The sequence below is a fragment of the Phaseolus vulgaris genome, chromosome 1 (genome assembly GCF_000499845.2).
Source record: "Phaseolus vulgaris cultivar G19833 chromosome 1, P. vulgaris v2.0, whole genome shotgun sequence".
NCBI classification, from domain to species: Eukaryota; Viridiplantae; Streptophyta; class Magnoliopsida; order Fabales; family Fabaceae; genus Phaseolus; species Phaseolus vulgaris.
This window is the reverse complement of record NC_023759.2, coordinates 15,816,674-15,888,762: the sequence shown is the minus strand read 5'-3', so window position 1 is coordinate 15,888,762 and position 72,089 is coordinate 15,816,674. Positions and strand designations below refer to the sequence as shown.

At 38.8% G+C, this 72,089-nt stretch overlaps 1 pseudogene; it reads right to left on the bottom strand.

Moving 5' to 3' along the window:
• Positions 1 to 28,077: 28,077 nt before the first annotated feature.
• On the bottom strand, positions 28,078 to 50,910 carry LOC137815592 (uncharacterized; annotated as a pseudogene).
• Between the last annotated feature and the right edge of the window lie 21,179 nt (positions 50,911 to 72,089).

Genomic DNA, 72,089 nt, shown 5'->3' with positions numbered 1-72,089 from the left:
TTTCGTGTGATTTTCAAAGCGTTGCTTTGGGAATATATGGGTAATTTTGTCCCAGAAGCTGCCTATACTTGAGAAACAGTTGCTTTTGATATCCATGACTAAACCAATGGATACGAAAATTATTTTTAAAAAATTCCTAATGATGCTATATGGGAACACAGATGATGATGTTAACATCATATAATGACGTCATGGGTATAAATATGCTGATGTTGGAACAGAATCAGATCCTCCATTTCACTCCACTTGCAACTTTTACTACCACCGAGAAAGGAGCAAATATCCCCTGGATAAACCATGCATGGAAAATAATAAGGCTAAAATATTTAGTACTACTATGAGAAAATTTGCCAAAGTGGTCAATTTTTTCCACAAAAACTTACTCACATATTATCGATAAGAAATTATTATAAGCGTAATTTTAATTAAAAAAAAGTCGTCTTTCAATGTATAATTTTTTATTTTATTATAAGTTGAAGTAATGTTTAGACATTACTAAATAATTATTAAATGAAAAATAATTTTAAACACAAAAAACAATTAGTTAGTATAACTGATTATATTAGATACTATTTAGATTAAAAAATTATTAGTATCAAAATTAATTTTTAAATTTCTAAAAATTTAAAATTATTAATAGCTAAAATTTAGATAACTGATTAAATAATAATTTAAAAATTAAATTATAAGTTTTATTAATAATAAAAATTACTTATATCAATAATTTTTTTAATATCTAATTTAATTAATATAATTAATTATTTGTTACTTATAATTAATTTTTATTTAATACTTTTTTTTAGTGATATAAGTATTATTTCACGTTATATCAGCTGAGCTTTTTTTTTTTACTAAAATCATGTTAGCAAACAAGACACTTTTTTTAATTGATGTCAATCTTAAAATAAATTTCCTTTTTTTAAGAGAAACAATGACTACAATCATAAACTTAGGTTTTCTTTAAATTAAAATTGTGCTTCTGAATACCCTTTTATTATTATTTTAAATGAAATTCTATTTACCAACACAATTTTAGTAAAACAATATGATTTAATTAAGTTTCAGTGACTGATAAATTTTAGTATTTTTAATTGAGTTTTTATTAACTATTTATTTATTTATTTATTAAATATTAAAAATTTATATTTTTCTTAATTGAGTTCATACCATTTTTTTTAATTAGGTGATGTGATTGTTATCTTGCCTAACTTATTTAGTTGTTTCTATATGTTATTGTGGGTTAATATTAAATAACATAGTTTTGTGGTTAACAACAAATGGCTTTTATTTTTTATTGTCTAATGAGGATAAACGAACACGAAAAGAAAAGTAAAACAAAAATGAAAATCTAAATACAATGTTGGAAGATTACACAACAAGCGTGAGGTTGAAAACATAATAATAACGACAAAATAAGGGTTAAAGTCAAATGTAAGTAAGCTAATTGTAAGTTTTTTTTATCTTCCACGATCTTCATGTGCTACTTCAACCTCATCCCTGTTCCATAATCTCCCAAAACGTATTTAAGTTTTCATTTTCTGTTTGTTTACCCTCATCCAACACATTTTTGTTTTCATTTCATTTTCAATCTCATCCAACAAGTTATTCCTTGTCGCTTTGAACCAAAACAAAAAGCCACTTCCTAATTGATGTCCCACAGATAGGCTTCATTATTGGATTCCCTTTTGATGGAAGAGGCCCCAACACCAATCCTATCAAAGGCCACCAAAATGCTACATTTAAGGCAATCACTAGAGTCATAGTCAAAGAGGGGTCAAGGGGACATTTTTACATGTCATAGACTCTAGTGTGAGATAGTTCTTCTTCCTTTTCTAGTTAAAGTAGCATAGTTTAAATCTTTTTGTAAATGTGATGAAACATGCAAAGTGGTACTTAAAAGGCTAAACCTAAGTTTAATTAGAAATAACCATTCCTAATTAAACTTAGGACCGACCCAATTAGCTAGACCTAATGGGCATAAATTCTAGACCAACCACACAAGGAATACTTCTAGAACTTACCTCCATTTAGGCGCCACCTCACCCATGTGCCATGTGCTCCATGTGCTTCCATGTGCTCACACTTGCATGTAATTTGGCTAGCATTTCATTTGTATTTTGCTCTTCAAATTCCAGCCCTCCAATCCTATATAAGGAGGTGCTTGGCTCTCATTTTGTAAGATTAAATTGAGTATTGTTATGCTGCCAAACTTGAGCCGTACTTTACTCCCTTGCCTAGAATTTAGGTCTTAATCTTCAATCCTTTCACCTTCCAAAGGGGCAGGCCGAACCTCCCTAAATTCCCTACTCTTCATGCACCTCCAAGGCAGCCACACCTCCTAGGAGGGCCTTGTTCCATCAACAAACCACAAAGCTTCCGCAAACCACCCAAAAACCACAAAAGAGAAGAGCTCAATGCCATCATTTGGTATCATGAGCTATGGTCTTCAAGAGATAAGTATCTCTTTGTATTTTTCTGCTTGAGTTCTTCTTATCTTCATGTTGTTCATCTTTTGTTCATCTTGTCTTGCTGTTTTACGTTTTTAATTTGAGTTGGATGTTCTTCTAAGCATTTCAATTGGTAGAATTGTTCAATTTGTGCTTGAGCATCTTATTTGCAATTTTGTGTAGGATTCCATGGTGAATTGTGTTGCTGTTTTTGTTTTAGGATATTTTAGTCTTTCATGAATTTCTATTTGGTTCATATGATGTGTTTGAGTCATTTTATTTTCTGAATCTATAAGTTTTGTCAAGTCATGTGATTCCAAAAATTGTCAACAAATCTTAGTAGTACTTTTCTTGAATTATTTGTTTCTTGTTTTGATTTGAGTGCTTAATCTGAATTCTGTTTTGATTTGATCCTTTGGTGCATTTTTCATTTTAGTTTGAGTTCATATTTGTGTGCTAGATCCACACAAATTCCATCACATTAATTCCATTGTGTTTTTGAAGTATATCTTTCTGTTTTGATTCCAGATTTCAGAATCCTCTGTTTTCACAAATCTGTTTTGGCTGTTTTGCTTTATGAAAATTAAATACGTCATGAGAAAATTATGAGCCTCTAGATTTCAATAGTTTGAGGTGTTAGCACAAAAAGAAAAAAAGAATCAGTTGAAAAAAGAAAATAGAAAAAAAAGATAAATCATACAAAAGAAGTGTTGCATTCTGGCACTATACCTGACGGTAATTGGACACTGTTTTTGGAAAAATTATCATAATTAATTGGCGCATGTGATTGGAGTGAAACCAACGCCAATAGTTTGTTAAGAAACTGAATTGATTGTGTTTAAATTTTCAGAAACAAATACAAAATAGCCAGTTCAAAATAAATCATTTAAGTCACGTTTTCTGGACCACAATATTTTTAGTGGTGATGTTTTGGTTTTTCAAATCAATTCTAGTGCCAATCTTTAGGTTCCTTTTGTGTGTCATCCATTATTTGAGTGCCTATTTTTATTTGCTTGTCCAATTCATTATGAACTCCTTCTAGTTGTGTCACATTATTAAATCCAATTGCAATTGTTTCTTGCTTTCTTTTCTTGACCTCTAAATTTGTTGGTGGAAAAATATCAATTGGTGCTTATTGAGTGGGATTTGACTTGAGGAGAGTCTAGCTTTACTTAATAGGTACTGTATTGAAGAATTTAATTACTTAAATCAAAGAGGATCAAGGCAAGGGGCAGCAACAAACACAATACCAAAATACACCATACACCTTGAAGGGCACAACCAAGAAAAGTAACAACAAGTCAAAAGAGTGCCTTGCTGAAATTTAATTTGTGCAATTTAATTTCTTTGCATTTCTTGAATTGTAATTACATTTCACTCTTGTTAATTAGTGGATTAATCACAGAATTAGATGGTGAGTGTGTCTTCAAAGGCTCAAAGTGTCTAAGAAGCCTCACCTAGGATCGACTAGTTTAAGCTTTCTAGTTTAGCATTTGTTAATTGTTTTCATTACGACAATTGTTTTTGCTTAGTTTCGCTTAATTGCTTTTGCTTAGCCTTGTTTAAAGCTTTGATAAATTGCTTTAGTTGATAGATAGCTTTGCATTGTTTTCTTGCATAAAATTTGATTTCTTCATCCTCATTGTTTCTAAGTGATTTACCTAAAGAAAGAATTGTGTGAAGATTTTGAGGGATAGTTTTTGGCTAAGGCAAGACTTGGTATTTAAGTAGTCCTTAGTGACTCACCTCTCTTACCTGGAAAACTACCTTCATTAACTTTCCTCTTCCTTCTTAAAGTAAAGCACTTCTAAACACAAAGTTTTAGTCATGTCTTCTCACTCCTCTAAATCTCTTAAAAGTGATGTGAAATCCTTGAAATCTCTTTTAAAACAACTTTCCAAGGATATTCAATCAATTTCATCTAAACAATTGGAGAATGAGGCCAAAACTAATGAATTGACTAAAGCAAAGGATGAGAAGTCTCAAATTTCAAAAAAATTACATTCTCATGCATATAGCTCTCAAGTTTATGATTCTTTAGGGGAAGAAAGTCTTAGGATAGAATATCCTCAACCATCCCCTAGGAGAGCTAGAAAAGAGAGACAAGAAAACCTAAAGGAAGTTAAGGTAGAGCTACCTCATTTCTATGGAAAAGAAGATGAAGAAACATATCTATATTGGGAGATGAAGGTAGAGCATTTGTTTGCTTGCAACCATGTGAGTGAAGAAAAGAAAGTACCCTTAGCTACCTTAAGTTTTCAAGGTGATGCTATATATTGGTGGAATGCCCTAAAAAGAGAAAGACATCTCCACAAGGACCCTCTCATTACATATTGGAATGACCTTAGGGGAGCCTTGAGATGTCGCCATATTCCCTCACTTGACAATAGGAAGTTGATGGACAAGCTCCAAAGACTTCATCAAAGAGATATGAGTGTAGAAGAATATTGGCAAAAGATGATGTCATATATTAAGAGGGCAAGGATTAACGAAGACAACCATACTACCATAGCTAGGTTTTTAAGTGGTCTCAAACTTGAGATAAGAAACAAAGTAGAACTTGTACCTTATAGAGATTTAAATGACTTGATTCAACTTAGCATTAAAGTTGAAAAACAAATTTTGAGAAAACAATCAAGTCAAAAACAAAGTTCATACTATGTATCTTATGACAAGGATGAGTTTCCTAGAGGGGAAGAGCATATAAAAGAAACATCTCTAGAACTTTCCCAAAACTTAGCTGAGCATATCTCACACACTCAAGCTAGAGCTATTCAATGTTTAGAATGTCTTGGTAAGGGCCATCTAGCATCTCAATGTTCCAATGAAGGATCTATGATCTTAAGGGACAAAGATGAGAATAGTAGCCAAGAAAAAGAAGCTAGTGAGAGTGATGAAAATGTAAAAATAGAAAAGCAAGAGAAAACCCTCGGGAAGCAAATGGCGTGAGAGAGGAGTGTTCCTTCCCACAAGGTCATTCAACAAGAAGGAAAAGTTGAAAATACCTTTGAAAATATGCCTCTTGTTGAACAACCTAGCCTTACCTTTTGTAAAGGAACACTTGCAAGCATGGTAAAAAAAGAAGAATCCTTAAAAGAGGCTTGCATAGATAAAGATGTAGTAGATTATTTTTCATATGTGCTAAGATCTCACCAAGTGAAGGTCAAGTTATCTATAGGCCTCTACAAAAGACAAATTTTTATGTGAGGTAGTGCCTAAAGAAACTTGTCATGCCTTATTGACACAACCATTGCAAAGAATTAAAATTTTCATGAACAAAGGTTGTATCAACGAGACAACCTTCACACATAAAAGAGAAATTCTTCATGAAGGAGAACTCATGGGCCAAATTAGAGTTGATAAAACTCTAGAGCTTTTAAAAGGAAAGCTCTTGTCACCCATGAGAAAAGATGTTCAAAGACATTACCCTAGATACATTCCTTTTTTTAAAAATACATCTAAGGCGATGGCTCATGAACTCTATACTCCTTTACCTTTTGCAAATGATCCATGGGAAGATATAAAGCTAGATTTTATATTAGAGCTTCCTTGAACCACAAAAGGTATTGATTCCATTTTTATGGATAAGCTCTTCTCTAGAGAAGTAATGAAACTTCATAGTTTACCTCTAAGCATAGTATTGAAAAGAGCTCCAAACTTTGAAAACCATTTTTTGAGGATACTTTTAGAAAAACTTGCAACTAAGTTGTACTCTTCAAATTCTTATCATCCTCAAAAGAATGGTCACACTGAAATTGAAAACATAGTTCTTTCGTAATCATAAAGTACACACACAACTCTAGAGATAAGCATGCATACAATAAAGTAGTCCACAAGACTACTAATATTTCTACATTTGAAATTGTATGTGGACTTAATTCTCTTTCTCCTTTTAAGTTGTTACCATTTCCTAAAGGACTTGTGCCTACGGAAAAAGTAACAAAGATTGAAAATTTTAAAAAGAGGATTAGAGAACACATACAACAATCAAAAGAGAAATATTGTAAAAAGTTGCCAAAAATAAAAGAAAAACAAAAATGACAACTTCATAAAATTAATTTTTATATAACTACTTCAACTAACTCATTTGCTTTATTTGATAATTCCCCTAGATGGAAGTTCGATCCGGGAGGACAAGCATAGTTGAAGAAGCAAGAGGCTGCTATCCGAGATCACCACTAGGATCTAAGGATAGATTTTCTCAAGAAGGAGGAGATGATGGACACCATCCAGCCATACACATCCATCCCCCTAGCCATGAAGAAGAAGAAGGAATGGATTTGAGGACAAATCCTTTTCAAGAGGGAGGGGATGATGGAAGAGGCCCCAGCACCAATCCTATCAAGGCCACTAAAATGCTACATTTAAGGCAATCACTAGAGTCATAGTCAAAGAGGGGTCAAGGGGACATTTTTACATGTCATAGACTCTAGTGTGAGATAGTTCTTCTTCCTTTTCTAGTTAAAGTAGCATAGTTTAAATCTTTTTGTAAATGTGATGAAACATGCAAAGTGGTACTTAAAAGGCTAAACCTAAGTTTAATTAGAAATAACCATTTCTAATTAAACTTAGGACCGACCCAATTAGCTAGACCTAATGGGCATAAATTCTAGACCAACCACACAAGGAATACTTCTAGAATTTACCTCCATTTAGGCGCCACCTCACCCATGTGCTTCCATGTGCTCACACTTGCATGTAATTTGGCTAGCATCTCATTTGTATTTTGCTCTTCAAATTCCAGCCCTCCAATTCTATATAAGGAGGTGCTTGGCTCTCATTTTGTAAGATTAAATTGAGTATTGTTATGCTGCCAAACTTGAGCCATACTTTACTCCCTTGCCTAGAATTTAGGTCTTAATCTTCAATCCTTTCACCTTCCAAAGGGGCAGGCCGAACCTCCCTAAATTCCCTACTCTTCATGCACCTCCAAGGCAGCCACACCTCCTAGGAGGGCCTTGTTCCATCAACAAACCACAAAGCTTCCGCAAACCACCCAAAAACCACAAAAGAGAAGAGCTCAATGCCATCACCTTCACTATGCCTTCATGTGCAACTGCAACTCCATGCTTGCTCTACTATTCAGCCATGTGCTTGTTTTGCACTTTCCTAAAATCGTATTTAGGGTTTTCATTTTGTTTTCTGTTCTCGCTGGTTGACCTGGATCAGACCTTGGTGGTGGACTCTGGGCTGACTTTTCTTTTTCGCTGTTGTTGCTTTAGGATTCTAATAATTCACAATGATGGGAGTTCCACCTATTGACAAGATTCTGACGATCAAGTCAGTGAGAGAATATAAGTATGAGTATCTTAATATAGAGTATTCGTATGGGTGTAGTATCACCAGATTGAAAACTTACCTCTAATTAGGGTCTTGAGGCCCCTTTATTAGCATTTGTAAATCTCCCTTCAAGAGTTAACAAACATAAAAATATTCTGTTAATATATTCCTTTATTTTATAGGTGTAGGTAGAACATTATCTCTAACTGTTTATTTTCATTGAATCTCAAAGTAATATTTGTGCTCAGCTAATTCGGTTATTCTTTCTGTTATTTTTACTTTAATTATCTTTTTAATAAGGGTCGTAAGCTGTTTGGGCCGACATCTCGACGTATCATTAGGCTTACCATTTATCTTGGGCCGAGCTAAGTATTTTCCTCCGTATTGACTTTACCAACCAGGATAACACACTTAAGTGCTTAGGTCGAACCTTGAGCACATCTGACCAATACATTTTCGTTTACACTCGTCCAACAATAAAAGTTACCTGTTATGTTAGTCACAAAACTACATTGTTTAAAATTAACATAAAATATATGTAGAGACAACCTTGGACAAAATAAACCGTCACATCATCCAATTAATAGAAAAATTAAACGACAAACATTCAACTCAAAGATGTAGAATATTTTAGTACACAATAGTCTAAATTTTATCAATAGAAATTCAATTAAAAATATTCAAATTTATCAAATAATTGAATTAAACAAAAAAAATTGAATAAAAAAAATTATAAGAATCACTATTTCAATTCAGTTAAAAGAAACTAAACTCGTACATGAAACCCAACTTCTTTGTTTTAAATTTGTGTTTTAAAGAATAAAATTTACTAGTAAACTTTTAAAATTTACGCATTTCGATAAATTGCAAAACAAAATTGCAACCTTTCATAAGTTTTACATTATTTATATCCATGATTTAATTAACAAATGTGTGTAAATATAACACGACAAAATAAGTTTTTTAATTTCAAATTAGTTTCTATTGAAATTAGTATTTTTTAATTTTTTACTTTATACTCAATATTTAATGAATATTTTAATTTAATTGCACATGATTATCTTCAATTATCCATTGATCTACTATAATTTTAAATGATTTTGATGGGTGATTATCGTATTGATGCCTTAGCTCTCTTCCATTAGTATTACTAATATATATATATATATATATATATATATATATATATATATTAATATCACATCCTCATTAATTTATTAAAAAGCACACCACTAACAACTTCTCTTCAACTTGCAAAATTCATACATTGTAAAATTGCTGTACTTATAATATTGTTTTTATTATTGTCTTATTTCCATCTTTTAATTTCTGTATCCAACTCTTTATTAAGTTATGCACCTTAAATTTGCACAAAAGAAAATTTAAGAAACAGCTAACAAATAAAAAATCAAATCATTAATGAATAGAGAAGAATAGAAAAGAATTGGTACATTTTAAAAAAATTAGATGTGTGGAATGAATAATGATAATAGATGACATTTGTTCTGTATAATATAAAATTGTTAAAGCTTTATTATTATAGTTTCTTAAGTTTTGTTAATTGTTTTAGTCTCTCAAGTATAATAGTTTTGATTTTTTTTAAATCTCCCACACTAATGTGAGCACATTATACCTATCGCTGAAGTGGTTACGGACAATTACTTCGATAATAACATGGAAATATATTTTTTAAATATTTTATGAAATTATTTTATGTTTATTTTAATAATTATTATTGAAAATTACTATATATGCTATAATAATTATTATTAAAGTTAAACTAAACTAAAGCAGGTGAAATTAGAAATTAAATTCTTTAAAAAATAATAAAAAATGTTTTAACGATCACAAGACAAGTTTTGTTGTTATATTATGATTATTATTGTACCCACCAGTCCTCGAACGTCGTTGACTGCTAGTAGAGGTGGGCTAGGTAAGCTGGATCCCACAAGCAACATGGGTCAGTGCCTTGCAAACGGCACGTCCAGGGTGTCGACGAGGGATCAGGCGTCGGTCATGTAAGCTGGGTTCCACAAGCGGTACACCCAGAGGGCCTCGCAAACGGTACGCCCAGAGTGTCGAGGAGTGGTCAGGCGTCGGTCACCAGGATGTGCTGACGTGTCCTCGGACATCGGCGAGTCGAACAGCGGAGCTGGGCCACAAGAGGTGGACCCAAACAACACACTAGTTATCAGTAGGGAGAAGCCTAGATCACGAAGGGCCCATGTGTGTGGTGTGAATAACTCTTTCAGGCGTAACACAAGTAAAGAGCCACTGGACGAACTAAGACCCATATGGGTTACGTTTCAGGGGTAGACTGCATGCATGGCACGTGAACAGCTAGGGCACTTACAGGACGGATGACCCCAGAGATTAGGTGCACAAGTTGGTACCGAGGTGGTCATCCCGTTAGAGGTTGCACTCCAGTAAGGGAGCCTTACGCGTTAGATTGCCCTAGAAGTGGGTGATAGCGGCGTTAAGCCACACCCTCAGTAACCCTAATACAGGTAGCGGAAACAGCGGAACCCTAGAGTATATAAAGAGAAGTAACAAACCTAATAAGGTACGCAACATTTACGTGAATACACACACAGATTTCACAGAGCTTTTACGACTAAGTGTTTTGGTGTTTCCTAACCCTAAGATTGACTTGAGCGTCAGAGTGCAAACGACCTCTAGGGCGCCCTTTGTCTTTGCAATTTTAGGTGTTTGATCGCAGGAAAGCACGAACGAAGGCACGAAGAATTGGGTTTGTGATCGTCGTGGACGTACGAAGGCAATCGAGTCAACCGACATGAACATTTGGAGCCCACCGTGAGACACGATCTAAAACTTGTCCCATTCACAAGAACAGAAAAAGATCCATCAAGATGAGAAACCTGAGGCAAGGATCCGTTGCACCAAATGGAGGCAAGAGCCTCACCCTACAACAAATTATGGAAACGATGCAGGCCCTCCAAGAAGCGGTGGTGGCATCAAGAGCGGATCAAGAACGCATTTAGGTTGATCTGGCTGCGTCGCAAGCAAGAAACGAAGAATTGCACAGGACCAATGAGGAATTGCGCAGGGATTTGCGAAACCAGGCAGGGGAACGTGAGGTGGAAGAGCAAGAATCTGCCACACCACCCAGGGATTTCCCAATGCCATTCTCACAAGCGATCATGGACGTTGTGATACCAGCCACGTTCGTAGGGCCCAAAGCCACCTTCACAGGTGTGGAGGACCCAGAGGCTCATCTCATGACCTTCCATATGCAGATGATGTTGGTTGGGGGCTTTGACGCGGTGCGTTGCAAGCTGTTCATGAGCACACTGGCGTGCACAACACTGGATTGGTTCATCAGCCTCCCTGATGGTCACGTGACGTCTTTCGTACAACTTTTTAAGCTGTTCAGAGAACAGTATAAAGCCAATCGGGCTCCCTCACCAATTTCTTACGATCTTTTCGACGTAAGACAGTATCAGGGAGAGTACCTGAAGGAGTTCCTCAATCGTTTTGGGGGCACAGGTGGTGAGGCTGAACACCAAGGAAGAGACCATGATGGTACACGCGTTCAGGAAGGGGATCGTGTTGGGACCCTTCAGTGAATCGCTCATTAGGAACCGCCCCAAGACTTTCGGCGAGATTAGGCGTCAAGCGGTGGCTTATATTGTCGTGGAGGGAGAAGTCAACGAGAAGCACACTTGTGTTGTTCCCTCGCACTCACGAGCACCAGGTAGACCTCAGCCCATGAGGTTGCATGAAACAACGACGGAGAAGAGGACCCCAACGAAGCAGCAACCTTATGACCCCAGGAAGCCCCCAAACTAGGGGGCGCACAAGGGAGAATGTGCCACCAAGGCACAACTTCGTAGTAGAATTGAAGGACTTGATCGCCGTCCCCAACATAGCAGAGAGATTGAAGATAGCCACAAAGACTGACAAGAAGTTGGGACCTAACGAGAACGCTTGGTGCGAGTGCCACCAAGCGTTTGGCCACCCCATATGTAACTGTTTGGCGTCGGGGCACCAATTAGACGAGCTGGTGAAGAATGGGTTCCTGAAGGACTACTTGGTGGAGTCACAGGGAACGCAGAACTTGACAGCGCCAGGAGAAGATCAGGGGCACGAGATGCCCGTCCACAGCGAGATTCACACTATTTCGGGGGGTTTCTTAGAAGAAGGATGCACCGCTTCCTAGAGGAAGAAGTTTGCACGAGCACTGATGACAGTAGAGGCGCAAGAAGCAGATCAAGCCCTTGACGTAGACCTTGTCTTCACCAAGGCTGACCTCTGAGATGTCGTCCCCCACGACAATGACCCAGTGGTTATCTCAGTAGTGACCGCAGGGAGAAAGGTACATCGTGTGCTGGTGGACCAAGGAAGCTCGGCCGACGTGATGTTCTGGACGACTTTCAACAAGTTGCAGTTGTTCCCTGATCAGCTGAGCCCTTACACTGGTTGTCTGTATGGTTTCGCGGGAGACCAGGTGGAGGTGTGTGGGCACCTAGAGCTGAGAACGACCTTCACAGATGGCGTCTCCTCCCACACAGAGAATATCAGGTACCTTGTCGTGAACGCCCCTTCAGTTTACAACATACTGTTGGGCAGGCCCGCTCTAAACAGGCTGAGGGCGGTAGCGTCGAAGAGGCATATGAAGATGAAGTTGTCTGACTTGGGAGGAACGATGATCACCATCAAGTCAGACCAGAAGGAGGCTAAAAGGTGTTACGAGAATAGCCTCAAGAAAAAAAGAGGGGTGTTCACAGTCACCACCAGGGCACCAAGTGAAGAAGGGGTCGCCTAGTCAGAGATCGCCCGCACAGAGATCGCTCGGGAGAGGCGACCTGAACCGGCTGGTGACGTCTTAGAGCGGGAGATTGGAGGTAGGATGTTCAAACTTGGCAAGTGACTAGGCCAATGGACGCAGGACCAGATCGCCGAGATCATATCGCGGCACCTCGACGCCTTCTTATGGTCTGCATCGGACATGCCTGACATAGACCCTGACTTCCTGTGCCATCGCCTCACCATGGACCCCCAGGTCAGGCCTGTCCGCTAGAAAGAAGAAAGTTCAACGAGGAGAGGCGGCAAGTCATAAAGGAAGAGACAAAGAAATTGCTGAGCGCTGGCCACATAAGGGAGATCCAGTACCCTGAGTGGTTGGCAAACATGGTCCTAGTGAAGAAGGCTAACGGGAAGTGGAAGATGTGTGTTGACTTCACGGACCTCAACAAAGCTTGCCCAAAAGTCTCTTACTCTCTACCAAGCATTGGCGCCTTGGTGGACAGTGCCTCGAGCTGTAGGATGCTCAACTTCCTGGATGTTTTTTCTGGGTATAACCAGATTAAGATGCATCCCAGGGACGAATGCAAGACAACGTTCATGACAGATTTGTCTTGCTACTGTTACACAATGATGCCCTTTGGGCTGAAGAATGCAGGCGCCACCTACCAGAGGCTGATGGACAGAGTGCTCGCACCCATGATAGGGCGAAATGTGCAAGCCTATGTGGACGACATGGTGGTGACCTCACAGGTGAAGGATCAACATGTAGTTGATATAGAAGAGTTATTTACAACAATAGCTAAGTATAAACTGAAGCTGAACCCCGAGAAGTGCGTGTTCAGGGTGGAAGCAGGTAAGTTCTTGGGTTTCCTACTCACCGAGCGTGGGATAGAGGCGAACCTCGAGAAGTGCGCTGCAATCCTCGCGATGAGGAGCACAATCTCAGTAAAGGAAGTGCAGTAGTTGACAGGGCGGATGGCCACTCTGTCTCGATTTGTATCGGTTGGAGGAGACAAAGGCCTCCCATACTTCCAGTGTCTAAGGAGGAACAACAGGTTAATCTGGACCAGGGAGTGCGAGGAGACGTTCCTCAAGCTGAAGGAGTACCTGGCCAGTCCCTCAGTATTGTGCAAGCCACAGCCGGGTACTCCGCTCTGCCTGTACTTCGCGGTAACGGAGCGGGCAATCAGTTCAGTCCTTGTGCAGGAACAGGACCAGGTGCAGAAGCCTATATACTTTGTGAGCAAAGTATTGCAAGGGCCTAAGGTAAGATACCAGGCCCTAGAGAAGGCAGCCCTGACAGTGGTGTTTTTAGCAAGGAGACTTCGCCACTATTTCCAGAGTTTTACCGTAGTGGTGATGACAGATCGGCCTATTTGCAAAGTCCTACAGAAGCCGGATGTGGCAGGAAGAATGGTACGCTGGGCAGTGGAACTATCAGATTTCGATGTCCAGTACAAGCCCAGAGGCCCTATCAAAGGCCAAGTCTACGTAGATTTTTTGGTAAAGCTCTCCTCGGAAGATGCACACCAAAAGGAAGCCAACTTCCGGTGGGTGCTCTCTGTAGATGGGTCCTCTAACCAGCAAGGCAGCGGAGCGGGTGTCATCTTGGAGGGACCAAACGGGTTATTGATCAAGCAGGCCCTACGATTCGCCTTCAAGGCCAGCAACAACCAGGCGGAGTACGAAGCCCTCATTGCTGGCATGCTGGTCATGGACCAATATAGTCGAATAGGATAAAAAGACTTGAAGAGTATTCTAAACACGTGCTCAACTTATACTACCACAAGGCATCATTTGTTGAATAAGCACTCAATTATTAAGGGACCAATCTAGTCGATTCACAGTCCCCAACCTCGAGTCGAATAAGTCAAAAAGGCTTGAAGAATGCTCTAGAAATGACTTACAAGGGCTCATAAATGTTACACCTATAGGAATTTTAAACTGTCACGTCACTTTAAGGCTTCACACCTATTCAAGTGTTTCTTTCACATGTAATGCTATACTTTGCATAGGTTTCTAAAATACTAGTCTCCTGTCGTTTCATATTGTGCCATTTCAAGCAGTTTAAATTTATGGTTTTGCCCCGTTCTCTTATCTTTCTACATTTTAGAGTAATCTTTATCTTGAGTTTCATTTGTTCTCGAATAGGTATGCTTTTGGTCTTCACTTGCTTCTCGTACTCTTATGGATTTCCATTTTGAGCCCATATTCACAACCCTTCCCTACTAGATACTTTCTGATGAACATATATTTATCCACACTCAATAGCTTTAATCATAGATTATTGGACTATAATAATAAATAAATCCATTGTTTTAATTAATATTCATATAATTGGGTTTATTTGGGCCTTAACTATTATTTTTGTCAATTTTGTGTTTTTAGAGTAAATAGTTTGAAGAAAGTGTGTACCTTTACAAATGGGCCAAATATGCAAAAGTCTAAGTTGCTTCTTTGAATCAAAACAGAAAACAAAATCTAAGGAGAAGGAGGAAATAAAATCTACAATATCTCAGAAATAGAATTGGAAGTAAATCTTTTGCAAAATACAAGAGTTATGGAAAGTTGGAACTGTTAACAAAATCTAAACTACAATATTTTCCCAAAATCATTGGAGCAGAAAAGCCGATAAAAAAGACACAAGCCTCGAGAAGAAAGGGAGGAGCTTCATAGGGTTTTCTTAGTTTCTTTTTTTCTTTGTAATTACTTTGTTTTGTCTCCGCGTGGAAGGCTAAACTTTTTTGGTTGATTCCTTTGTAATTTCCCATTGAGTTTTAAGGTTTTGATCAATAGAAGTTTCGTTTTTTAATTCTCTATAATAATTATTATAATATTCTAATATCCTGAAAAACTGGTTTTTGTGGGAGGTTGTACTTGAACTCGTGATTGAAAGTCTTCCTTACCTTAAACTTTGGTTTCTTAGTTAGTTCGCGTTGTTCTAATTAATTTCTTGGGCGCATGATTCAAGAGAGAGGAGATAAGCATTCCCATGAAGTATATGCATGGAGCAAAGTGGGTACTGATTAAACTAGTAGACACATGCTTTATTGGTGAGTTTCAGTTGAATCAGATTGACGCATGTTCAAACTGGTTTAGCTCTGTTGAAGGATTGACAAAAGGAATAATCTTTAGAGAACCTGTGAGGAATTCATTGGTGGAAAAACATGGAGATCAACCACATTTTAATTGCTATTTTAATTTTTTATATTTTCTGCACAACTTTCTCAACTCCCTTTTATCTTTATTGTTATTGCTAACTTTTATTACTTGCAGATAGATTCTAAACACTGATTTACCAATTTTACTATTGGATTTGTTGGGAGATGACTTGACTATAATTAGACTATTATCTCTCTAGTTAGATAGGTCTACACTAAAATCATCGTAATTTAACAACAAAATGACAATTATCACTTTTCCTCTCTATTGGACGAAACACCTTCCCGTTCAGAGTGCTCGTAAGGTGGAGAAGCTTGAACCATTTGAGTGTGAGAACTTTGAGAAAGTGGAAAAGTTGGAGTTTATTTTTTATTTTATTGAAGCTCGAACACTAAGTCATAGAAGTCTATGTCGATATATAATTTCTTTTTAAAATTTACTTTGTCCTTTTACTTTATAGCTTTAACCTTATATTTTATGTTGCAGATAATCTCTAAAAAGGAAATGGCTCGTTGCTTCAAGGAGACAAAAGCTTTGAAGGAGGTCGAAAATACTACTGCGACTATCGCGGCTGAAGGAATGAGCAAGATCAGCGTACAATGCAATGATATTGAAGCAATGCCCTCAAAAGAAAAAGAGCAAGAAGTGTTAAGGAGGCTATTCTAGTGTAGTTGGCTAATTCTAAATCGAAAGGTGGAGATATTAGTCGGAGGGGATTGGAATCCCCAAAGTTCTCGAGGTCTAAAAGGAGTTTTTGGGACTCCAATTTTTGTCACACTGCTCATAGCACACTCATAACTAACGGGAAGGAGATGGAAAGATGTTAGGGAAACAAGATTTTCCCTCTCTCTACGAAGGCTTGCAAGGACTCCTCCTTAAAGTGATGACTGTAGTTCAGTTCGCTAGTGATCCATATAAGACTCCTCTGTTATTTGATGAAAAGAAAACAAAGCAACTTCCAGCCGGTCACCAAGAGATGAATCGCCTTATAGCTAAAACTAAGGGTGCGCAAAAAATCCAAATTACAAAATCCAATCCATAATTATCCAAATCCATATTAGTTTTGATCCATTTAAATGGATTTATCTCAAATTCAAATCCATATTTTTGGATTTAAATCCAATCCATTTAATTGGATATGGATTAGATATGGATTTGATACATTTTTGGATTATCCAAATTGTATTTTGGGTTGGATTTTGACTTGGCCCGATCCAGGTTGAGCCAAGACAATTCAGGCCCAAGTTGAGCAAAGTCGACCCAAGTCCACGTCGAGCTGAGTCGTCCGGGCCCAAGTCGAATTGAGTCGGTATGGACCAAAGTCAAGCCAAGTCATTTCAGACCAAAGTCGAGCTGAGTCATTTCGAGCCAATGTCAAGTCGAGCAGGCCCGGGAAAAAGTCAAGCCAAGCAAAGTCGGAACGATGTCGAGCCGAGTGGGCCCAGACTGATGTCGAGCCAAGCGGGCCCGAGCCGATGCCGAGTGGGTCGATATCTAGTCATTCGAGCTCGGGCAGATGTTGAGTCGTGCAGGTTGGGGCCGATGTCGAGTCGTACGGGCCCGGGCCGATTTTGAGTGGTTCAGGCCCAAATAGATGTTGAGTCGAGCGGGCCCGGGCTCGAGTAGATGTCGAGGCGAGCGGGCCTGGGCCGATGTCGAGGCGAGTGAGCCCTGGCCGCTGTTGAGGCGAGCGAGCCCGGGCCGATATCAAGGCGAGCGGGCCTGGGCCGATGTCGAGGCGAGCGGGCCCGGGCCGATGTTGAGTCGAGTGGGCTCGGGCCGATATCGAGTCGAGCGGGTCCTGGCTGATGTCGATTCCTTCGGGCCTAGGCCGATGTCGAGTCGTTCGGGCCCAAGCCGATGTATAGTTGTTTGGGCCCGGGCCGATGTCGAGTCGTCTGGGTCTGGGCCGATGTTGAGTTGTCTGGGCCCGAGCCGATGTCATGTCGTTCGGGCCTGGACCGATGTCGAGTTGTTCGTGTCCAGGCCGATGTCGAGCCGTCTGGGTCGGGGCCGATGTAGAGCCGAGTTGGTCTGCGTCCAGGTTGAGTTTGCTTAGGCCCAGTTCGAGCCAAGTTAGTCTCTGTCCATATCAAAATGGATTTAATGTAATTGACAAAGTGGATTTAATATAATTAACAAAGTGGATTTAATCTAGATTCAATCCACTTTAAATGGATTTAAAAGAAATCCAAATATATTTGATCTAGTTAAAGTGGATATGGATTTTAAATCGAATCCATTTATTTGGATTTGGATTGGATATAGATTGGATTTTGGAAAATCCAATCCATGCCCACCCCTAGCTAAAGCATTTGAAATAAACCATCTTTTTTTCTGAGCAGAAGAGTGGGCGAAGGAGAAGGCTGCAATGTCCCTTCATTTCAAGGAGAAAAGATGATGAGATCCTTTGCCTTAAAGAGAAGGAAAACTGTTCCGACCTCAAGTCCGTTGGACAGCATCGCTAGGGTCAATCACCACATTTGAGGTATTGTCCGCTTTGGCGGTCGCTGCTCCGTCACGATTTTGTCCTGAAAAGGCGCTTCAATGGATTGAGAGAGGAGGAAGTATATAAACTGTCCTTGGCCTCAACTCCTGAACGATGTGGGACTATATTAGCATATGTGAACAATGATGAGAAATTCAACACAATAACAATAATATCTCAACAAGAGCAATAAGCAGCGGATAACAATTTCCCCAACTTGCAAGAATTTGTGAGGAGCAATAGCAAATAATGGCAGCAACACAAAACACACTTCAAGAAGACACAAGAATTTTAACGTGGAAAACCTTCTCAATGTGAGAAATAAAAACCACGGGCACAAGCCAGTCAATCAAGGTTCCACTATGATCAAAATTATGGTTACAAGAGAGTCTCAAATCAGAGCACAAATTGTGCTCAATAACCAGCCAAATAGCAATACAACAGAGATGAAACAGAGAACAAGGAACCTGAAAAATTCACAAACTGCAGTTACCGTACGCGGCCTATATGTCACTGTTCCAGTGACTTTGGAACAATCTGAAAGGTCCAACTGAAGAACCACGAAGTATGAACCTGCTGACAAAATTTCAGCCCGATCCAACGGTGGACAAAACAGCAGCAGCAATCAGAAAATTCTCGTCCTCAAAAGAAACGCTGAAAACGCTACTATAGTGTGAGATGAATTTCAGCTCGATCCAACGGTGAACAAAGTGTCGGTGGCGGCCGGAAGTTTCTGAGCGAAACTTTCTCTCTCTTTAATCTTTTCTCTCTCTTTTCTCTCACTATCTGTTTCTATTGACGACTATCCTCTGTTTGAAAAACCCTAAAGGTTAATATTGGACTGAGCCTCCACATAAGAAGTGAGCCCAACCCAACAAATAAGTCCCCCAGTCGAGGTCTAAGGGAAGTGAATTCCCAGCCGAGAGGCTAAGGAGCCTCTTCAGCCCCACGGTGAAAGCCAATATAGTGGGAACAAAAACAATATAGAAAAAACCATACTTGCAGGGCTTAAAAGAGAAAAAAAATGGAAGACTACAAAGAAATCTTTTAAAGATGAAAGGGCTACCTCCTTCGGAACCGGGTTCGATATCATTATTGACCAAGTTCGGGTCTTGCACCCTGATATCGATTTGTTGGACACCAATTATTACAAAACGGTGGTAAATGGCCAACTAGTGGAGGATTAAGATTGATTTTATTTTACTTTATTTTGTATGAATTTTGAATATCTAATGGTAACTTGATAACATATTTTGTGTAATTTTACTTGGGCGTATTTTATAGTTTTGTTAGTGTTTGATTTTCTAGTGACCTCTTTTAATAATAACAATATTCCTAATATTTATTTGGTTTTCTGTGACTATTGTTCTGATCGCCTTACGCCTTTATTTTAGAAATGTATCATTTAAGCTACCTTCCTCGATGGCCACAAAATTATCCATGAAATGAGTTAATATTATAAAGTTACCCTTCTTGATGATCGTCGATATGTCATATTGCCTACTAAATAAATTTATGTTTGAAAACGTTTATGGTAAGTTACCTTTGCTGCGAGGTGTTCGAGTTTGATTGAGCAAATTTTGTTATCAATCTCATACCATATTAATTACTCAATGCCCGATCGATTAACAATAATTTTTGAAAGGACACTATTTGCTCAATGATGCCCATATTTTCACTATCTCGGTTTAATAGTTTTAATCGGAAAGGATAGTACTATTCATTCAATGATTTTGACCACTTAGCAATTTCCCAAATTATCACTATATAGATTTAATAGATTTAACACCCCGTTTGATTTTGTTAAAGTTTTGATCTTCAATTTTATTGTAAAGATAGGATTGAAACTGATCCTAGTTAGCCTCTAATCGATTTGCGATTAATGTTAATCATAGTCAACCTTCATCTAAGTTGGGGTCGATGCAGATCATAGTCGGCCTCCATTTGAACTAGGGTTGATGTTGATCACAATCAGCCTCCAACCGAGCTGAAATTGATGCTGATCATAGTTAGCCTTCAACCAAGCTGGGATCGATGTTGCCTAACAAGGTTAATATTTATATGCCTTTTATAAAATGAAATTCGTAACACAAAATTTTATTGAAGCAAGCTAGCACACTAAAAACCCTTAACAATGTTTTAAAAAAAACAAACTCAAGGAAAAAACGTGTTGCTACGTGTTTACATCAACTCAAAATAAAAATGTAAACTTGTTGTTTTTATGCTCTCTTACTTATCATTTCTCGTATTTTGTATGGTCCAACCCACTTTGACGAGAGCTTGTTCTCTATCTAGTTAGGGTACCCTCTTTGTAATAGGAAGTTTGATACTTTGACATGTCTTAGTACAACTTTCCTTCTATGCTTTAGTTCCACACTTCGCTTCAAAGCTTATTCTCTTATTCTGGAACACTCTCGGACTTCATCACTCGTATTTAAGTTTGTTGAAATACTTTTTGTACCGACCAGTCCTTGGGCGTCGTTGACCACTAGTGGTGTTGGGACCACGTAATCGGGGTCCCATGAGCGGTGTGGGTCAGTATCTCGCGAGGCACGTGCGCCAAGGAACCAAAAGAATGGTCAGACATCGGTCATCAGGATGTACCGACGTACCACTAGGCAGTGTGGAGAGGTCGGACATTGGGACTCGAACAACAGAGCTGGGCCACGAGAGGTGGATCCCAGACCACACACCAGTTATCAGTAAGGGAGAAGCCTAGGTCAGGAGAGTCCATGCGTGTGGAGTGGATGACGCGTTTAGGCGTAACACAAGTGTAGAGCCACTGGAAAGATACGACTTGTGAGGGTCATGTTCCAGGGGGTGAGCTGCATGCATGACACATGGACAGATAGTGATGTGATTCCAATAGCAAAGAAGAGAATGATTCTTGACATTCTTAGGAATCAACTTGAGTTGGACAATAGTTAGGCACTTTTTCTTAGAATTGGATCAATGTTCTAAGTCAAGAACTCACCAAAACTAGCCCCAAATCCAAACTCATATGGAAGTTCCATATATTGTCAAATTGAACCAATCAAAAAGAGAGAAAGAGCAAAAGCACCGAATAGAAATGAATAAGAACAAAATTGAACTGATTAAAATGAATTAAAAGGCAAGAAAACTGAAAAGGAGTGCTGGAATTATAAAAGCACCGAACCAAAACATGGAAAAGAAGAAGAACAGCTGCTGGAAACAGAAATAGCCAAACCAAAACAAGAATAAAAGCTCAAAACATGAATATCAAAAGAGAAGGAAGGAAGGAGAGGAGAAAGCTCATGAAGATGGATGTATGGTTGGATGATCACGCCACTAGAAGGATGGAGACTCCTAAATGAGTGTGCAAGCCGCCACTTGAGGTAACCATGGAACCATCAAGATAAGACTAGAGAAGAAGGCACAAAGCTCTCAAATGCTCTCTCAAAATTTGTGTATAGTTTCTCTAATTAAAATTCAAATCTGAAATGTACAAGGGCAGCACCTATATTTATAGCCTAAGGGTGCTGAAAATCAAACTAAGAGAATTCAAAATTCCCTCCTAAAAGCAACTACAACCGGCGCCTAAAACAAGACATGAGGAAGGTGTGATCCCTTCTCTCACTTTGGCACCTCCTTATTTACTTCTACACCTATCTACTAATACACCCCCCTCCTAAAGCTCCTAACTAGAGACTAAAAGATTCTTTAACAATAGAGGTTTCTAATGTTTCCCTCTAAGCACCTTCAACCAAAGAAATTACAAAAAGAGTAAATAAACGTCCCCTAGCTCCTAAAGCTTTGAACATGCTTCTTGTAAGCCTTTGAGGTGGGCTTTGACCTCCATGGGCGTCCTCCATTTGAACCTCTACCTCTTCTTGATCTTGTTGATTGGCCTCCATGTCCTCTTGAGCTAGATCTATCAGATAGGGCGCTCTCAAGGCGGGTGACCCCAGAGATCAGGTGCACAAGGAGGCTTTCAGGTGGTCACCCCGTTAGAGGTTGCACTCCAGTTAGGGAACCCCATGTGCTAGGTTATCCTAAGAGTGGGTAACTGCGGTGCTGGGGCCCACCCCCTAAGGAAGCCCATTTAGGGTAATGAAAACAGTGGAAACCCTAGTTTCAGTCCATATAAAGGGAAGTCACAAACTTAGCAAGGTACGTTATTCATTTGCGTCGCTTAACACACACAGTTACAGTTTACGTAGAGAGTTTTGGTGTTTCCTAGCCCTAAGATTAACTTGAGCGTCGGAGTGCAAACGACCTCTAGGGCGCCCTTTTTGTCTTTGTGTTTTCAGGCATTCAAGAAGGGAAAGCACGTGCGAGCGCAGGGATTCTGGACGTGAGATTGACGTAGACGCACGAAGACGTATTTGGTCAACCAGCAGGAACATTTGGCGCCCACCGTGGGGCACGATACAAAACATTGTCCCACCAGCAAGAACCAGACAGATCCAGGAGATGAGAAGTACGAGGCAGGGACCTGTTGCACCGAACGGGGGCGAAGGCCTCACCCTGCAACAGGTTATGGAAATGATGCAGGCCCTTCAAGAAGAGGTGGCTGCATCAAGAGCAAACCAAGAACGCATCCAGGCTGACTTGGCGGCGTCACAGGCAACGAGCAAAGAACTGCGCCGTTCGAATGAGGAACTGCGCAAGAATCTACTAAATCACGCAGGCGAACGTGAGGAGGAAGATCAAGAACCTGCGACGCCGCCCAGGGAGTTCCTGATGCCGTTCTCGCAAGAAATCATGGATGCTGTGATACCATACCAGCCACACTTGTAGGGCCCAAAGTTACCTTCACTGGTACGGAGGACCCGGAGGCCCATCTCACGGCTTTTCATATGCAGATGATGCTGGTTGGGGCCTCCAATTCGGTGAGATGCAAGCTGTTCATGAGCACCCTGGTGGGAACAACGATTGACTGGTTCATCAGCCTCCTTGATGGCCATGTGACGTAATTCCCACAGCTTACAAAACTGTTCAGGGCACAATACATCGCGAATCGGGCTCCCCCACCTATCTCTTATGATCTCTTTGACATAAGACAATATCAGGGAGAGTCGTTGAAGGAATTCCTCCACCATTTTGGAGCACAGGTTGTGAGGTTGAACCTCAAGGATGAAAAGATGATGGTGCACATGTTCAAGAAGGGCATTGTGCCAGGCCCCTTCAGTGAATCACTTATCAGAAACCACCCTAAGACCTTCGTCGAGATAAGGCGCCGTGCGGTGGCTCATATTGCGGCAGAAGGAGAAGTTAGCGAGAAGCGCACGTGTGTGGTTCCCACGCGCCCGTGTGCATCAGGTTGACCTCAGCCCTTGAGGGTGCATGAGGCAACGACAGAGAAGAAGACCCCCGCAAAGCAGCAACCCTATCAACCAGGGAAGCCTCAAACCAGGGGACGTGAGAGGGAGAACGTGCCACCAAGGCACGACTTCATGGTAGAATTGAAGGACCTCATCGCTATCCCCAACGTAGTGGAGAGGCTGAAGGTACCCCCCAAGACCGACAAGAAGCTCGGGCCCAACAAGAACGCCTGATGTGAGTTCCATCAAGCATTCGACCATCCCATACGCAACTGTTTGGCACTGGGACACCAGCTAAATGAGTTGGTGAAGAACGGTTTCCTGAGGGATTACTTGGAAGAAAAGCAGGGGATCGAGGACGTGGCGGTGACAGGCGGTGGCCTGGGGCACGAAGTCCCCATGCATTGTGAGATTCACACCATCGCGGGAGGTTTTTCGGGAGGAGGTTGTACCGCCTCTCAGCGGAGGAGATACGCACGGGCGGTGATGTCGATAGAAGCACAAAAGGCCGATGATGCTTTCGATGTTGACCTTGTCTTCACCAGGGCTGACCTTCAAGATGTTGTTCCCCATGACAACGATCCGGTGGTGATCTCAGTGGTAAGCGCAGGAAGGAGGGTGCATCGTGTAGTAGTGGACTAGGGAAGCTCGGCAGACTTAATGTTCTGGACGACTTTCAACAAGCTGCAACTGTCCCCTGACATGTTAAGGCCCTATGATGGCTGCCTATACGGTTTTGCGGGAGACGAGGTGGAGGTGCACGAACACTTAGAGCTGAGGACCACCTTCACGGATGGTACCGCGTCCCGTACGGAGAGCATCAGGTATCTCGTCGTCAATGCCTCCTCCGCTTATAACATGTTGTTGGGTAGACCTATGATGAATAGGTTGAGGACAGTGTCGTCGACGAGGCACATGAAGATGAAGCTTCCTGACTTGGTAGGAAAGGTGATCACCATCAAGTCAGACCAGAAGGAGGCCAAGAGATGTTACGAGAACAACCTCAAAACAAAGAGAGGGGTATTCATGGTTACCACACGACCACCGTACAAAGAGGAGGTCGCCCAGCCCAAGGTCAATTGCACCGAAATCGCCTGGACCAAAGCAGAGATGATGAGAATCAAATAAAGGAGGCTTTTATTAATGAAGGAAGAGGGCATTCACCCTCACATTTGAAGTTCTTCCTTCTAGTCTTCTCAAAATTAAAAGTAGACATAAAATAAAGAGAGGATCAAGCCTAACGCCAAAGAAGTCTACAAGCTTTCAAGAATGGGCTTCAATTAAATATCTCTCTTTATAGTTTCTTTTAATTTGTAAATAATATAGAATAGTGTTTAGAAAGGTGCTTAGAGGGAAACATTAGACTCCTCTTTTGTAAAAGCATCTTTAGGCTTTAGTTTAGAAAATTCTAGAAGCTTGGGGAGTGAGCTTAGTAAGGGGGGTGTGATCTTAGGAGCATTTTGGGTAGCTTAGGGAATAAGCTATGTAAATGACCAGCCCTTGCTCCTATAAAAGGAGGGCTTAGGTCCTTCACAAATCAGATTGGAAATTAGCAATAGAGAAACTCTACTCAATTTGAGAGAGAATTTGTGAGAACTTGTCTTCTCCTTCACCTTGTCTTATCTTGAGTGCATTTGGTTCTCTCAAGTGGCGGCACTAGCTCACTCATCTTGGAGCCTTCATCCTCTAAGTGGCGTGATGATCAAACCAAAGCATCCATCTCCATAAGTTCTTCTTTCTTTCATCTCCATATTATATGAAGCTTAAACATGTCTTAGTTTCTTTTGTTCGGTTCATCTTCCTTTCCTTGCACTTTTGTTCGGCTATTTTCATTTGATTCTGTTTTAATTTTGTTCAGTAGCTTCTTTTCATATTCTATTTGGTTCATTTGCTTTCTTAAGAGTTTCAATCGGTTCATTTGCCTTTTTACACAATTTAATCGGTTCAATTAGCAATAGATGGATCTTCCATATGAGTTTGGTGTTTGGTGCAAGTTTTGGTGAGTTCTTGAAACATAGAACCTTGATCCAATTCTATTAAAAGTGCCTAAGCTATCTCCAACTCAAGTTGATTCCATAGAATGTCAAAGAATCATTCACATCTTGCTATTGATTTCATATCAAGAGATAACCTGGGAGAGCGAATCTTATCCGTTTGGCAATCCAGGGGAAAGAGAGATTGGAGGAAAGTTCTCCAAGCTTAGCAACACCCTCGACCAAACGGTGCAGGATCTGAATGCCAAGGTTCGACCTGTCCACCAGAGGGCGAAAGAACGACACCTAATTGACTTAGAAGGTCTGTTTGTAAAGATAACTGAGTACAGGCTGAAACCGGACCCCAAGAAGCGTGTGTTCAGAATAGAAGCAGGGACGTTTATGGGTTTCTTGCTCACTGAGCGTGGTATGAAAACAAACCCAGAAAGGTGCGCACTGACAAGGCGTGTGTCTGTCTTGTCTGGATTTGCACCAGTCGGAGGAGGGGGCGACCTCCCTTACCAAGAGTGTAAAGAGGCGTACATCAGGCTGAGGGAGTACTTAGCCAGCCCTCCAGTCCTGTGCAAACCGCAACCAAGCACGCCACTTATTTTGTATTTAGTAGTGATCGATCAGGCGATCAGTTCAGTCCTTGTTCAACAAAAGGACTAGTTTCAAAAACTCATATGGCAAGGACCTAAGGAAAGGTACCAGGTATTGGAGAAGGCGACTCTGTTAGCTTCACGTCAGCTCTCCCTCGTACGGACTGGTTTTCAGAGTAACAGAGGTCCTCAGGATTAAAGCATGCAGACTTGAGATGCTGAAAGGAGGCGTGATTCCTCGAACATGGAATGCGGCCAACTTCAAGTTTTATTTTAGTTAAGTAATAACACGGTACATTGTATTAGGGGACACTCTTTTTCCCTTATAAGGGTTTTTTAATGAGGTCACCCAATAAATTTTGATTGAAATATTTTCTAGAGTTGTGTACAATGCAGTTAGGAACTTGTTTTCCTTGCATTAGAAGTCTCGTGAGTGGAAAGGTAGGTTCGCAAAGAACATCTACCCCCTCGAGTGAGAGCGCCAAGGTTGAACGAAATAGTTCACCAGATAAATCCTCCTCGCCCTTGAGCGAAGCTGAGGTCAGTTAGGAACTTGTTTTCCTTGTGTTAGAAGTCTCGTGAGTGGAAAGGTAGGTTCGTAGAGAACACCTCCCCTCTTGAGTGAGAGCGCCAAGGTTGAATGAAATAGTTCACCAGATAAATCCTCCTTGCCCTTGAGCGAAGCTGAGGTCAGTTAGGAACTTGTTTCCGTTACATTAGAAGTCTCGTGAGTGGAAAGGTAGGTTCGTAGAGAACACCTCCCCCCTCGAGTGAGAGCGCCAAGGTTGAACGAAATAGTTCACCAGATAAATCCTCCTCGCCATTGAGCGAAGCTGAGGTCAGTTAGGAACTTGTTTTTCTTGCGTTAGAAGTCTCGTGAGTGGAAAGGTAGGTTCGTAGAGAACACCTCCCCCCTCGAGTGAGAGCACCAAGGTTGAACGAAATAGTTCACTAGATAAATCCTCCTCGCCCTTGAGTGAAGCTGAGGTCAACCAAGGAATTATGTCCCTTGCGTTCGAAGTCTCGTAAGTGGAAATGTAGGTTAATCAAGAACACCTCCCCTTTACGAGGAAGAACGCCAAGATTGAACGACCTAGTTCACAGTTAAACCCCACCTCGTACAACAAGGGCAGGGTACCCAAAGGCGCTAGTAGAAGCATCGCGGTGCCAGGCACCACGAGTTAGCAATTGAGTAAGATAAAAGAGCAGTTTTCAGTCAGATCAAGCTTAAGGAAGTAAAAGCAGCTAGACATCCGAAAAAGTAAATTGCAAGCAGACAATAAACTATTCGTTTGATAACCCAGTACAAGATAAAAAGGAAGAAGCCTTGAAATGATCTGCTCGTTTACAACACGATTTGATGTTGCAAAGGGTGAAGCGTCCATCTCGAGGTACGCACAGGCAACCTGAGCAAGGGCTTCCTCGAACCCCATGTCGTAAGCATCAACAACATCCTCGGTCAGCTCAGCCTCGACTTCTTCGAACCTCTTGGCTTGTTGAAGGAGCTCGGCCTCAACATGACCCAGGTGCACTTCTCGATTAATGGACCTTTCTTCAAGCCGTGCCATCTTGGCTTTGGATGCCTCAGCCGCCTCTTCCAACTCGATGACCCAGATTTGCAGGGGTAGGATTTTTGCCTCCAACTCGACAGCCTCTTGGCACTTGTCGTGAAGTCGTTTTGAGAGACCCTTTTCCAATTGGCAGAGGCTAGTCAACTCCTGCTTCAGGGCGGCCTCGCGGGTAGCAAACGAATGAGCCAGCAGGGCCATTTCTTCTTTAGCTTTGGCCTCTACCATCGCCACCTTCGCCTCAGGCTTAGTTATGAGAGCGTTGAATTGAGAAAGAAGAGCCCCAAAGTTGAGGCCCAGCCTTTCCCTCGCAGCGGTCTCATCCGAGTCCACCGTCATCTCTAGATAAAAGCCTTTGAGGGCATGTTGCAGGACAACAGGTAGTTCAGGGGTAGATGGAGCTACAGTGACGCTTGTCCCACCGTCTCCAAGCGCGACGAGGGAGCGCTTGGCGTCTGACCTCGGGGCGATGCCGGGCGACCGACAGTGGAGGAATGGGAGGTCGTCATCGTAAGCCCTCATCAGATTCGATCTCCACTACCTTTTCATAAGGAAATGGAGCGGGATATGCTTGGGCGACGACAAAAGGAACCGCGACTGTAGGAGTGGAGGGAGTAGGGGAGGGCGCAACAGTGGCATAAGCGAGGGCGTGAGGGCTAGAGGTGCCCGCACCCCCAGACATCCCTCGACGACGAGTCAGGATACTAGCCAGCTTGGCCCGTTTCTCCTCATTCAGCACCATCCCTGCATGCAAATTTTAGAATACAAGAGGTTAGGAATCCAGACATAGAGGTAAACATGTGAGTATAAAGGGGCAGAATGTGCAAGCATAACAGTTCGATAGCAGGAATCAGTTCCTCGAGGATCCTGGGTTTCTTGAACCCTAAGTCATGGAAACCCACGCTCGAAGGGACCCCAGAAAAAGGAACGAAGAGAAAACAGAGAAAGCTTAAAATGCAGGGGGTTAAATAGCCCCAGGTGTTTATCAAACATCAGAATCAATAGATAAGGGTGATCAATAGTTAAAGTTCGTACCTTTGATCAGGTAAGATGAAGGTTCTGGAAGTTGTAGAGAGAAACGCGAGAGTGCTCGAGGAAGAAGACAAAGCAATCAAGGATGTTTCAGAGAATGATGCAACAGTGATTGGACACGCGCGTTTTCGAATATTTAACGTAAACAAAGAGGCGTAAACGACGTTAAGCCTTGGCCGTTGATCAAAACACCTGTGCGCAATTAAGACAGACTCAGAGAAACGTCACTTTGATGCACTATTCATGTCTTGTCACACAGAGCCACGTAGGTCACCAAGGGCAAGAACTTAGTCTCTTCGCTGAACAAGTTACAGCTCGAGACTTGGGGGGCTTGTGTACCGACCAGTCCTCGGGCGTCGTTGACCACTAAAGGTGTTGGGACCACGTAAGCGGATGATGCGTGTGGAGTGGATGACGCCTGTGGAGTGGATGACGCGTTTAGGCGTAACACAAGTGTAGAGCCACTGGAAAGATATGACCTATGAGGGTCACGTTCCAGGGGTGAGCTGCATGCATGACACATGGAAAGATAGGGCGCTCTCAAGGCGGGTGACCTTAGAGATCAGGTGCACGAGGAGGCATCCAGGTGGTCACCCCGTCAGAGGTTGCACTCCAGTTAGAGAATGTATGGCTTTAAACTAGAGGGGGGTGAATGGTTTAAAGAGGGTTTTTGCAAACGTTTAAGTCTAGAATGAAATCACTTTGAGAAAACTGGATTAAGAAGTCAGTTTTCCAAAACACAGAGCAATTTAGCACAACACCAGAAAAACAATCGATTGTTTCGCAGAAACAATCGGTTGTTTATACCAGTTCACAAATATAAACTGAAATTAAAGAGTTCAAGGGATAGAGAGATTGAACACACAAGTTTATACTGGTTCACTCTTAACCAAAAGCTACATACAGTCTTCCCAGAAACCACTGGGGAATCCACTAAGCAATCAACCCTAGATTACTTACAACACCACCAAAGAAGTGACCTTGATCCCCTCAAGACACACACTTCCTTTGGCTCAGCACAAACACCACTAAGAATGCTGATCTTGACAACCTCAAGAACACACAACACTTCTCAGCTTCACACACAGAGTTTCTTCAAAGTACAAAAGGATTACACCTGTTACAGAAAAGATCTGAAACCAATACAAGATGAAAATCCTATTCCACACTCTCTTGATCCAAGCAAAACCAAAGCAATCTCCAACTCTTCAAAAGAAAAATCAGTGAAAAACTCAAATCTGTTTTTCTTTTATTAAATCTCAGTTCTTGTTTGTTACATAAACTGAACAAACTATTTATTGTATTCAAAGACTGGTCAAAGCATTTAAAACTGGAGCGTAATCAGTTATAAAATCATTTAATGCTCAGTCAAAGCACAAAACAGTTTTCTGTTATGGTCCCAAAACAAACAATCAGTTGAATGCTCAAAACAATCGGTTGTTTTGGTATGACAACAAGTCAACCATCAAAAACAATTTTCAACCTTTCTAAAAACACCTAAGTATAAAACAATCGGTTGTTTCGACAAAACAACAGGTTATTTTTCACTTAGTTTGAAAAACACTTTCAATTAAAAGGGTTAAGAATGCTTAAGCTTTGGATTCAATCAAGAGTGGATTTACACAAATAATATACCCCAGATTCTATCTAAAGACAGTTCAACAACAACAAGTATATCCTGCCTTCCATCAACCTTCAAAGGGTTTGGATTCTTCAAAGCTTGAACACACTTGATTCAACAAGGAACCCCAAGTACTAGGTTATCCTAAGAGTGGGTAACTGCGGCGCTAGGTCCACCCCCTCAGGAAGCCCATTTAGGGTAATGAAAATAGTGGAAACCCTAGTTTCAGTCTATATAAAGGGAAGTCACAAACTTAGCAAGGTACGCTATTCATTTGCACCGCTTAACACACATAGTTATAGTTTACGTAGAGAGTTTTGGTGTTTCCTAGCCCTAAGATTGACTTGAGCGTCGGAGTGCAAACGACCTCTAGGGTGCCCTTTGTCTCTGTGTTTTCAGGCATTCAAGAAGGGAAAGCTCGTGCGAGCGTAGAGATTATGGACGTGAGATTGATGTAGACGCACAAAGACGTATTTGGTCAACCGGCAGGAACACTTTCTTTTGAGCTTGCGGGGAAAACTTGGTCACTTGGAGAGAAGGCTCAGATATCTCGATCAATATCATTACATCAGTGTCACATACAAGCTTGAATGATTTTTCTTTGGTTGTCGACTGAGGAGTCGTGTGGTAAGACCAAAACACCCTTGGGACTTCATTTGGCCATCTACCCTTAGCCACTTTCAACTTTTTTTTTGCCAAAGCCTTGTAAGATCTCCCAATTGGTTGTCTCGACCTATCCATTCGTTTGAGGGTGCTTGATGGATGAAAATACTTGTATTATATTGAGGTCGCGAAACATTTACTTCACTTGGTTGCTTATAAAATTGAGTGTTGTTATTTGATAACAAAAGTCTTGGAACACCGGATTTTAATAAAATATTTTTCCACAAAAAAGGTCTGAATCTTTGAGGTAGATATGACCGTTGACGATTCTGCTTCAAATCACTTCGTGAAATACTAGACTGCTACTAGCAAAACGTGGATCCCCTATGTATGGAAAGGCCATTAATTGGTTATAGAAGGTATGTTTGGCTGGAGCAAGGTGCCAATAACTTGTTTCTAGCATTGGTCGCACTTCCTCATGTAGTTCATGCTATCTTCTTTTAAGGTTGACTAGTAATAAATTGCTCAAATGATTTTATGTTGTAAGGTTCGCCCTTGATGTGGCTTCCACACATTCCTTCATGGAGTTCAACTAATACTAAATTTTCATATGAAGGGGCCAGACATTTAAATAAAGGTCGAGAATAGTTGTGTCTAAAGAGATATCCATATATTATGGTGAAGCAGTAAGTGTTCTTAATATGACCCAAATCCATAAGAAGATGACCATGGATGCCAACTTTGAAGGGTCATCTGAAAAAGCAAAAGAAGATCTTATCAATAGGAGGAATGGACAAGGTCCAAAGCATTTGAAGTTCTTCCTATTTTTCTTCTTAAAATTAGGCCCAAGCCTAAGCCCAAACTCAGGCCTAAGCCCAACCCATGACTTCATCATCCATAATGCCTCAGAGGAGTACTAAGAGAAGGGCACAAACATTAGTAGATGAGCATCAATTGATGTCTTTTTTTTGTAATTTCTTTAGAGTAGATTTAAAAAGAATATAAAAGGGAGGTGTGGATAGAAGTGTAGGGCTTATGAAAAGAAGTAGCAAAGTCACACCTTCCATGTGACTTGTTTTTGGGCGGCATTTTCAAATGGTTTTCATTTGAAATTCCCACCTATTTCTTTGGTGAAAACCGAACCTATAACAATATAAATAGGGATGCTTGGTTCATGTAAAATAACATAGAAATTGAAGTAAAGTTACTATACTCAAATTGAGTGAGAATTAGTGAGACTTGTTTCTCCTAGCTTAGTTTTATCTTGCGAGTGTTTACTCACTCTCAATTGGTTTAATTTTTCTTGATTTGTGTTCTTGTTTCCGCACTTCATTTATCATTCATTCATCACCTATAATTGTGATTTTCCTTTGGTCTTTGGAAATGAACCTTCACATCTACTTAACACTTGTTAAGTTAATGTCCAGTGGGGATTTTCCTTAGACTTCCCACCTTAATTGCTTAAGAATTACTGATCCTAATTCTAAAAGTGTCATCTAATGAATCAACCTAAAATCAACTCACATCATGTGGTATCATGAGCTATGGTTGTGTTCATCTTTTTGAGTTGATTTGACACTTTTAATTCAAGCAATTTAAATTCAAGTACCTTTACTTTCAAGTACCTTTACATTCATCTTCTTTAAATTCAAGTACCTTTACTTTCTTGTCATTACATTCTTGATTTTAATTTTCTAGCACCTTAATTGATTGCAGATTTTTTTTTTAGCCTTTGTTATATTCATTGCATTTTTCATTTTGAATATATTCCTTGTTATGCCTTTCTTTGATCTTGCTTTTTTTCCTTGAGTCACGTGTTCATTAGAGTTCTAGGTGTCCTTACTTTGATTCTTCTTGCTTACTTTTAATTGTGAAATTTACACTTCAATTAGAAACTTATTTTACTAAAAGTTGATGTTAAGTTCCAAACATATGATTGCAAGTGTTCAATTATCTTGAATCCACCAAATTTTTTTTTTTGGAAATTGAATGTTCTTGACACTTTGCATGATGCAATTAGGATAACAAAAAAACGAGACAAAACAACAAGCTATTTTAGTAATTCCGAAACAGTACCATACTTAAAAAAAAAAAACAGTGAGCTTTGACGTGAAAAAACTGTTGGATTTAATAGTGTCAAAGTTCAAGAGGGGGGGTGAATTGACCTTTTAAAACTTTCTCGCAGAAACAGTGTTTAACACTGTTTTACAAAAAATAAATCGATTTATGTGAAAATGAACAGATTTATTTCAGCACTGTTTTTGTTTGAAAAGCTTTTAATATAGCAAGGTTAATCACAAGATTATGCAGATAGATTTTCCAGATGCACACACACAGATATCAGATTGAAAAACAGTGAAACACAAAAACAGCAAACCTTAGTTCCAATTCGTGTGATTTAGGTTCAGTTAAGGGCTTGACAATTAGTGAGACAATCTATCACACACAACCTGTTTTATTAGTCTTTAACAGATTATCAGTGTTCTTATTGAAACCAGACAGTTTTCCAGAAATTAAGAACAATGAATCACAGAACAACAAGTCTCAGCTCTAAGCAATTGTTTAAGGTTCAATTAATAGCTTTGACAATTTCTTGAGCAACCTATCACAGTCAATCTGTTCCAGTGGCTTTTAGCAGATTTTATATGTTCTTATCAGATTCAAACAGCTTTTTCAGAAATTAAGAACAGTATGCACAGTGCCCAGAAAGAACAGATTTATTTTCAATTGAACAGATTTATTTCTTTGCTGTTTTATCAATTATGCAGAAACGAAATTGCAGAGAGTGAGAGAGAATGAACACAAGCAGTTATACTGGTTCACTCAACTGAGCTACATCCAGTCTTCACCAAAACCAGGTGGAAATCACTAAAACACAGTACAACCAAGTACAATTCCCACTGTTCTTGAAACCTACAAGAACTTAGGTACTCTTGCTGAAAAAACCTATTTCAGCTCACACACACACACTCTCCAAGAAAACCTATCAAGAAGAGTGTTCAACCTAACTATTACAAGAAATGAGAAGTGAAACGACTACACCTGATTGAGGATACAAAGATCTGCCTTAAACCAGTAGGCAAGATTGCTAGAACAGTAGCAGCACCTCACACCAAGCTTTTGGAACCAAACCAAGAACAAGCACTTTGTGATTTTTTGAAATCTTTGAAGAACAAATGCTAATCCTTTGTAAACACTTAATTCTCTGCTGTCAAAACTTGTTTTTGCAAATGTATGAATGAATATTAAACTCAGAAACAAGTTTTCATTTTATAGAAAACCAACTTATAACAGAATTTTGAAAAACAGTTAAAGCTGTTATAAAATGAACAGATTGAAAATAAAATGAACAGATTTATTTTCAAAAGCAGTTAGAGAATTTGTTAAGTGAGGAGACTTAGTCAACCATTCAGGTGCTGAGATAAAACTGAAAATCGTTTAAGCTTGACATGGCACCAGAGACAAAAAGAATCTATTCATTTACAGATGAACAGATTTATTTTTCAAAACGAAAACAGAAAAGCTTAACTGTTTGAAACACAGTCGTTTTGAAAGATAGAAGACTTAGTCAAAATACATGATGCACAAAATCTAATTTTCACAAGACTTAGCCAAGACATCAGTGTAAAAAATGAATCTGTTTATTTAGAAAAGAACAGATTTATTTTTATGCAGTAAACGTGTTTTTTGTAAAACATGTGAAAACCAGTTTAAGAAAACTTATGCTTGTTCTTATCACATGGCCAGTGGTTATGAGGTGAGTTACTCACCAAAAAGCCCACTCTTAGACAACCTCTAAGCACTACCTAAGACACACTTAAAGCAAAGCAAAATACAAATGAAATGTACATATAAGTCTTCATCAAACACAATCTTGAAGGGGCAGCAACCATCTTCAACAAAAACAACAACACATTTGTTTGAAAAGGCATCTTGCTTAGCACTTGGTTTAAAATTTCATTTTTAGATCTATGGATTCAACTTGATTGACAAATTGTTTTCTACTTTGTGGAATTTTGTATCCTTTTGCTTTAACATTTTTCTAGTTCAAAAAGTTTCATAGTTAAAAGTTTAGTAAGGTTCTTTGAGTCTTCTTTTGTGTTTTTCTTGATTGTCTTCTATTCAAAGTTTTGCATATCTCTTTTCTAACTTTGGTTTAGCCTTTTCTTGTTTTACACTTTTCTTGCTTGTTTTTTTTTTCTTTCCTCGAGTTTTGTGGTGATATTACTTTGAGCAAGTGTGGTTTGCTTTGGCATATTTCACTTGAGAGTTATCCAATCCACAAGTGAGACTTTGGCTAAGGAAAGAAAAATTTTCTTTGAGTGGTTGCCTACTTTTATTCATTTTGCCGCAAGCAAATTGTTCTTTTAACTAGTTTTCTCTAATTGTTTGTTCATTGTGTTTTGTGTTTATTTGTTAATATGGATCATTTTTCTAATGGTGAATCATCTTAGCCTCAATCTCGTAAAAAAGATTTTCTAATTGGAGAATTAAAGGAAGCTAAACGAACCATTGCACAAAAAGAGGAAGAAATGAGACAAATGGAAGAAAGACTCCAAAGATTAGAAATGCTAAATGAAGGACCACAAAGACAAAGGAGACACAATCATAGATATGAATAAAGAAGTTCTCAAAATTATCATGGATATGAAGAAGAAACCGAATGGAGGAGGCAACATTATGAAGATAGGCTCCAAAATGTGGCAAAGTCTTTTCTACCTTATGTAAAATTGCATAGTTTTAATGGGGATAGTGATCCTATTGTTTATCTAGGATGGGAGGCTAAGGTAGAACAAATATTTAATGTGCATGAGGTCCAAGATGACCAAAAGGTAAAATTAGCCTTCTTAGAATTTTTAGACTATGCCATGCAATGGTGGCATAAAATTGTAATGGACATTGGTTTAAACAAGAGACCAACCGTGGTCTCTTGGGAGGATTTGAAAGAATGCATGCACGCTAGATTTGTGCCTCCACACTATAGGAAAGAACTTTTGTGGAAGCTCCAAAGGCTTCATCAAGGTACACAAAGTGTGGATCCTTATTTTAAGGAGCTTGAAACGATTTTAACTCAAATTAATATGGATGAAAGTGAGGAGTCCAAAATGGCTCGCTTTGTAAGGGGTCTAAGAAGGGACATCCAAGATGTGGTAGAACTTTATGAGTATACTTCTTTAAAAAAATTGGTTCATCTTGCCATCAAGGTAGAATCCCAAATTTCCAAGAAAAAATCTTTTAAAAATTCTCATAATGATGGCTTTTACCACACATCTTGGACAGATAAACATAAATCTACTTCAACTTTTCCCTCCAATTTTAAAAAGGAGTCCACTTACAAACCAAGGGATTCTAAACCCTCACCTTCAACTCCTAAATCACCTACTAAAACCTCAAGTAAAAAATGTTTTAAATGTTTAGGTTTTGGTCACATAGCGGCCAATTGTCCAACCAAACTCACCAAGATGGTTAAGGGGGGTCAAGTAGTAAGTGAACATAATGATAACTCTTCTAGGTCAAACTTCTTTTCCCCTTAAAAAATCCCCAGTGATAATGACTATGAAATACCTTGTGAAGGTGACTTATTGATGATAAGGCAATGTTGGGAACAATTCCAAAACCTTTGGATGACACCCAAAGAGAAAATATTTTCCACACCCGCTGCCTTATCAACAACAAGTTATGTTGCTTGATTATAGATGGGGGTAGTTGTACTAATGTGGCTAGTACAAGAGTTGTGGAGAAGTTAGTCTTAACCACTATCTCTCATACCAAGCCCTATAAATTACAATGGCTTAGTGCCAAAGGTGAAATCATGGTTAATAAACAAGTCCTCATAAACTTTACAATAGGAAAGTATAAAGATGAGGTTTTATGTGATGTTGTGCCCATGGAAACAACTCATATTCTTTTAGGAAGGTTTTGGAAATATGATAAACATGTTTTACATGATGGCCTCACCAATAGAATGTCTTTTTCCTTCTAAGGGCGCAAGGTTACCTTAAAATCCCTCTCCCCCAAGAGGTTCACGAGGACCAAATACAAATGGAAACTAAAAGAGAAAATGAAAAAGCAAAAGAAGGAAATGATAAACTGAGTCACAATACCTTATCAACTAAATCAATCATGTTGACTCGTGCTATGCCTCAACTTGCGCCTCCAAGGTGTTCTTCTTCTTTGTCTTTTTCATTACCTAAGGTTCCTACTTCCACACCATTTTGGTTAAAGAATGTTAGGAATGATTTTTACATACCTCCTAATGGTTTTCAACTTTTAAGAGGACTTTTTCCAAAAAATATCATCATTCCCAAACAATCTTTTCCAACATGGTCTGTTTATAGGACCTTTTTTTTCTGAACTCCCAACACTTACAACTGCTAAGTCAAGTTTGCCTTTCTTTTCTTCCACTATCTTATTTGATAGCAAACTGACTTTGTTATATGCAGGAGTACTAAATTCTTGGTCGAATTCTCTCCAACTTGGGGGGCATAATACGACTCAAATCCATAAGAAGATGACCATGGATGCCAACTTTGAAGGTGTTAGAATGTATGGCTTTCGAAAACTTTTAAGCCTTGAATGAAATTACTTCGAGAATGTCTTGATTAAGAAATTAGTTTTTCAAAACACAAAGCAAAAAGCACAACACCAAGAAAACAATCGGTTGTTTCGCAGAAATAATCGGTTGTTTATACCAGATTACAAATATAAAAACTGAATTTAAAGAGTTAAGGGATAGAGAAAATGTACACAGAGATTTATACTGGTTCACTCTAAACCCAGAGCTACATCCAGTCTTCTCAGAAACCATTGAGGAATTCCACTAAGCAATCAAACCTAGATCACTTACAACACAACAAAAGAAGTGACCTTGATCCCCTCAAGGCACACACTTCTCTTGGTCAAACACACCAACACTAAGAATGCTGATCTTGATCCCCTCAAGAACACACAACACTTCTCAGCAACACACAAAAAATTTCTTTCTACAGTACAAGGATTACACTTGTTACAGAACGAATCTGAAATCAATACAAGCAGAAAATCCTTGCTCACACTCTTTGATCAATCTCAATCTCTAAGCAATCTCAACTTTTTCTCTTAAGCAAAATCAGTGAAAGACTCAAATTTGTTTTACTGTATATATCAAAGTTGATTTTTGTTATCAAATCTTAACAAACTATTCATTGCATTTAAATATTGGTCAAAGCATTAAAAACTGGAGCGTAAACAGTTAGAAAATCATTTAATGCTCAGTCAAAGCACAAACCAGTTTTTTGTTATGGTATCAAAACAAACAATCGGTTGTTTCCACGAATCAATCGGTTGTTTTGGTTTTGACAGCTCAACCATTTTAAAAACAGTTTTCAACCTTTCCTAAAAACACCTAAGTATAAAACAATCGGTTGTTTCGACAAAACAACAGGTTGTTTTTCACTTAGTTTGAAAAACACTTTCCTTTTAAAAAGATTGAGAGTGCTTATGCTTTGGATTCAATCAAGAGTGGATTACAAATTAAATCTACCCCAGATCCTATCTAATAGACAGCTCAGCAACAGCAAGCACAACCAGCCTTTCATCATCCTTCAAAGGGTTTGGATTCTTCAAAGCTTGAACACCACTTGGTTCAACAGAAGGGTCATAATACGACCCAAATCCATACGAAGATGACCAGGGATGCCAACTTTGAAGGGTCATCTCAACAAGCAAAAGAAGATTCAATCAATAGGAGGAATGATCAAGGACCAAAGCACTTGAAGTTCTTCCTATTAGACTTCTTAAAATTGAGGCCCAAGACCAACCCATGATCTCATCATCCATCATGCTTCATAAGATTACTAAGAGCAAAGGCACAAGAATTATTAGATGAGCTTCAATTAATGTCTCTTTTTGTAATTTCTTTAGAGCAGCTTTTAAATAGAACATAAAGGGAGGTGTGGATAGGAGTTTAGGGCTTATGAGAAGAAGTAGCAAAGTCACACCTTCCATGTGAAGTCACACCTTCCATGTGAAGTCACACCTTACATGTGACTTGCATTAGGCGACAATTTCAAATGAGTTTCATTTGAATTTCTCACCTATTTTCTTTGTTCAAAACCGGACCTCTACTAGTATAAATAGGGGTGTTTGATCATGTAAAAATACATTGAAATTAAAGTAAAGTTACTATACTCAAATTGAGTGAGAATTAGTGAGAATTGTTCTCTTAGCTTAGTCTTATCTTGTGAGTCTTTGGGAGCTCTCAAGTGGCGGCAACCTCACTTATCTTGGAGTCTATTCATCTTCCAAGTGGCGTGAACATCTTCCCTAGCTTCAACCACATAAGTTCTTCCTATCCTTCATCTTCCAATTCCATTTCCATTCCATGTCAATCTCGAAATATGTGTTGTTCATGTGTGCTTGAATCCAATCGGTTGTGTTGCTTTGTTTGATGATTCTAATTGGTTCTATTTTCTCTAATTGTGTTTCTAATCGGTTTAATTGTGTTGTATTCTTAAATCAATCGTTTCATTGTCTTTGTTTTGTGTTCTTGATTCCGCACCACTAATTTGTTGAAGATGGGAAGCTTTGATGTGTCAAATCCAAATGAAGCCTGAAGCTGTGTGATGTTTTAGGTTTAGGTTTTGGTTTGGGGTTTAAAATCTTTGTAAAGATCAATTTTGATTCTCAGACAAAGCTCATTTCAATCAGTTTTAAAGATTAAAGTGTTTTTCCATGCAAAGGAAAAAACAACCGATTAAAGTTTCGAAATAATTGGTTGTTTGTAACTTAGCTGGCAAAGAAGGTTTTGAAACTTTTTTATAACTGACAAGAGCATTCAACCGGTTAAATCGTGGTTTTAACCGATTAAATGTATGTCCTTGTAACAGCTTTTTGAAAATCTGTTTTAACTGATTTGGTTGATTAGATTTGCTTCAACGTTAGCATTTCAAGTACTATAAATATGTTTTTGATTCAAACGTTTAAAAATGATGAGATTTGATGAAATAGAAACTTTTGATACTCTGAGTTGAGACTGATTTGAGAGATTACAAAACTGTTTATGAAAAGGTTTTTCATCAAGTTTTAGCAAGATTGCTTTGTGCTTTGTTGTGGTTCAAAGAACTGATCAATAGGGTGCTGGTGTATTATGTTTTACCAGGTGTTTTCTAATCCTGGTCAAGTTCTTGTAATTGTTCATATAACATTTTGTATAACTGTGTAAAATCCTGTAAAGTCAGTGGGGTTCTGGCTTGAGGTGGTTGTTGTGTGCAATGAGGGTGAGTAGGCTATGTGGGATTTAAAGTCACCCCTTTGTGTGTGGTGTTTGTGTAATCTGTGATTGATTGCATAGTGAAAACTCAGTGGTTTGATTGAGGACTGGATGTAGCTCTGTGATTGAGTGACCCAATATAATCTCTGTGTGTGATTCTCTCTATCTCATCTCTCATTAAACTTTTTGTGTTTTTCGCTGTCATAGACAACCGGTTAAATCGCAATTTTAACCGATTGATTTTTTGATTCCAGTTTCTGTTTGACTATTGAATTGGTTTTCTGAATTGCTTTTCTGAGTTGTTTATTAGAGCTTCATTCTAAGAAAATATTTGTGAAAATAGTTTGAAAACAATTCACCCCCCCTCTTGTTGTAGCCATCAAACCTAACATAATTGTCATTCATATTCACCTATACTTGTGTTTTTTCCTTTGGTCTTTGGAAATGAACCTTCACAACTACTTAACACTTGTTAAGTTAATGTCCAGTGGGGATTTTCCTTAGACTTCTCACCATAATTGCTTAAGAGTTACCGATCCTAATTCCAAAAAGTGTCACCTAATGAATCAACCTAAAATCAACTCAGATCAGGTCATCTCAACAAGCAAAAGAAGATCTTATCAATAGGAGGAATGGACAAGGTCCAGAGCATTTGAAGTTCTTCCTATTAGTCTTCTTAAAATTAGGCCCAAGCCCAAGCCTAAACTGAGGCCTAAACCCAACCCATGACCTCATCATCCATCATGCCTCAGAAGAGTACTAAGAGAAAGGCACAAGCATTAGTAGATGTGATGTGATTCCACTAGCACAATTAGAATGATTCTTGACATTCTTAGGAATCATCTTGAGTTGGTTAAGAGATAGGCACTTTATCATAGAAATGGATCAAGGTTCTATGAACAAGAACTCACCAAAACTAGTGCCAAAACACAAACTCATATGGAAGTTCCAATTATAGTCAAATTGAACCGAACAAAAAGGCACAAAAGCTAAGCAAACTGAAATAGGATGCTGGAAATTAAAAAGTACCGAACCAAAAGCTGGAAAATGAAGAAGAAAGATGAAGAACAACAAAGAACAACAAAAGAACCGAAGCAACACAAATAAAATCTGAAACTGCCGAACCAAAAACAACAAGGAAACAAACTAAGACAAGGAAATAACAAAAGAAGAAAGGAAGGAGAAGAGAGTGCTCATGAAGATGGATGTATGGTTGGATGATCATGCCACTAGAAGGATGGTTGCTCCTAGATGAGTGTGTTGCCGCCACTTGAGGACACCATGGATCCTTCAGGATAAGACTAGAGAAGAAGGCTCAAAAGCTCTCCAATGATCACTCAAAATTTGAGTATAGTTTCTTTACTCTTAATTCCAATCTGAATTTTACAAAGGGAGCACCTCTATTTATAGCCTAAGGTGCTGAAATGCAAGCTACACAAATTCAAATTTCCCCCCTAAACATGTTCTAGAACCGGCGCCAATTACAAGGCATGAGGAAGGTGTGAGCTCTTCCTTCACTTTGGCACCTGCTATTCTACTCCTACACCTATCTACTAACGCACTCCCCCTCCTAAAGCTCCTAACTAAAGGCTAAAAGATGCTATAACAAAAGAGGTTTCTAATGTTTCCCTCTAAGCACCTTCAACCAAAGAAATTACAAAAAGAGAAAATAAATGTCCCCTAGCTCCTAAAGCTTTGAACATGCTTCTTTTAAGCCTTTGAGGTGGGCTTTGACCTCCATGGGCGTCCTCCATTTGTGCCTCTACCTCTTCTTGATCTTGTTGATTGGCCTCCATGTCCTCTTGAGCTTGATCTCCATCAGGATGAGCATCAATTGATGTATTTTTTTTGTAATTTCTATAGAGTATATTTAAAAAGAACATAAAAGGAGGTGTGGATAGAAGTGTAGGGCTTATGAAAAGAAGTAGCAAAGTCACACCTTCCATGTGACTTGTTTTTTAGCACATTTTCAAATGGTTTTCATTTGAAATTCCCACCTATTTCTTTGGTGAAAACCGAACTTATGACAACATAAATAGGGATGCTTGGTTCATGTAAAATAACATTGAAATTGAAGTAAAGTTACTATACTCAAATTGAGTGAGAATTAGTGAGACTTGTTTCTCCTAGCTTAGTCTTATCTTGCGAGTGTCTGAGGGCTCTCTAGTGGCGGCAACCTCACTTATCTAGGAGCCTATTCACCTTCCAAGTGGCGTGAACCTTGTTCCCAAGCTTCAACCACATAAGTTTTCCTATCCTTCATCTTCCAATTCCATTTCCATTCCCTTACAATTTCTAAATATGTCTTGTTCATGTGTTCTTGATTCCAATCGGTTGTTTAGCTTTGTTTTTTGATTCTCATCGGTTTAGTTGTGTTGTTTGTTTTTTTCAATTGGTTTAATTGTTCTTGATTTGTTTTCTTGTTTCCGCACTTCATTTGTCATTCATTCATCACCTATAATTGTTTTTTTCCTTTGGTCTTTGGAAATGAACCTTCACATCTACTTAACACATGTTAAGTTAATGTCCAATGAGGATTTTCCTTAGACTTCTCTCCTTAATTGCTTAATAATTACCGATCCTAATTCTAAAAAGTGTCACCTAATGAATCAACCTAAAATCAACTCACATGAGTTCTTCCGTAACTCCTTAGACTTTTTAGGATTATTGATAACTACTTATGGCAAGTGCACCATGTTATCAAAAGTAATAATTTTTTCCTAAGGGCAAATTTCGAACCAACAAGGAACAGTTGAATAATCAAGTAAAAGATTCACTGAATAGAAAATATAATTATAAAGTTTGTTGGGTGTTTGTTATGATAGTAATAATTAAAAAGAAAAAAGTCTAAGAGTTTGTTGCTTCAATATAAAAAATTGGGATTAGAGTTCTTCCTTCTTACTCTTTTGTATTTTGACTAGCATGGTAATATTCTATCCTTTCATTGATGTTGATGCCTGTATAAAAGTCATTTATATCAATTCCTCACATACAAAATTATTGAGAGTCTCTTATATATCGATTTTTCACATATTTATTAAAACTTCTTATTATTATGATTAGACTTTGATAGCAATTAACACTTCAAATCTATTCCTAGCATTCAAATATGTTAAGCATTATCATTTGGGTCAGAAACTTAGAAGTACTTTACAGTCAAATATAAAGATCTAGATCATAGAAACAAGCATTAGAAATAAAATGACAATGTCAATCATCAATCAAGAACAAAATATTATATTTAAATATCACCTCGATACATAAGAGTTTGAACAAATTACTCCCAATCCCAAAGGGTAGAATTAGCCACTCATGTTGGCTATTACAAGCATGAAGAGCAAGAAAAGAAGATCCAAGATGATGGAAGAGGCCCAAGCACAAGCCTACATGCAAGCCACCAAAGGGTAGATTTGGGCCACCCACTAGAGTTATGGCCAAGAGGATCCAAGAAGACTAGAATGCGGCTACTGATGGAAGAAAAAACCATCTTATATATGTTCAAATTCCATAAGCTCTAGTGTAGAGTAAACTTTAAATTCTTGTCAAAATTAGCATAGGAACTTTATTTGTAATTTTTCTTAGAATTAATTTTGGCACTTAAAACACCAACCTAGGTAAACTTAGAGTTTCTAAAAACCTCTAAATTTACCTAGGCCAGTGTAGAAAGCCCATAGAAGAGGTGAGCATGCAAACTAGCCACACCCCTCCCATGTGCTTCTTTGGGCACCATTTTTTAGGAGGGAATTCATTTGAATTTCCCTCCACTTTCATTTGAATTTCCAGCCCTCTAAACACTATAAATAAGAGGGCTTGGCTCATGTAATTTCAAGATTAATATAATAGTGAATTGCTGCCAAATTTGAGCCAATATCACTACTTGTCAAAAACCTCTCAAGGTTAGACTATTGATCTTCAACTTTCATTCTACCAAAGAGAGATCGCCTCACCACTCTCATTTCATACCTAACCTGCACCTCCAAGGCAGCCACATCTCCTAGGAGAGCCTTGTCCGTGAACCTCCATTAAGCTTTTGCAAATTCCACCAATAATCCTCCAAGAATGAAGGCACTCTTCCATCATTTGGTTTCAGAGCCATGGTCCTCAAGAGATAAGTGCCTTATCTTGATTTTAATTTTGTGTTCATTTCAATTCCGTGTTGTTCCCAAGTGTTCTTGATTGTCTTGCTGTTTTGAGTCTTGATTTTGTTTTAGTTGCTGTTTTGGTTCAATCCAATCGGTGAAAGCATGTTCAAATTGATCTTGAGCTTCTATATTGCAAATTTTAAGTTGGATTCATTTGTGTTGTGGTAAACTGTTTTGTTTTTGTAGGATTTGAGTATTTCTTTGTGATTCAATCGGTGCAAACTGTTTTGGTTCTTGAGTCTTTTGATTTTATGAATCTATACATGTTATGTCAAGTCATGTGTTTCCAAGAATTGTCATAAAATCCTAGTAGTACTTTTCTTGAATGATTTGGTTTCTTGATTTAATTTTTTAGTCCAGTTTATATTATGAATTTTTTTATCCTTTGGAGCATTTTTCTTTTAGATTTAAGTTCATGCTTTAGTGATAGATCCACACAAGTTCTTACATATCAATTCCATTGTGTTTTTAAAGTTTCTCAAAACTGTTTTTAATTTCAGAATTAGGATTCCTCTGTTTTTGATTTTGTGATGGTTGTTTTTGCTTATGAAATTAAAATTCGTTGGAGAAAAATTATGGATCTAAAACAGGTTTATGTGTTAGAAATAAAAGAAAAAAAAAGTGACTCAAAATTCAAAATAGAAAAAAAAATGATAAATCAAATACAATTGGTGAGTCCATTTCTTGCGCGAACAGAAACGGTGATTTGGCAACAGATTTGAAAAATTTATCACAATTAATTGGTGTATTGTTTTGGTGTGATTCCAACGCCAAAATTTTGCTAAGATCTTGAACTGCTTGTGATTTAAATTTCAAATCAAATTCAAAATATACAGTTCAGCATAAATATTTTAAGTCACGCAATTTGTGCTTCAAAATTCCAGTAGTACTATTTTGGTTTTATTAATCAATTCTAGTGTCATTCCTTAGGTTCAATTTGTGTGCCTTATTTGTTTGATTGTCATATTCATTCAATACTCTTTCAAGTTGTGTCATATGATTACTCCCTTTTGCTGTTGTTCTATTTCAAATTGAATTGTTTCTTTGCTTTAAATTTGTTGACCTCTATTGTTGGTGAAAGTTTTCAAAAGTGGTGCTTGGTTAAGTTTGGAATTAACCTTTGTGGTGAGTCCATTACTACTTAGTAGGTACTGTTTTGAAGATTTAAATTGACTAAACTTGAGAGGTTGAACAAGGGTGCTGCAGCAAGTGAGTTTACAAAAATACACAAAAAGTGGGTGCCAATAGAAAGAGTCACAACAAAGAGGAGTACCAAAAGCAAAAGAAGTGCATAAAATAGGAATTCTAAATTGTACTTTTGTAGTCCAATTTCGATTGTATTTCTTTTGAATTGTAATTGCATTAAACCTTGATTAATTAGTGGATTAATTACACATTAGACAGTGAGTGTGTCTTCAATGGCTCTAAGTGTCTAGAAGCCTGACCTTAGGATACGCCTAGCTTTAAAGCTTTCTAGTTAGTAAATTTTAATTGTGTTTAGTTAATTGCTTTGCATTGTTTACTTGCTTTGTTTTGTTTAATTGCTTTGCATTTTTCTTGCATAAAATTGTGTTTTTCATTCGTAATTGTGATCTAAGTAAATTACTTAGAAAAAGATTTGTGAAAAGTCTTGAGGGATAGATTTTGGCAAGGAAAGACTTGGTACATAAGAGATCCTAGTGATCCACCTCTCTTTCCTGGAAAGCTACCTTCATTACTCTCCTTGTCTTTTTTTGGGTAAATTACTTACAACACATAGCTTTAACCATGTCTTCTCATTCTCGTCATTCTAATGAAAGTGAAGGAAAGTCTATCAAATCTCTTTTGAAAAAATAGCACAAGACGTTTAAGCACTTTCATATAGACAATTGCAACATGAGACTCAACTCAAAGAAAGGGATGCTCAATTTGCTTTGGTACAAGATGAGTGGAAAATGGTTAAAGAAAGAGATGATTAGCCAAATCCAAAAAGAGTTCTCATGCATCTAGCTCTAGGGTGAATGATTCTTTTGGGGAACAAAACCTTAGAACTAATGACTATTTTCATACACCCCCTAGGAGAGCTAGAAAAGAAAAACAAGAAATCCCAAAGGAGGTTAGGGTAGAGCTACCTCATTTCTATGGAAAAGAAAATGTTGAAACATATCTAGATTGGGAAATGAAGGTAGAACAATTGTTTGCTTGCCATAGAGTAAGTGAGGAAAAAAAGGTACCCTTAACCACCTTAAGTTTTCAAGGAAATGCTATGTATTGGTGGACTGCCCTAAAAAGAGAGAGACATTTCCACAAGGACCCTCCCATTACATATTGGAATGACCTTAGGGCAGCCTTGAGATGTTGCCATATTCCCTCACATTACAATAGGAAGTTGATGGACAAGCTCCAAAGACTTCATCAAAGAAATCTGAGTGTAGAAGAATATTGGCAAAAGATGGTGTTATATATAATAAGGGCAGGGATTAATGAAGAAAACCATACCACCATATCTAGGTTTTTAAGTGATCTCAAAGTTGAGATAAGAAACAAAGTTGAACTTTTACCTTATAGCGATTTAAGTGACTTGATTCAACTTAGCATTAAAGATGAAAAACAAATTTTGAGAAAACAATTATGTCAAAAACAAAGTTCATACTCTATATATTATGACAAGGATGGGTTCCAAAAAGGGAAAGAACATATAAAAGAAACATCTCTAAAACTTTCCCAAAACCTATCCAGCATATCTCACACACTCAAGCTAGAGAAATTCAATATTTAGAATGTCTTGGTCAGAGTCATTTAGCATCTCATTGTTCCAATGAAAGATCTATGATCTTAAGGAACAAAGATAACAATAGTAGCCAAGAAAAAGAAAATATTGAGAGTGAAGAAAATGTAAAAATAGAAAATCAAGAGAAAGTCCTTATGGACCAATCTGACGTGGGGGAGAAGAGTATTCCTTCCCACAAGGTCATTCAGAAAGAAGGAAAATTTGAAAATAAAACTGAAAATATACTTCTATCTGAACAACCTTTAGACCTCCTTTCTTGTAAAGGAACACTTGCATGCACTATCAAATTAGCTAAAATTTGTAAGCTACCTCCTCAAGAGAAAAAGTTTTTAAAAGAATTTGATGATATATTCCCTAGGGAAAACCCCATTGAACTTGCACCTTTTATGATGGCAAATTCATGAAGTTCTTCTTAGAATCATGTGAAAGATGGTGCGGAAGCCATGGATGTGTATGAGCAAGATCTTCCTAAGAGCTATGGTGATCTTGAAGGTGCATGGTATGTATGGAAGTTGGGAGGTTCGGCCAGCCCAATGAGAGGTGAAGGATGTGAAGATTAGAGCCTAGAAACTAGGTAGAAGCAAAGCTTGGCACAAAGTTGGCAGCATAACTTTACTATCAATAATTTTGGAAAATACAAGAGATGGCCTTCCTATTTATAGGCTATAGGGCCGTGAAAGCTAAGCTAATTCCTAATGAAATGAGAGCCAAATGAAATGCAAAATGACAAGGCACATGGCACATGTGCTCATGACCGGCCAAGTAAACAAGTTTCTAGAATGTTCACTCCTTTATGCTTTCTAACACTACTCTAATTACTAAGCACCCCTAATGGGCCTCCATGTAACATGTACAAGGCTTTCTCTCTTTCATCCGTGGCTTCATCCAATTGGGCGTGAATGTGCTTAGCCATTGACCTTGTAATAGGGCCTAGACAGTCTAGGTCTCCTCCTAGACACTCCATGTGTAGCCTTCCCTCATCACGTCTTAGACGCTCCTTCCTTAAGTCTAGACGCTCATCACGGTCTAGCTTTGGGTCTTGGCTTCCATGGTGAGATGTGCTTGGCCCTCCTCCATCATCCCCTCCCCCTTGGAAAGGATTTGTCCTCAAATCCAGCTCGTCATCGTCATTGGTACCTACAAATGGAGAAAGATCAATTTCATTAAAAGTGTCATGAACTCCATATTCAAGAGGTAGGTCCAATTTATATGCATTGTTATTGACTTGCTTGAGGACTTGAAAGGGTCCATCACCTCGGGGACTTAGTTTGGACTTGCTTTGAGTTGGAAATCTATCTTTGCGAAGGTGAAGCCAAACTAAGTCTCCTTCCTCAAAAATTATTTCCTTCTTCCCTTTATTGTTATATTTTGTGTATTTCTCATTTTGTTGTTGTATTTGGAGTTTAATCTTCTCATGCATTTTCTTTACAAAGTCGGCTTTGATTACTCCTTCCTTATGCACAAATTCTTGTGGATTAGGAAGAGGTAACAAATACATGGGTGTGAGAGGATTAAAACCATATACTACTTCAAAAGGAGAAGCATTAGTAGTCTTGTGAACTACTCGATTGTAAGCAAATTCAATGTGGGGAAGATACTCATCCCAAGATTTATGTTTGCCCTTCATGATAGCCCTAAGCATAGTCCCAAGAGATCTATTGACTACTTCGGTTTGGCCATCCGTTTGAGGATGACAAGAAGTTGAAAATTGTAGTCTTGTTCCAAGTTTGCCCCAAAGAGTTTTCCAAAAGTGGCTTATAAACTTGGGATCTCTATCAGATACTATACTTCTAGGGAGACCATGAAGTCTCACCACTTCTCTAAAGAAGAGTCTAGAAATATTTTAAGCATCATCTACCTTGTGGCAAGGAATAAAATGGGACATTTTGCTGAAACGGTCCACTACCACAAAGATAGAGTCATGGCCTCTTGCAGTCCTAGGAAGTCCTAAAATGAAATCCATACTAATGTCTTCCCAAGGAGCATTTGCAATCGGCAAAGGGGTGTAAAGTCCATGAGGCATTGTTCTAGACTTGGCTTTTAAACATGATATGCATCTAGAACAATGTCTTTGGACATCTTTCCTCATGTATGGCCAACAAAATTTTGCTTTTAAAAGGTCTAGAGTCTTATCAACTCCAAAATGGCCCATGAGTCCCCCTCATGTGATTCCTTGACAAGGAGTTTCCTATGTGTTCCTTGGGGAATGCAAAGTTTTCCCTCTTTAAAAAGATATCCCTCGGACACATAGTAACCTCCTTGCGCTCTATGTAGACATTGGGCATAGATGGATGAGAGTTCTTGATCTTCTTGGTAAAGCTCTCTTATGTGATCAAATCCAAGAATTTGGGCACCCAATTTTGAAAAGAGTGTATGCCGTCTTGAAAGAGCATCGGCCACTATATTGGTGCTTCCTTTCTTGTATTTGATTACATAAGGAAATTTTTCAAGAAATTCCATCCATTTAGCATGTCTCTTGTTGAGCTTGTGTTGGCCCTTTAAATATTTTAAAGACTCGTGATCACTATGGATGACAAATTCTTTGGACACAAGGTAGTGTTCCCATGTCTTTAGGGCTCGCACAAGAGCATAAAGCTCTTTGTCATAGGTGGGATAGTTGAGGGTGGCACCATGGAGTTTTTCACTAAAATAAGCAATGGGGTGTCCACCTTGCAACAATACCGCACCTATGCCTACCCCCGATGCATCACATTCTATCTCAAAAGTTTTGGAAAAATTTGGAAGAGCTAGAATTGGTGCATTGGTGAGTTGAGCTTTTAGCCTTTGGAAGGCTTGCTCATGCTTATCATTCCAACAAAATGCAACATCTTTTTTAACAAGTTCATTCAAAGGAGAAGCTAGGCTTGAGAAATTAGGTACAAACCTTTTATAGAAGCTAGCTAACCCATGAAAACTCCTTACATCACTTACATTTTGTGGAGTGGGCCACTCGCGGATGGCTTTGATTTTCTCGGGATCTACATGCACCCCCTTTTTGTTGACTATGAAGCCTAAGAAAACTACACTATCTACACAAAAGGTACACTTATCCCTATTTGCAAAAAGGCTATTGTTCCTAAGCACTAGAAGAACTTCCCTAAGGTGACTTAGATGGTCTTCTAGGGTTTTACTATATACTAGGATATCATCAAAATAAACTACTACATATTTACCTATGCAATCTCGCAAGGTGTGATTCATGAGCCTAATGAATGTACTTGGGGCATTAGTGAGTCCAAAGGGCATCACCAACCACTCATATAATCCAAATTTGGTCTTAAAAGCGGTTTTCCACTCATCACCCTCCTTGATTCGAATTTGGTGATATCCACTTTTAAGGTCAATTTTGGAGAATAGAGTTGACCCATATAATTCATCAAGCATATCATCAAGCCTTGGGATTGGATGCCTGTACTTGATGGTGATGTTGTTGATTGCTCGACAATCACAACACATGCGCCATTTTCCATCCTTTTCGGGCACCAACAAGAAAGGTACAACACAAGGGCTTAGGCTCTTTTGAACCCGACCCTTCTCCAACAAGTCTTGAACTTGTGATTCTATCTCCTTTGTTTCCTCGGGGTTTGTTCTATAAGCAGGCCTATTTGGTAGGCTTGTCCCCGGAATGAAGTCAATTTGATGTTCTATACCTCTAAGGGGAGGGAGCCCAATGGGACCCTCATTAGAGAATAGATCTTCAAATTCACTTAAAAGGTTTTCTATTTGAGGAGGTAAATTCATAAGTTCACTACTTGTGGCAGTGCATGTAAGTGCTCCTTTACAAAAGATAAGGCTTGGTTGTTCAACAAGAAGCAAATTTTCAAAAACGTTTTCAAAAGGCTTTTCTTGTTGATCAACCTTGTGGGAAGGAACACTCTTTTCCCACGCCTTCCTATCCCTAAGGATTTTCTCTTTTTCTAGCGCTCTTTTTTTTTTATTTTCCTCATCCCTCTTATGCTTCATTTGTATTTGGTCTTTCACCACTTGAGAATGTGGTAAAGGACTAAGTACAAACTTTTTATACTTGTGGATGAAGGAAATCTCGTTAGTGAGACCATCATGCAAGGTTTTCTTATCAAATTGCCATGGTCTCCCTAATAAGATATGACAAGCTTCCATAGGTACTACATCACATAAAACTTTGTCTTTGTAGTTCCCTATGGAAAACTTGATTTCCACTTGCTTGTCTACATGTATTTCCCCATTTTCATTAAGCCATTGAAGTTTGTAAGGTTTTGGGTGAGGAACTACTTGTAGCTTAAGCTTTTCCACCATCCTAGCACTACAACAATTACAACTAGATCCACTATCCACAATGAGGGAACATATGTTTTCTAAAACATTGCATCTTGTATGAAATATGTTCTCTCTTTGTGTTTCAATGGATGTGCTAGGGTGATTGTTGAGGGTTCTCCTAATCATAAGCAATTCTCCCTCTAGTGGAGCTACCCTCTCATCCTCTCCCCCTTCCTCTCTCTCACTAGGCTCATCCTCGCGCACTAATGTATTCATCTACACCCTTAAGAAACAAAGTCCTTTGGTTTGGACATTGTGCTTGCACATGCCCTCTACCATAGCACTTGAAACACTTAACATCTCTAGCTCGGATGGGTGGGGTGGAGGTTTCTTTGGTGGAGGGTTTGGTAGGTTCTTTTGGTTTTTCTTTTGATGTACTACCCTCCCTTCTAAACTCTTTCTTGGGATAAAAGTTAGAGTAAGGGCTCACCTTTTGACTTGACGTTTTGCGTAAGATTTGTTGCTCAACTTTAATGCAAAGTTGAACCAAGTCATTCAAGTCTTGGTAAGGGAAGAGCTCTACCCTATCTCTTATCTCAAGTGATAGGCCACTAAGGAACCTAGCTATTGTGGTATCCTCCTCTTCTCTAATGGATGCTCTCATCATGTAGAGCTCCATTTTTTGCCTATACTCTTCCACACTCATGTTCTTTTGTTGGAGTCTTTGGAGCTTGTCCATCAACTCCCTATGGTAGTAGGAAGGTATGTGGCGGCGTCTTAGGGCTCCCCTAAGGTCATTCCAATATGTAATGGGAGGTTCCCTATGAAGACGCCTTTCTCTTTCGAGAGAGGTCCACCAATACATGGTGTTCCCTTGGAAGCTAAGGGTGGCTAGGGGTACCTTACGTTCTTCACTCACCCTATGGCAAGCAACGAGTTGTTCTACTTTCATCTCCCAATCTAGGTAGGTTTCTACATTCTCCTTACCATGGAAGTGAGGTAGGTCTACTCTAGTTTCTCTTGGTCCCTCTTGCTCCCTTTGCCTATTCCTTCTAGGGGGTGGTTGGTAATAGTCATTAATTCTAAGGCTCCCCTCCCCTAGAGACTCATTACTCCTAGATGCATGAGTATGAGTTTTCTTTGATTTTTGTGATTTTTGTGATTTCTCTTCTTGGGCTTTAGCCAATTCATTAATTTTTGTCTCATTCTCCAATTGTCTAAAAGAAATCATTTGCACGGCTTGTGAAACTTCTTTCAAAGAGATTTTATAGATTTTACTTCACTTTCAATAGACTTTGGAGAGTGAGGAGGAGAAGACATGGCTAAAGTTTTGTATACAAGTATTTTACCTTGAGAAAATTTAGGAAAGTCAAGGAAGGTAGTTTTCCAGGTAAGGGAGGTGAGTCTCAAAGGACTACTTAAGTACCAAGCCTTTGCCTTAGCCAAAAACTATCCCTCAATGTCTTCACACAAAACTCTCTCTTAGTAAACTACTTAGAACACAATGAAGTTGAGAAAGCAGATTTTTCAATGCAAGAAAACAATGTAAGCTAACTAATTAAGAAAGCTAGACGATTCAACAAAGCTTAAACAAACCAACCACACATGCAAAGCGTAACTAAAGAAGCAAGTTATGTAATTAAAACAATTAACAGTTTGTTAATTAAAAACTCTACACTAGTCGGCCCTAGGTGAGGCTTCTTGGACACTTTGAGCCCTTGAAGACACATTCACCGACTAAGTACGTAATTAAGAAGTAATTAACACAAACTAAGTTGCAAAGAAATTAAGAAAACTCCCTTTGTTGATCCTCTTTTTGCTATTGGTACTTTCTTGGTTGTCTTTGCTTGTTGGGCCTTCCAAGTGTTTGTGGTGTTTTGGGAAAGTGTTTGATTCTGCCTTTGTCTTTGTTCCCCTTAGAATGAAGGTCCTAATTCTCCAATTCCAGCACCTATCAAGAAGACTAGACCTTACCCAAGTCAAATTTCCACTTAATCAAGCACCAAAAGAGAATAAATTCCAGCACCAAATTTAGAGGTCAAAGAATAAAAGCAAGAAACAAGTTAATTGAAGAAAACAGTACCACACAAATGGAGTTAGATTGTGACAACTAGAAAGATTTCCAAGAATTTTAGACAAGCAAATAAAGGTACTCAAATAAAGGTAGGCACACAAAAGAATCCTAAGAATAGCACTAGAATTAGATTACAAAATAAAAAACAGCACCACTAGAAAATTGTTGTGGGACAGAAACGTGTTTTTCCCCAATTTATGCTGAGCTGTGCATTTTATATTTGATTCTGAAATTTGATATGAAAGATATTCAAGATCTTAGCTAAAATATGGCGTTGGAATCACTCAAAACACATGAACCATTGTTGTTTAATAAATTTTTCAATTTCAGTGTTCAGTTACGCCAGCTGTAGCGCCTCAGATTTGCACACTGATTTTAAAATATTTATCATTTTTTTTATGTTGACTCTTTTGAGCTAATTCTTTTTTTGTATTTTCTGTAACACTCTAATCTTGCATATTCCAGAGAATCAAAATTTTCCTATGAGTGAAAAAAATTTTCTGGAACAAAACAGCCAGCACAGAGAATGTGAAACAGGGGATTCTGGAAAAACTGAAAAAAAAACAGTAAGATACCAAAATTTAAACACAATGGAATTGAGAAAAGGAATTTGTGTAAGATCTAAACACAAATATGAACTCAAACTAAAATTAAAAAGGCACCAAAAGATCAAATGAACAGCAGATTCAAAGCAAAAGTAGATACCCAAAATCAAGAAACAATCAAGTCAAACAAAGGACTACTATGAATTGATGACATTGTGGATGAACATGACTTGACAAAACATATATGGATTCAGAAATTAAAAACTCAAAGAGCATAATATGAACCAAATTAAAAGTGCAATAAAGACTCAAAAACCTAAAATAAAACAGCAACTCAAAGGTGTATGGAATCCTATCACAATTTGCACAAGAATTGTTCAAGATCAATTGAACAAAGTGCACCGGTTGGATCTTCCAAATAGCACACCAAAACAAATTAAAATGTAAAAAACAGCAAGACAATTATGCAAACAAGATGAACAACATGAAATAAAGAAGAACTAAAAATGAAAAGACCAAGAACAACTCATCTTTGAAGAACCTATGCTCTGATACCAAATGATGGCAAATTCATGAAGTTCTTCTTAGAATCATGTGAAAGATGGTGCGGAAGCCATGGATGTGTATGAGCAAGATCCTCCTAAGAGCTATGGTGATCTTGAAGGTGCATGGTATGTATGGAAGTTGGGAGGTTCGGCCAGCCCAATGAGAGGTGAAGGATGTGAATATTAGAGCCTAGAAACTAGGTAGAGGCAAAGCTTGGCACAAAGTTGGCAGCATAACTTTACTATCAATAATTTTGGAAAATACAAGAGATGGCCTTCCTATTTATAGGCTATAGGGCCGTGAAAGCTAAGCTAATTCCTAATGAAATGAGAGCCAAATGAAATGCAAAATGACAAGGCACATGGCACATGTGCTCATGACCGGCCAAGTAAACAAGTTTCTAGAATGTTCACTCATTTATGCTTTCTAACACTACTCTAATTACTAAGCACCCCTAATGGGCCTCCATGTAACATGTACAAGGCTTTCTCTCTTCCATCCGTGGCTTCATCCAATTGGGCATGAATGTGCTTAGCCATTGACCTTGTAATAGGGCCTAGACGGTCTTGGTCTCCTCCTAGACGCTCCATGTGTAGCCTTCCCTCATCACGTCCTAGACGCTCCTTCCTTGAGTCTAGACGCTCATCACGGTCTAGCTTTGGGTCTTGGCTTCCATGGTGAGATGTGCTTGGCCCTCCTCCATCATTTTAGGGGTATAGAACATCAAATAGATTTAGTTCTAGGGGTTAGTCTACCAAATAAACCAGCTTATGGAACTAATCGTGACAAGACTAAGGAGATAGAATCACAATTTCAGGAATTTTTGGAGAAGGGCTGGGTTCGAAAGAGTTTAAGTCCTTGTGTTGTACCTATTTTGTTGGTGCGAAAGAAAGATGGCAAATGGAAAATGTGTTATGATTATAGAGCCATCAGTAATGTCACCATAAAAAATAGGCACCCAATTCTTAGACGTGATAATATGCTTGATGAATTGCATGGGTCCACTACATTTTTCAAAATTGATCCTAAAAGTTGATATCACCAAATAAGAATCAAAGAAGGTTATGAATTTAAAACTACTTTTAAGACTAAATTTGGACTATGTGAGTGGTTAGTGGAACCTTTTGGATTCACTGATGCACCTAGCACTTACATAAGGTTTATACATCATGTCCTTAAGAATTGCATAGATAAATATGTAGTAGTTTATTTTGAGCATATGCTAAGATATCACCAACAAGTGAAGATCAAGTTATCTATAGGCATCAACAAAGATAAATTTTTATGTGATGTAGTGCCTAAAGAAACTTGTCATGTCTTATTGAGACGACCATTACAAAGTATTAAAAATTCCATGCTCAATGGTCGTACCAATGAGACTATCTTCACACATAAAAAACAAAATTCTTCATGAAGGAGAACTCATGGGCCAATTTAGAGTTGATAAAACTCTGAAGCTTTTAAAAGGAAAATTATTTTAGCCACCCATGAGGAAAGATGTTCAAAGAGATTACCCTAGATACATTTCTTGTTTTAAAACTAACTCTAAGGCAATGTCTCATGAACTTTGTACCCCTTTACCTTTTGCAAATGCTCCATGGGAAGACATAAGCGTAGATTTTATATTAGAACTTCCTAAGAGAAAAAAAGGTTTTGATTCCATTTTTATGGTTGTGGATAGGCTCTTCTTTAGAAAAGTGGTAAAACTTCATGATTTATCTCCAAACATAGTTTTACATAGAGATCCAAAATTTGAATACAACTCTAGGGATGAGTATCTTTCCCATATTGATTTTGAATACAATAGGGTAGTTCATAAAACTACTAATATTTCTCCATTTGAGACTGTATATGGGTTTAATCCTCTTTCTCCTTTAGATTTGTTACCACTTTTTAATCCACAAGAATTTGTGCCTAAGGAAGGAGTAACAAAAAATTTATTTGTTAAAAAATGCATGAGAGGATTAAAGAACAAATACAGCAACAAACAGAAAAATATTATGAGAAGTTTCCATAAACAATAGAAAAACAAAAAGAATGGCAACTTAATAAAATTGATTTTTATACAACTTCTCAAACTAACTCATTTGCTTTGTTTGACGACTCCCATAGATGGACATTTGGTCCAGGAGGATGATCATAGTTGTCAAAGCAAGAATAAGGATGCTGTTCGAGATCGACCCTGTAGATCTGAGGATAGATCCTCTCAAGAAGGAGGAGATGATGAAAACCAATGATGAAAACCATCCAGCCACAATACATCCCCATAATAATGAAGAAGAAGAAGCATTGGATTTGAGGACAAATCTTTTTCAAAAGGGAGGGGATGATGGAAGAGGCCCAAACACAAGCCCACATGCAAGCCCACCAAAGGGTATATTTGGGCCACCCACTAGAGTTATGGCCAAGAGGATCCAAGAAGACTGGAATGTTGCTACTGATGGCAGAAAAAACCTTCTTATACCTGTTCAAATGCCATAAGCTCTAGCGTAGAGTAGGCTTTAAATTCTTGTCAAAATTAGCATAGGAACTTTATTTGTAATTTTTCTTAGAATTAATTTTGGCACTTAAAACACCAACCTAGGTAAACTTAGAGTTTCTAAAAACCTCTAAATTTACCTAGGCCGGTCTAGAAAGACCATAAAGGGGGTGAGCATGAAAACTAGCCACACCCCTCCCATGTGCTTCTTGGGGCACCATTTTTTAGGAGGGAATTCATTTGAATTCCCTCTACTTTTATTTGAATTTCCAGCCTTCTAAACACTATAAATAAGAGGGCTTGGCTCATGTAATTGCAAGATTAGTATAATAGTGAATTGCTGCCAAATTTGAGCCAATATCATTACTTGTCAAAAACCTCTCAAGGTTAGACTATTGATCTTCAACTTTCATTATACCAAAGAGAGATCGCCTCACCACTCTCATTTCATACCTAACCTGCACCTCCAAGGCAGCCACATCTCCTAGGAGAGCCTTGTCCGTGAACCTCCATTAAGCTTCTGCAAATTCCACCAACAATCCTCCAAGAATGAAGGCACTCTTCCATCACAGGATGTTTCAACTTGACATCTGCCTCCTCTAGGGTTTTTAACACCTTCCATTCTCCCAATTGGATTCCAATCCACTCAATGATTTCTAGGGTTGTGCTTCAATGATACAACCCAACTCGATAAGAAGATGACCAAGGACACATTGAATTTTGAAGAGAAAAGAAACTCTGTAGAGTGTTTAGTGAGTTCAGTCTCCTAGAATTTCGCTCTTATCTTGAGTGCATTACACTTCAAGTGGTGGCTCTTCAGCACTCATCTCGGAGTCTCCTCCCCCTCCAAGTGGCGTAACCACACCTTCATCATCCTAAGCTTCTCTTTCCTTTCATCTTTTTATTTTTCCTTTCCTTTATATTCTTATGTTCATCTTTTTCTATTTGGTTTCCATCTTCTTTCTTTCCTTTATATGCTCTTTAATTCTTCACCTATTCATCATCAACACCATATAATTGTGTTTTCTCTTTGCCCTCTAAAAGTGAACCTTCACACTTACTTAACCACTTGGTTAAGTTCGTGTCCAGTGGGGATCTTCTTTGGGTTTTTCATCATATTCTGCTTAAAATAAAAAACCATAAACAAAGTGCAACCCATAAAAATGTGCAATTCTAAAATCAACTCACATTACTCAAGCCTCATATTTAACCTAGTTGGGCTTGGAATAAGTGACTTCTCGCTTAGGCTTTGTTGGGCTCGCCTGGGCGAGTTACACGAAAAAAGGTCCAATGTCACTGGAGTGATCTCACCTGGGTGAGATTGGGCTCGCTTGGGTGAGATCCTTTGGGAGCATCTGGCTTGGGTGAGTTCAGACGTGCTTGGGTGAGTGCTGGTGCATTCCAACTTTCCCTTTTTAGCTTTATTTATTCTCATTTTTCCCTTTCATCTTTATTCTTCCTTAGAATCCTAAAATTAACACAAATTTGGGAATAAATTGTTCTAATTCAAATTATTAACACAAAATATGTAAAAAGGTTTAAATTCATAAATTATGGGTTATATTAGTAAGAATTGATAGCTTAAACAAGAGGGGGTGAATTGTTTTTCAATGATTTTTGCAAAGATTGTTTAAGAATTAACCTTTATCAAACAATCACAGATCAGCTATTAAGAAAAGAAATCAACCAATGATACAGAAACTGTTTTCAGAATTTTAACCGATTGAAATTGCGTTTTAATCGGTTGTTTATATCAGCAGCGGAAACAGAATTAAAACAAACAGTTCTAAGGAGTTAAAGATAGAGAGATTTACACAGAGAAATTTATATTGGTTCACTCAACCTTGAGCTACATCCAGTTCTCAGAACAACCTCTTAGTTCCACTAGTAGTCACTTACAGATTACACCAACACACCATAAAGAGGTGACCTTGAAAACCACAAGACCCACTCATCCTCTTTGCAACACCACACCCCTTAAGTCAGAACACATTCTGACTTTGTAGGATTTCACACACAATTACAAGTTTATGAAATTACAATTACAAGAATCATGAAAGGGATAGAAAACACCTGAGATTACAGAAACCAGGAAGCCCTATGATCATATCTTGTACCAGTGCATAGCTAAACAACAATCTTGGAAACTTTGAAAAACTTCTTTCAAATCTCAATCTCACTTTGATTTCAAACTGTGTAAAACTTGTGTATTTTTCTTTGAAAGAAAGGCTCTATTTATAGCATCCAGAAACTAGCCATTCAAGGCAGCATTTATGAGCTAAAACAATTTTGATCACATCCAAAACAGTTAAAACAGGTTTTCAAAAAACTGTTATGAAAACACACAATCAACCGATTGAACAGACGTTTTAACCGGTTGAATTGGTTAGGAAGTTATCTGACCAAGTCAAAAACAGTTACAAAACCTCGAAGCTAGCCAAGTGACAAACAACCGATTATATTAATAATTCAATCGGTTGTTTTTCCCTTTGCTTGGAAAAACATATTCCTTTTCAAAACAGATTGAGCAAGCTTTGCAAACAAAAAGCAGCACAGCTTCAAGCTTCATCATGGATTGAAACATCAAAGCTCCCATGCTCAACAATATTATGATTATTTTATCAATTAATATCCATAAGTTCGTGCATTTTAATATGAAATATTATTGAAATCTGGCACTTATCATCTAACCACGTGGTGTACTGCACTTCTTTCATGAACTCGACCTCCAATAGCTTATGAATTTCATTCTTTGCGGCATTGTGCTTTTCTTAACCTATTTTTCTTTTCTTTTGGGCAATTGGACGAGCTTTTTTGTATACCGATAACCGGTGTGTAATGATGTCAGGGCTTACCCCCGACATGTCGGATGCGGTCTAAGCATACAAATCAACATTTTGAATAAGTGTGTGGCTTACCATGATGTTATTGGCAGCTGTTAACGATGTACCCATATTTGTGTAATGTTTATCATGTTGTAGAGGTTCTAGGTGTAAATCCTCTCCAACTTCGATATGGGCATCGTTCATTCTGGGATCTAGGTCGATTAGAGAGACCATGTGTTCCTTCTTGAGAGCCCTACGCTCTCGAGGCCGCTCTCTCCTAAGCCCTCATTATCCTTGGGAGTTTTCCCTTCTACATTTCTGGGAATGCTCCCTGGAAAGTTCCCGAGATTGGACTTTATTAGTAGGTTTGGCCTTGAGGTGGGCCACATAACACTCTCGTGCCACCTTCTAGCTTACGTGAACTGTGCCTATGTCACCGGATGCGGATGAAAACTTCATAGCAAGATGTGGAGTTGACACTATTTCTCGGAGTAGGTTACGAGAAGACCTTCCAAGTAAGATATAATATGAGGTCTTAGCGTCAACTATCAAGTATCCTATCTTCTGGTTTGTCTCAAATGTTTGTCTTTGTTGGACGTGGTGCATAAATCAATATACCCTCGAGCTTGTTCCCTAGAAAAATCGACAATTTGATCATCATATGGTTGAATTTTGGTTTCTGGGATCGTCATTTTCTTGAAACTATTCCAATAAAGGATGTCCACTGAACGCTCTTAATCAACAAGGGTCATCATAATTGCGAAATTATCTACCCCTATTATAATGACCAATGGATCATCTTGTGCTGGGTCGATTGCTTTAAAATCGTCATCTATGAGGAGTATTGGGGGTATCCTTGTTCAACCTATGGCTGAGGTTGAATTTATTGAGTGAATAGCCTGAAGATGCTTTTTTCGGGAGGAGCTTGAACATCCTGTGAATGCAAAACCACCAACGATTATGTTAATCACCTCTTTGTCTGGTCGTTAATCGTCACCATGACGTTGTCGAGGGTAATATTCCCTCCGCTCGTCTCTTCTGGGATACTTTTCTCTCCGAGGACATTGTTTTGAACTTCTATTATCAGTTTGTACAAACTTATGCAACTGTCTGACTTGGATGAGTTTCTCTATTTTATCTTTTAATGCCTGACACTCCTCAATTGTGTGCCCAAAATATAGGTGGTATCGACACTGCCTATATGTGTCAACATCCGTTGGACTATGTAACTTTCTGAGTGTAGGAATTAAGTCGACATTCAATGCCTCGTCCATAATCTTCCCCCAGTCAACATTCAATGGGATATAACTATGGAGCTAAGGTCCTTGGTTTTCTCTGTACTTATCATTTCTCCCAAACACATGTCAATCGCCTTGTTCTTTTCCTTTCCCCTTCTCTCCACCATTCTCTGTTGGGACCTGATTCCTTTAATCATGCAAGTCCTTTAGTTGCATGAATTTTGCTTCCCGTTGTCGTAATACAATATGAATACTGAGAGTAGGGAACTTATTTGGAAGTTGATAAAAATGTGGAAAACTTTTGTCTCAAGGAGTAATGAAAGATCCCAGCCAAAAAGTGTACCAAATGGGTGTTTTGGTCCAGTGAAAAGGAAACTTCGATTTGCCCTCAACATCATAAAAAGAGGGTCTACCGTCCGTCTCGATGAGAATTTAAAATACTTCTCCTTGAAATTTTTGTAAGACAAGGTGAAAGGTATAAAAAGAATACAACCTAGCTGGCTTGTTAATGATAACCACCCCACAGGGTGAGCCAATCAGGAAATATAATAATAAAGAAATGATTAAGGAGACGATCGCAACCTAAAGAGGTCACAAATCAACCTAAAGGCCTAAAGGGTCGCCCATGAATTTGGATGAAGCTTTTGTGGGAGCAACATTTAGGATCCTAAGTACCCCTATAGTAAACTCGTCAAATGGAAGGAATACAAAGATAAGGTCTCGAGGATAATTTTCTCGATCTTGACAGACCCGGTCATTGTGCTCACAACTATCGACTGCCACCACATTCGATGGGGAGTCTAGTTTTAAAATGGACAGTCAGGCGGTCGGCTAGAAAGGTTGACCGCTTCATTTGAGCAACCCACACTCCTCACCTCATTGGATGCTTAATGTATGCCCTCAGACAATGAATATAAAGGAACATGCTTAGACTCAGAAAGGGAAGCCATTACTAACCCTTTGAAATTATAACGTAAAAACGGAAGGAAGTAGAAAAGTACTCCGTACTCGGACAATTCTTACTTGGTAATAATAATAGTAACAGCGAATGCAGTTACGTTCAAACTGCATTCCTATTCATCGAGAAGAAATCAAGAGAGAACGGAACATCCTCTTTTCGACACCATCAGATCTCTTTGATCAAACAGTGTAAGCTCGAACGACACAATGACAAACACTTAATGCGTCCACCTCGGGACACCCAACAATCACATCTTAGCTCTTATGAGGTAAACACTCATCGAGCTTGGGGGGCAAAGTGTATCGGTCGGTACTAAACGAGCCAGTCACTCGACTTCGAGGACCAACTGACCGCGTTAAAATACATAAATGACAGTTGTGACAATTATGAAAACTCCCTATGAATGAGGGTCATATCCCATAGAATCTGGGTGACACTCTATGAAATTAGCTAACACAGATTTATTGAAGATATTCTCCAAATATAACTGCCTCCATATAAATTAGGGAACCTGATATGATTCCACTAGCACACTTTGAATGATTCTTGACATTCTTAGGAATCATCTTGAGTTGGTTATGAGATAGGCACTTTATCATAGAATTGGATCAAGGTTCTATGAACAAGAACTCACCAAAACTAGTACCAAAACACAAACTCATATGGAAGTTCCAATTATTGTCAAATTGAACCGATTAAAATGGAAGGAAAAGCAAATGCACCGAACAAAATGTGTTAAAAACTGAATTGCACCGATCAATTAGCTAGAAAAGGAAGAACAACCAAAGATGAACAGCTGAACTTAAAAAGAACCGAAGCAAACCAAAGAAGCTAGAATTGCCGAACAGAAAAATGCAAGAACAACAAGGAAAGACATGAACATAAAAGAGAAGGAAGGAAGGAGAAGAGAAAGCTCATGAAGATGGAGGAATGGTTGGATGATCACGCCACTTAGAGGATGGAGACTCCAAGATGAGTGTGCAAGCCGCCACTTGAGGTAACCATTGAACCCTCAAGATAAGACTAGTGAGGAAGGCACAAAGCTCTCCAATGCTTTCTCAAAAATTGAGTATAGTTTCTCTAATCAAATTTCAATTCTGAAAAATACAAAGGCAGCACCTTAATTTATAGCCTAGAGGTGCTGAAATGCAAAGCTAAATGAATTCAAAATTCCCCCCAAATACAAATGAAAGTGGCGCCAACTATAGTCATGAAGAAGGTGTGACCTTCTCTCTCACTTTGACACCTCCCTATTTACTCCTACACCTATCTACTAACGCACCCCCCCTAAGACTCCTATTCTAAAGACCTAAAGATGCTTTAACAAAAGAAGTTTCTAATGTTTCCCTCTAAGCACCTTCAAACAAAGAAATTACAAAAAGAGAAAATAAACGTCCATTAGCTCCTAAAGCTTTGAACATGCTCCTAGTAAGCCTTTGAGGTGGGCTTTGACCTCCATGGGCGTCTTCTATTTGAGCCTCATCCTCTTCTTGCTCTTGATGATTGGCCTCCATGTCCACTTGAGCTTGATCTCCATCAGAACCTGCCTAGAAATCAGCTAACACTAATAGTTGATAGATTTAGCTCATCACAACAAAGAGTCCATGACTAAACACTATAAATAAACCCTTTACAAAGGAGTAAGGTACATTTTTTATCAGTTTCATTATAGACTCTTAAGACAGGGTGCTTACTTGATCGTCAAAGATTGCTGATCAGAAAAAAAAAACTTGATACTGAGTAATTATGGAGAAGGAGTCTTGAAGTCTGAAGGAGTGAAGTACTGAGGAGCAAGGAAGCAACCGAGCGACAACCACAACATTTGTTACGGTTAATATCATAACCTATCTAGGTTCACTTTGTCTATATAAGTACAATTAGTATCTATTCATAAAAAATTAATGTACTAAAGGTAATTTATTTAAACTCTCTTACACTATTAACACTAATTAACATTTTGTTTCTTATGACATCTTGAAATAATTAATTTCTCAACCTCATAAGGTAAACGTTATTAGGTTCCTGGCAAAGTGCGATTGAATTCTTATCATACTTTCAATTTCCATTTCAGTGTGTAATAATGCCAGCTTAAAACAAATCCCCCCATATATTAAGATAAATACTATGCTCTAGACCGTCCTTTATTATCGTTTCAAGATTTACGTTTCGTTTGTCTATCTTGAGTATTCATGTATAAAAGTGAGGACTGTGGGGAATCTAAATAAAGCAACAGAATAAGCGAATGACAACATTACATGAACAAAAAGCTTCCCTTATTTACCTGCAGTAGTGTGGAAAGCACATGCTAACACAAAAGAAAGATTTTCAAGTAATAATTCATTTGTATATTCCTTAATACATTTTGCTCAAGTGAACAAACTTTACCAATTTTCGGTCTTTCATTTTTTGAAAAGTGAGCGTGACAGAAGAACAAATTCTTCTAGCTCTGCATTTCATTTAAGAATTGTATACTCACTAAAATATGGTTTATAATATTATTTCATGAAAACACATGTTTAAAGGGTTCAGATTTTTGCATTTATAATATAGTAAATGGAAGCAGTGGATTATGACTTCTGATGATGTCCATTTGTAAATTAAGAAATTCACTGAGGTTTGATAATTCTAAGATTTGGTTCGGCAGACTCTTACCAACATTAAAGCCGAAAAACAAGATAGAAAAAAAACTATATATATTAATCCTGATGTTGCAAAATTTTGGTAGACTAACTAATAAAAAGTGGTCATATTTTCTTTCATGTTTTTTAAATATTTTTCTCTTTCTGTTTTCTACTTCTAAAATTTTGGAAGTTAATTGGTAACTTCTTCCTCTTAACAATATAAAATGCAATATTGAATTTGATTCTGGTCACGTCTTTTGGTGGTATTTTAAAAATCATCATGATTCTTTACTTATAAGTTTTTCCGTTTCTGTAGTTCTTATTACTGTTTTCCCTGCAGAGAAAACAGGTTATGGCTCTCTATAGCAGGTTTTGTTAGGGGTGAAATTATAAGTTCAGTTCGAATACAAAATTGGCCCTTCAAGTCATTAAAAATGAATACAATGTTCTTTGATACGTCTAAATGGAAAGTGTGTAGTAATCATCTTGAATCTTAACTTTTCTTTTATCTACATTTTTATGGAAGAAAAAGTTTGATAATTTGGCTCTTCACAATGATTTAGATTCTTTTTTGGTGGGATGTGCTTCTTCATTAGGTGTGATTCTTTATCTTCTTTTGCCTAGTCTCCCACATTTGTTCTTGTTCTTTTGTGGATTTTCTAATAGCACTGAGCTGAGTTGAGAGAAAAACTTTCGTGCAATACAAACTCTCGACAATGAAAGTAAGAAAGTACAAAATCAATTTGGTTTGCTTCAACCATTATATCTCGTTTGGATTACAGTTTGGAACCTACAGTTTGACACAATGAGAAAGCAATCATTAGTTTCAACTTCTACTCCCTATGATTTGACAACCAAAACAATACTTAATCACTATAAAACCATAGTTTTGCCATACATGTTACTATATAATCCAAACAAAACTACTTTACTATTTAAGATGAGCATACTTATTACAGCTTAGCCTAATTTTCTCTGCACAAAGTGCCCAAATGGCACAAATTTAAAGGTTATATTTATTGAATGCTAGGCCCTGCTACTATAATATATATATATCGTGGTTGATCATTTGATCCCTTACAAGGTATTTGCTTATGCGTTCAAACGTTCAAGCATTAAACGTTTTTGAACCATAGCGATGTATATTTCGGCTTTCTTGTCTACACTTTCATCTCCAGGAAGACCATATAACTCATCCAAATTGCTCCAACTATCTGCTACCTTAATGCGAACCTTTGGATCTCGCTTTGTGGTTGCATAGTCCTGGGGGACCACGAACCCTAGAGTGGCAGGAGGAGAAGAATAGTGATTTGGCTTAATATCTGTGGCTTTGTATTGCATGGTTGAGGAAGGCTTTGGTGCATTATTTCTGTAGAAAGGCACCAATTTTCCTTTAAAGGACCCTCTAGTGCCCTTTCTGTATGCAGCCTCCATATTCAGGAGCAAGAGACTTTTAAGAACAAATATTGTATTGAAGGGTACTAAAGGTGTGCACGGTGTGAATTTCAGTAGTTCAGTAGCATGAGACTGAGGCTATATATATTGTTGTGCTGAATTGGAATCCAGATAAAGATGAGGATGGTCCCTCATCTAAAAATCTCGAGGCATAATCTCTTTAAACCCGTATTGGCTCACTGGTTTATTCCAATTATTAGTTTAATAAGTTTGATTGCTTTCTAAAACATGTTGGTCTCTTTTTGCTAATAGAATCCATATATTATCTTTTATATCTACTAATCATCTAATACTTGTATGGAAAACTATACTTTAACATTAGTTAGAGTTAGAGTTATGTACAACTATTGATTTGATAGTTTTAGAAAAAGATATATAATTTTATTGGATTCGAGCGCTCAGAGCTCAGCGCTCGATGGTCAAACCTCAGTACTTGTCATAGGCAAGTCAGCTCGACACTTGGACCAAGTTGGTGGGTCATGTGATTAGGCCCCAAATGTATGTGTTAGTTCCTTTTTCGTATGACCCTTTGTGCATAAGGCCTAGGCGGCTAGTGAGGGGTAGTTTTTGATCTAGGGGTGTGCTTAGTGTGTAGGGGGACTAGCTTAAGTAAACGTTTTTTAAACCTAAGTCCATGTGTGCTAGGGTACGTAAAGGTTAGGTTGCATGTATTCCAAAAGAGGAGCGTAGCGCCACGCTAAGGATGGCTACGTAAACAGATTGGACCCCTGAAGCTGGTACATGAGTTGGTACCCTGGTGGTTATTCTGTTATTATTTTATGCACTCCCTGGAGAAAAGATTTCATTCTGTTGCAACACCGTGAGGGTGTGCACTTGAGCATAATATTTTCCTGTTAAGTATGCTTTCAGTTGAGATTATATTCTCGTTATAGAAAGTTGTTACAAGAGGTAAAGGTACACTGTTTCCAAGACTGAAACTTACTACTTCTTGTTTCTTATAAGTCATGTACTGACTTGATCGTCGGAGGCAATCAACAGGTAAGGCCCTCTCTGTCTCAAACGAGTCACGTTCTAACACATCAATGGGAAGAGCAGATTCCAACAGAGATAGACGGAGCCAGAGCTTGTCGTTGGAGTCGAACATTTGGCGCCCACCGTGGGGCCCGATAAAACCATGTCCCACTCGCAATTGTACTCGAATTCTTAGGCGTGATGAGGAATATGAGGCAAGGTCCGTTAGGATCTCAAGGGAGTGACAACCCCATCATACAAACTTATGAAGACTGTGAGTGCTCTCCAGGAGGCGATAACGACATCCAGGGCTAAGCAAGAGAGGCTTATGGCGGAGGTTCGAGCCGAACAGGTGCTCAGGCAAGACCAATTCATGGCAAAAATGGATGCATCACGAGCGAGTAATGAGGAGGTACGCAAAGCCAACGAGGAATTGCGTAAGAATCTACAACAGCTGGGTGAACGCTCCACAGGGGAGTGAGGCATGACTATTCACCCAAGGCCTCACCCCAGGCCATTTGCACAGGCGATTATGGACGCTATTATACCAACCAATTTCATAACGCCCAAGACTTTTTTACAGGTGCAAAACGGATGTTATGCATTGCAAGATGTTTATGGGCACATTCACAGGCACGACGCTACAGTGGTTTGTTGGCCTCCCAGACGACCATATCACATCTTTCGACCAATTTTCTAGATTTTTCAGGGAACAATTCATTGTTAACCAAGCTCAACCGCTTGTCCCTTTTGACTTTTTCGGTGTGAAGAAGAGATAGGGAGAACCTTTGAAGGATTTTTTGAACAGGTTCAGGGTGTTCGTAGTAAAGCTCCAGACTCAAGATGAGGCCTTGATGGTCCATGCCTTTGGACAGGGGATCATGTCAAGACCATTTAGCGATTCGCTGATCAGAAATCGGGCAAAGACGTTTGGGGAGATCCAACGACAAGTTGTCGCCCACATTGTTGTGGAAGAGGCTGTAATAGTGAAGCGCGGTAACACGTACCCAAGGTAGGCCAAGCCCAAAGAAGGCAGTCGAGCTCAACCCCTGAGGGTACATGAAGCTGTAACCGAGAAGAGGTCCGACGCACAACGAGCACCTTATGTGCTAAGGAAGAGTTAACCTCAGACAAAGGTGAAAGATGACATGCCTTTCCGACCAAAATTCAAAATAACGTACAAGGAGCTACTGGCTATGCTAGGAATGGCAGACAAACTAAGGTTCCTAGGCTACCAGTTAGCAGGCTTGATAAAAGATGGATTCTTGAAAGAATACCTGGAAGGGAGTCAAGAGGGGTCGAAGGAGGAGCTTCCTACAACAGACCAAGGACATGAGGTACCTATCCACGACGAGATTAATACTATTTCAAGAGGATTTTCAGGTGGGGGATGTTCCGCCTCCAAGCGTAAGAAGTACACGAGGGAGGTAATGGCAGTAGAGGCGCGGGGATCTCACATGTTTGTTGAGCTTGATCTCTACTTTACAAAGGATGATCTGGGAGACATAGTCCCGCACGAGGACGATCCAATAGTGATCTCGGTCGTCATTGTGGGAAGAAAAGTACACAGGTCCTCATTGACCAAGGGAGTTCGACCGACATGAAGTTTTGGGAAAGATTTCATAAATTGCAGTTGTCACCTGACCAACTGAGACCATATGACGACTGTTTGTTCGGTTTTGCTGGAGATCAGGTGGAGGTTCGGGGGCACGTGGAGCTGAGGACAACCTTCTGAGATGGCACCTCAGTATTAGGGGGATATGTATGGTCATCGCCCAGGCACGAGGACCTGATGTGACCACCCGAGCGAAGGCTACCAGCGAGGGGCGACCTAAGCCTGTCGGTGAGGTCCAGGAAAAGGAGATTAAAGGGAAGAAGTTCAAGCTCGGCTCATCGCTAGGTCAGGAGATGCAAGGTCAGATCGTCGAGGTGATAGCGAGGCACCTAAACGCTTTTGCATGGACTTCTGGGGATATGCCCAACATAGACCCTGACTTCTTGTGCCATAGACTTACAATGCGCGAGAAAGTCAGGCCAATAATATAGAGGAGAAGAAAGTTCAATGAAGAGAGATGTCTGGTCATCATAGAAGAAACCCAGAAACTCTTGAGAGCGGGCCACTTAAGGGAAATTTAGTACCCTGAGTGGCTAGAAAATGTGGTGTTGGTAAAGAAGGCGAATGGAAGGTGGAGAATGTGCGTCGATTTTACATACCTAAACAAAGTTTGTCTCAAAAATTCATACCCACTGCCCAACATTGATTCCTTAGTGGACAGTGCTTTAGGTTGCCGACTTTTGAGTTTTTTAGACGCGTTCTCAGGGTACAACCAGATCCGCATGCACCCTCGTGATGAGAGCAAGACGACATTTATGACAAAGCTCTCCAGCTACTACTATAAGGTCATGCCTTTTGGACTGAAGAACGTCGACGCCACCTATCAGAGGTTGATGGTCAGGATTCTCACCTCCATGATCGGGCAAAATGTGCAAACATATGTGCATGACATGGTCGTCACCTCGGAAGAGAAGGATCAACACATCGCTGATTTGGAAGAGCAATTTACTACAATAGCTAAGTACAACTTAAAATTGAACCTAGAGAAGTGTGTGTTTAGGGTAGAGGCAGGGAAGTTCCTGGGATTGCTGCTCACTGAACGGGGGATAGAAGTGAACTCGGATAAGTGTCCATCAATCATAGGAATGAGAAGCTCCATCACTGTGAAGGAAGGGCAACAACTGATCGGGCGGATGGCCACCTTGTTCCGGTTCCTATCAGCAAGAGGAGATAAGGCGTACCCTTACTTCCGGTGTTTGAAGAAGAGCAATCGCTTCACATGGACTCGTGAATGCGAAGAGGCGTTCCTCAAGTTGAAAGAGTACTTGGCCAACCTTCCTGTCCTTTGTAAGCCGCTACCAGGTACTCCCCTTCGTCTCTATTCTGCAGTCACAGATCGGGCAATCAACTCGGTCATTATGCAAGAGCGGGATCAGGCTTAGAGGCCAGTATACTTCGTGAGCAAGGTGCTATAGGGGTCGGAGGTACGATATCAGGCCATCGAAAAGGCATCCTTGGTGGTAGTGTTTGCAGCTCGACGACTCCATCATTACTTCCAGGGCTTCACTGTGATCGTAATGACCAATCTTCCAATTCGCAAGGTCCTCCAAAAGCCTGATGTAGCAGGTTGGATAGTACGCTAGGCAGTCGAGCTTTAGAGTTTGACGTGCAATACGAACCCAGGGGGCCCATCAATGGCCAGGTATATGCTGACTTCGTGGTTGAGCTATCCTTAAAAGCCACCCAGGTGGACGGTGGAGACTTTCAGTGGGTCCTTTCCTTAGATGGATCATCTAATTTGCAAGGTAGCGGTGCTGGCATCATTCTGGAAGGAACTAGTGGACTGTTGATTGAGCAAACCCTTAGATTCTCTTTCAAGGCCAACAATAATCAGGCTGAGTACGAAGCACTGGTAGTTAGGATGTTGTTGGCCAAGGAACTGGGCGTTCGAAGTTTGTTGGTGAAAAGTAACTCGCTGCTAGTAATTTGGAGTCAAGCCAAGCCAACAAGAAGATGACCAAGGATGCAAATGACCATTCACACTGTGAGAAGTCATCTCAACATGCAAGCGAAGACCTCACCAGAAGGAGAAATGGACAAATATTAGAGCATTTAATGTTCTTCCTGCTAGTCTTTTTAATAATTAGCATATGTTGTAAATAATTTGGGCTCACTCTGGGGTCCAAATAGCAAATATAGGTTAGAATAAGGTACCTTTAGCATAATATGGGGTGTGGGTAGCATTTTAGCTTGTTCCTAACCCTTTTGGAAGACATTTTGACCTAGTTTCTAGCAGGACAAGCCTAGGATGCGGGTTTGACTTAGTCAAAACCTAAGGCTGCCCATTTTTTCCCCTTTTCCCATCCTACCCCTTTAACTTGTTCTCCAAGGCTCCTTCATCTATAAATAGGATGCCTACCTAGTGTATTTTTCAAGTTAAAATTAATAGAAGAATAGTTACTCTGCACAAATTGTGTGAGGTGTTAGTGAGGTTTGAATTCCTCTTATCATTTAGGTCTTATCTTGTGAGTATTGAGAGCTCTCAAGTGGCGGCTATCACTTATCTTGGAGGCCAATCACACTCCAAGTGGCGTGTTCCATTTCTCAAATCCATCACATAAGCTTTCTTCTTCCTTCATCTATTCTTCCATTGTCATTCCATTTTTACTCTTTGTATCATGTTCTTGTTTGGTTTTCGTTGTTTCCATTCGACAATTCTATTTGGTTTCCTTCCCTTGTTCTTTAATTCCGCACATTCTAGCATCATTCTCATCTTATAATTGTCTTTTCCTTTTGCTCTTGTGAAGTGAACCTTCACACTTACTTAACCACTTGGTTAAGTTCGTGTCTAGTGGGGATCTTTTTAGAGTTCTCACCATATTCTTGTTTAAAAATCTCAATCTAAGTAAAGTGTCACACCATAAAATCAACAATCCTAAAATCAACTCATATCATGTGGTTATCAGAGATTAGGTAGATTTTTCAAATTTCAATAAAGAAATATAATTAAATCTATTTATAAATAAATAATTGAAAACTATATAGTTTTAATATATTTTATGTCTAAATTCTGTAAAATTTTAAAAGTGCAACTTTACATTACAAGTAAGTTTTCTAGACTTTCAAATATTTATTTTAAAAACCTAGCAAAAGAATCTAGGGTAATAAGTATTTCAACCACTAATCTTGGATAATAAGTATTTCAATAGTATTTGCATATTTCTAATGATTGATGGTAGTTGGTTCATATAATTCCTAGTTTTTTTTTTGTTACGAGCTCATACTTAAGAAACCTGACTTATTTTGTTTTAACTTTTAATGTACATATATTTTATGTGCAGTTTTAGTTTTAGTTATAATTGTTAATATTTAATTCTCATATTTTTCAAATATTTTAAATTAAGGCGTTTATTTTAAAATACATCTAATAATTAATTCAACGTGAAAGTGAGAAGTAATAAAGTTAATTTCTTCTTGCAATCTTTAGCCAAGAACACACATGCCTTTGAAGCCCACATCTGACAGATAATGCAATTATAACATAAAACAATGATAAACAAGAATTGTTGTGAAGCTAGGTAATAATAGCTTA